Consider the following 72,089-nt stretch of genomic DNA (forward strand, 5'->3'; position numbering starts at 1 on the left):
TCAGTGATGGTGAACATATATCATGTTTTCCATATTGGGTGAACAGACCCCTCTCTATGGACATGCAAGCTAAATTGCCCCAACATGACCCCAGCAGCCAAGCATACAATACTAGCACACACAGGGAATACACATGTGCTCAGAAACAAGGTGTGCATTAGATGTAGATGTCATAAACCAAAACTCATTAGCTGTGAATTTTCCAAGCTTTCACATGGCTGTTCACTATGTGCCAAGGAGATATATACATATATATAGTCTTTCACTGCTTGTTGAATATATTTTGGATGTGAGTTTGAATACTTTTGTATTTACTAACACTAGATTATAGGTTTGCGCTTTCTTGTGAAAAATTAAATTTAATAAGATTGAGAAAAGAGATATTCTAATGAAATGGCAGATTCTTTTAACGTTGTGCAGTCTGGTTGGCATATTTGAATCTGATGCATTATATTCAGTTGCTCATCATTAACTCATGAAAACACGAGCAAGAACATATATATTTGCATGGATTGCAAAATATCCATATTATTCAAAGGGGTCAACAGATACAAAGTAGCCTCTGCTATATCTTCTAATGGTATTTTTAAAGGAATCAAATAAGAAACTTCAAATTCTTATGAAACCATGAAGACTGTAGACAGTCAAAATACGCTGGAAATAGATTAACAAGTTGGAGATATTACATTTCCTGATTTCAAATCATTTTACAAAGGTACAAAAGTTGGAAGCATATATTACTTGCATAAAAATGCTCTTCACTTGTGGATCATAATAGAAACTCATAAATAAATAAGTATATAAAAATGGGCTGATAGCTGAGTACTAATCACAAAGGGTAGTCTTTAAAAAAAAAAAGGAATTAGGAAAACTATATATTCACATCCCATGCAATGAATTTACATTCTTAATATATACCAAGCATAAATATCCACTAAAAATGGATACAGAATTAAACATACGACCTGAAAATAATAAAACTCCTGGAGAAAAACAGGGAAAAAGCTATGACATTGATACTGGAAATGCTATCTTGGCTATGATCCTAAAGTACCAGCAACAAAAGTAATTAAATTGGACCATATTAAAGTAAATCTATTTTATATAGCAATTAAAACAACTGTGAGAGCTCAAAGGTAGACTTTGGAACAAAAGAAACAATTTCGAAAATGAAATATATGAAAGAAACCTCTATATCTCAACAAAAAAAATTCCAAATAATTCAGTTTTAAATGGTCTAAGGAATTCAACAGAAATTTCTTCAAAGAAGCCATGTATATGAACAATAGATATGTCTTAGTCATTTTTTGTGGGTGACAAAAATATAAAAGAGTATTAAACAATGCTGATATACAATGGCATGTAATAATATTTCCATTACAAGAAAGAAAAATAGAGGAATAGGCACAAATGGGACCAAAGTAAATCTAAATCCAGCAGGGCAAACATTAAGACCTATATTTACATTTGCATAAACATTGCTGCATAAACATCGTTCCAAGGTGTGAGTTCCAAGGGGTGGGTAGATTATACTTCTGCATTGGTGGTAGAAGCCCATATGAGCTCTCTCTTGGCTTGGCTCTGCTTGCTTCTGGGACTTTACTCAGACATGCCACTTTCCTAACTTCTTTAATTTCCTGCAGGCTCCACAATCCATTCATCAACTTTTAATTGTCATTGAAAGATTCTGTTTCTTGCTCATTGGTGAGTGTATAAATAAATGGATTTCAAAAAGGAAAAAGATGTAGTGAGCACATGCACCCCTTTATAGATGAGTTTCTTTTTGAGTTTGTCACACTGCATAGTGTGGGATCTTGTTTCTTGAGCCATGCTGTCAGTGTGTTTCTTTTGATTGGAGAATTGAGGATCTTTACATTGAGTGGTGTAACTGATATCTATTGACTTATCTTTGTCATGTTATTTTTCTGTTGTTGTTTCCCTGTTTTTCCCCTCCTTTTAATTGTTTGCTTTTCTTTATGTTTTCTTTCTGCTGTTTTTCTGGGAAATGTTACCGTTTTTATCTCTATCTAGAGTATCTTTCAGTACTCTTTCTAGTGTTGATTTGGTAGACATGAATTTCTTCAGTTGTTCTTTGTCGTGGAAGTGTATTATTTTTCCATAAATTCTGAAACATAGTTTTGCAGGATACATGGGTTGGAATTTATTTTCTTTCATAAATTGAAGTACTTTACCGCAAGCTGTATTTGACTGAAGGTTTTATTTAGAAGTTGACTGTGACTCTAATTGGCTTTCCTTGATAGGCAATCTATTTCTTTTCTCTTGCTGTATTCAATATTTTGTTATTGTGCTGAATATTTGGATCTTTATTATTATAATTCTGTGTTAGAATTTACTCTGTTTATGTATATTTGGAGTTCTGTATGCCTTAGTTATCTGAATGTGAATTTCTGTTCCAATGCTTGGGAAATTTTCTGATATTAATTCTGCAAATAGTTCTCTTTTGGTGTCATTTGCTTTGACTCTGCTTTTTCATCAACACCTATCTGTTTTATATTCCTTGCTTTTGCATTATCTAGGCTCTCTTGAATGTTATTGGTATTCTTAAGAGATTTTCTTTTCATGATTAGTAGCTGTGACCCTGTCTTCAAGGTCTGAAAAATCTGTCTTCAGTTTTGCTCAAGTGGTTTTCTAGATTTCAATAGAATTTTTAATTTCCTGAATATCTCTTTGAATCTGTTACATGTATTCTCTTTCTTTCTTATCTTATTTATTTCATGTTTCTATAATTTCCCAATGCTCCTACTTTTTAAAAATACATGTCTGCTCAACCTATGTGGAGTCATTTCTTCTTTAGAGTTTTCATTTCTGTTTTTACCTGAGAGATTATTTCTGATCTGACTTTCTCTGTATCCTCATGGATTTGTTTCTTTACTTCATTTGCAATTTTTCAGAAATTTGCGGTGTGTATCTTCCAATATCTTCTATGTCCATATCTCCCGTACTTGTTCTGGAATGGGTTGGAGGTCTGAGATTATATTTTGCTTTTTTGTTTTGTTATTTTCACTTCTTGGGTCATATTTTGATCTTTTCAGTCCTACTAGTCTCCCTTGTCTTAGTCAAGGTCCTACTGTGTGTCTTTCATTCCCTCAGATGCCAGGTCCTACAGTGTGTGGAGGGGCCAACCACTTGAATTCTTCCTGCAGGGCCTGGTGGGTGAGTCCTGGATTTTTCCTGGGCTGACTAGCCTAGGACTATTGATGTAAGCCAATGCTAAGCTCATATTTTACTGAGACTTCAGAATTTTCCAGGCCACCAGATCAACTTGTAAATGGTGTGTGTTACAGCTGGGGTCCTACTGCTTTACTCTGCCTCTTACCATTGAACCTATGGTCCTGTGGATAGACCAACACTTACCTCATAAATTTGCTGAGACTTCAGACTTTTCCAGGCCACCAGGTCCACCTGTGAATGTTGTGTGTCTAAGTTGGGCCCTACTGTTTCACTGGGTCTCTTACAGATGAATCCATGGTTTCACAGTGGAGACCGAGCTCTATCTCAAGCTCAAACTTCACTTTCGCTTCCAGGACAGAATCTTGCTAAATTCCCATAACTGGGCTCAAAATTATGAACCTGTTGGCTTAGCCACTTAGAATTCTGAGATTACAGTGATTAACCATGCCTGATTATTACAGCTCTGAAAGTGTTTGACAGCACTGTGCAGTGAACATTTTCCATCCTTTTCTGTGTTTCAATTCAGGTAAGCAAAACAAAATCTGCATTCCAATGAGAGAAGTATACTTTTATAAGCAAAACTTACTTTATTAGTATCATGCTTTTATCCATATCCATTAGCAGTTTTTGGAACTTTATTCCTTTATGACAGTAATTTTTCCTCTTTATTGCAAAGACTTTTTTTTTGGAGTATTCATGTATTTATTTTAATTGACATGATTATTGAGTGTTATTCTCAATACTTATGAAGTAAAACCTAATGTTTTGAAATATGTATAAATTATGGAAAGTTTTAATCAAATTAATATCTACTTCCCCAACTTATCCTTTATGTTTAGTGAGAGTATTAAAACCTATTATTTTAGCAGCTTTGAAGTATATGATGCATTGTTACTAACCAAGATTACTGTACAGTGTCATTAACCATTAGAATATTTTTCTGCTGTCCAAACAAAATGTTGTACACTTTGTTCAACAACTTTCCTTCCTCCCTTACCTCCTCCTTGTTACCTTTCTTGGTAATCAACTTTGTATGCCATATTGCTCGGCATTTTTGTCTGATTTTTCCAAATATCTTTTACTTAGCACAACATTCTCTATTTTTCTATGCTGTCACAAATGGTATAATCTTTTTGATTTAAAAGTTTGGATAGTATTCCTTATATATCTCCTACTGCATTTCCTTCATATTCCCATCTGTGAGTGTACACTTATTTCCATCTTTAAGTTATTTTAAATAATTCTGAAATGAAAATGGATATGTAGATGTTTGCTTGAGATACTGATTTCAAGTTCTTTGGATGTGTACCTAGAAATGGAGTTACTGGATACACAATTATACTATTTTTAGTTTTATAAGGAACCTATACACTATTTTAAAAAATAGGTGTGCTAATTTATATTCACAGCAAAGTTTCATGTTTCTCTACATGGTTTCAAACATTTATCATAAATCATATTTTATGTAAAAGGCATTTTTACAGGTATGTGATCATATGTCATTTTGGATTTAATTAGCGTTTTGCTGATGTTGGACATTGTTTCATGAAATATTCACTCTCTGTATATGTGTTTTTTGAGAAATGTCATTGCATATTCTCATATTTCATTTATCATTTTTGAGTGTTGAAATTTACCAGCCTTCATTAAGTTCTATTTCCATTATTATTTTGAATTTTATGACAAATGAAGTATTTTGTTAATTTGTATTTCTGATTATACTATATATTTGCATGAGATATGTCATTTTATTAGATTGTATAACATGACCGAAGTTATCAGGCTAAATCATTTTTAGGAAATACCTATAAAATCAAGGGTAAAAGATATCACAGAGAATTTGTCATAAAATTTAGTATGCTTAGACTCTGAAAAAATTTTTCCAACCTGGACTCATATCCTGAAAACTAATCATTAAAATTCATGCAAAAATCAGATATTTCTATAACAGAAAAAAACCTAAAAAATCCTGACCACCAAATTGATACTCCAAAATAAACCTCTCACAATGAAGTTAAAAATGACAAAAAGGATAATAGAATGGATACACCTTATAGGGCAAGCAGTTTAATAGAAGTGAAAGGGAGAAATCAACAGGAAAATCAGGTAATGAGAGGAATACGTCAATATGTTTAAGTAATGTCTCAATATGAGTGGTCTCAGTTCCTGATTTAAAAAAAAACAGATTGGCAGAATGGGTGAAGAAACAAAACAAATGGTAGTATGTATACAAGAAACATATTTAACTAAAAAAAAAATTATAGACTTAAAACCCCAAAGGATGGAAAGCAATATCCCTTAAAATGGGATCTTGAAAACAAACAGTAATAGTTATCCTATTATCAAAGATAGTGGACTTTATGCCCAAACTGATGAGAGAGGCAAAAAAGTCCATTAGATATTGGCTAAGGAAACAATTAAATAGATAACAATTATCAACATATTTACACTAAACAAAGGTGCACCCAGCTTTGTAAAACTGGATACAAGAGATCAATCAAAAACACGATTATAGTAAGGACCTCAGTATCCCACTATTATAAACAGATCATCTAGACACAAAATTCATCAAAGACTTGTTAAAATGAAGCAAAACTCAAAGGAACTTAACACTTATATGCAGCATGTTTGCCAAATAACAGCGGAATACATGAACACACAATGTTCTCAGAAGAATATTAACCTTTTCCAAATTAGACAATACCCAACCAAAAAAGCACAATTAGGTCAATATGAAAGAATAAAATTATTCAATGGATATTATTGATTTTTGTCAAAGGCTTTTGCTTCATCTGTTAAATTGGTGGTGTGGTTTTTTAAAAATCAATGATTGCATTTATACAGTATGTTATGATTATGATTTATGTATACTAAACCATTTTTTTACCCTTAAATGAATTCCACTTGCTTATAATGTATAATATTGGAATGCTTTGTTGCATTCTGGGAAAGAATATCTTGTTGAGGACTTTTGACTCAGGGATCCCCAAGTATATTTGTCTATAGCTTTCTTTTTTCCCTCTTTCTCTTTTCTTTTCTTTCTTTCTTCTTTTTTTTTTTTTTTAGTTGGTTTATTACTTTGTTGTTGTTGTTTTGTTAACCAGTTTTGATGTCAGGGTAATTCTGGTATCATAGAAGTAATTTGGTAGCATTTCGTCCTTCTCACGTGTATGGAAGAGCTCAAAAATTATCAATGTCTTTACACTGAAGTTCCAAAGAAATTCTGCAGTGAATTTACTGGGTTCTGGCCTTCCCTTATTTTAGTCTCTTGAGGGTTTTAGTCTCTTCAGGGTTTTCCTAGCTTCTTGACTCAACTGTGGTGTGTGGCAAGTTTCTGACAATTTATTCATTTCTTCCAAATACTCCTATTATTAGGATATTATTATTTAAAGTAGTACCTTATGATCATCTAGATTTCAGTAGTGTCTTCTGCTTACCTTTTTTAGTTCTAATTACATTGATGTGACCTCATCTCTTCTTTTAATACATTTATTTACTAAATATTTACTACTTTTACTTATCTTTCAAAATACCAATTGTAAGTCAGTGATTCTTTTCATTGATTTTTATTCTCAATTTACTTTGATTTCTGTTCTGTTATTTATAATTATTTCCCTTGTCAGCTTTTGGCTTAGGATTTTTCTTGTTTTTCTAGGAATTTGAGATGCACCACTGAATTTTTATTTTATATTTCTCTGTTTTTCTAATGTGGGCACTCAGTTTGAAATTTGTGTCACATAACTGCTTTCATATATCTTAAAGTTTTTGATATGATGTAAGGCCATTTTTATTTGATTTGAGAAGATTTACATTTGGTCCTAGATTTCTTACATGAACAGTTGATTTAAAAAGAATATCTTGTTTAATGTCAATGCACTTGAATAGCTTCTACTGCTGTTGATTTATACTTTTATTCTGTTGTGATCTGATAGGTTAGAAGAGATTATTTTAATATTTGTATGCATTAAGATATGTTTTATGACAGACATATTAAAATATTATCTATTTGAGGAGAAGTTCTGTGGAATTTTTGAAAAAGTGTTCTGTTGTTATTGGGAAAATATTATATATATATGTATATATATGTATATATATATATAAATGTTAAGATCACTTTTTAGTGGAAAGAAAATAATCAAAAAACAAATCTTATTTGATGTATTTAATTGTCATTGAATCCCACTAAATGGATGATAAACATGTTAGTCAAGAATGAAAGAAAATGAACAGATTTTTTTCAAATAGGTACTGGAGATAGAACTCATGACTGCACACTTGCAAGGCAGGCACTTATATAACCCTAATTTTTATTTGGAAGAAAAGTAGTAGGTAATAAAAATTTTAGAAAACATGCATTGTCATTGTATTCTTTCATACTCAATTTTGGAGTCTGCAAAACTTCAAAAATGATGTCCAAAATTTTGTGCCTATTGAATTTCAGCTTCCAGATATTTAGAAAAATATTAAGATGTGATTAAAAGTTTGAGATTAAGTTTTTCCATTTCCCTTAAAAATAAGCAATCAGAACAGATGACAGTTATTCACATGATCAATGAATCATAAGTTTTATTTTGACAATGGTTTGAGTTAATACTAACATACGTATTTCACTGATACAAAAATGAAAATTTTGAGTGTGATAGACCCAGGCTGCTGAGTAAGTGTCTGTGCAAAAAGACCACAGGATACATCAGACTAGAAGCTGCTTGAAATTGTGTGACCTGACTTACATCAGAGGAAAGATGAGAACAAGAAAATAGATTTTTATACTGAAAATAAAATGATTCTCCAATTTTATGTATGCAGTTTTGAATCAGGCCTTAACAAAGAGATTTATATTCAGAAAAAATAATCAACAGAGATATTAAAATAGACTTTACAGACACTGAAAAAATAAATGTCATCTAGTTAGCCTCTAAGTCTCATACTCCCTGTGTGTCTCTGCTTCTGCTTCTCTCTCTGTGTCTCTCTTTCTCTCTTTGTCCTTCCCCATACCACTACCTGTATGCAGGTGCATAAGTATTGCACTATAATAAAAGTAAAATTGGTGCCAAATTGAACTCTCATGGACACAAAATACTTTTTAAATTAAAAATAAAATTGTTAGAATTGTGACATAATCTAAAATAAAGTGATTGAAACAAAAGAAATCATTGACCTGAGACAGTATGGACTTCTCCTTCTGCTTTGAATATACTCCTAGGATGTCCAGTTGAAAGTGAACAATAAGGAGTAATCAGCAAAATCACAAAACTGTAATTCTAAACTCATTAACTAGGGAATATATCTTGACAGGTTTTTCTGGGAAAGTGAATGGTTTAAGTCTAAAGGTCTGAAATTTGAGAATACCCTCATGTGACATACAGTGTGAGAATTTTGTCTTGTGGAGAAAAACTGCAACTATCTGAAATTTTAAGTGTCAGTGATCATAGTGTACTGTATTGTATGACATTAGGCAAGAAAATATTCCAAATAAGTGAAGCACAATGTTAATAATTAGTTATGAGAAAATCTGTCCCATAATTAAAATTTCAGCTCAGATAAAATAAGATAAAAATTTCCTTTGGCTTCATAAGCTCAGTGGCAGATCAAAACTTGTGGCCATACATATGCATGTCCAACAAATATTTCTAAAGTTTATGATAAACCAGGGCTTCAGGAAACCTTGATTGTCTACACCCAGACATATCAAGATCCCACAAATTCAACACACAAAACATTAAAAGCTGTCAGAGAAAAGAAACAGAACATCTATAAAGGAAAACCCATAAGAACCATGACAGACTTCTCAGCACAAAACATCAAATCAAGAAGAGCTTGGAGTGAAGTATTCTTAGTCTGAAAGAAAATAGCCTTTGATGTATCCCGCAAAGCTATCTTTCAAAGTTGATGGAGAAACAAGATACTTCCATGACAAAGAACAACTGAAGGAATTCATGACCACCAAACCAACCCTACAAAAATACTGAAGGACATTTTAGAGAAAAAGAAAAAGACCATAGTTTCAGGAACAGTGGCAGAGAAGGTTCACTGAATGGGACAGACAGTGGAATGAAGGGGAAAATTAGACAACCAATGGCACAAAAATGGCAGAGATGAAGCAGAGAAGGTTGGCCATAATCACTTATACAGATGGCCTCAATTCAATAAAAATAAACAGGCAGAGTGGATAAGGAGACAGTTTCCATTAATATGCATTATATAAAAATACTTTTAACCAAAAAGGAGTTTATAGAATGAAAGTCAAAGATGAGAAAACAATGCTCTCTGTCTCAGGGAACTAGAAAAAGGTGGTGATAGCTTGCTCATCAGAAGTTTGGTTAGAAAGCCATACACTTTAATACAATGGAAAACTACCCAGTTATAAAGAAAGATAACCTTAAGACTCTTGTAGGTAAATGGATACAACTTGAGATCATGCTCAGGGGTAAAAAGGTTTAGAGTCACTTAGGTGAATAGCAGGTTGCTTCCTCAATATAAAAACTAAAGGAGTTAGTGGGACCCAAAATGTACATACATCCTGTGAAAGTTAAAGGGATGGAATTGTCTAAAAGGGAAAAGCAGTGGCCATTGTTAATCTATTATCATGATTTGAAACTCATATTGTTTTCATTGTTCTGTTTGGTTTTATTTAGTTTCAGTCTGTCTACTTGTATTAGATTTGATGGCATGGGCAGCTATCCCAAAGATAGAAGGATATGTTATGATAATCATTTTATATTTCTTATTAGCTTGATTTGAAACCCTGTATTGCTTTCATTGTTTTGTTTGGACTGATTTTATTCTATTGTTTTGTTTGATATTATTGAATCTGATGGTATTGGCAACTACTTTGAAGACAATAAGATGCCCCATGAAACTCATTGCGGTTTTACTGTTATCTTCTTTTGACTCCTATAATGTCTCCATTGCTTTGTTTTTATTGGTTTTGTTCTGTATTGTTTTATTCAATTTTATTGTGCCTATTCATATGATCAATTTTTTTTGAAGATAACAAGAGACATTATGGTAGCTATTATTTACCTCCTTTTATTTTGTTTTTAAGTCATATACCATGTGTTTGAATTGATTGTATTTTGTTTTGTCTCATTTGGTTTTATTCTCTTCAAAAAAGTTAATGCTAGGGAGTCTGGATTTTTAAAAAATTATCTAAAACTATTATCTTTCTGAGGGTAACCTTGACAAATACAAATATATGTTTTAATAATTAACTAGCTATTAAAAATCTAAATAATACTAATCAGTAAATATAAGACTTTCACTGAAATGAAAGATCAAATACACCAAAGAATATGGTTAGATGTAATTTTTAAAACATAAATTATGTGTAAAACCTTATTAACCACACAATTTAAACTGAAAAAATGAATCTATTTCACTATTATTGTGTTTATAAGCACTTGCTTCTTTGGCTGAAAAGTAAGTATACATTTTGCTTTGAAGTACTTGTTTCCAAAAGAATCCACTATTAAAAATACACGATTTATATGACTTGTATGAAGCTCCTTTAGGATTGAATAGAAAGAACCCAAGAAAGAACTCAAGAAATATAGATAGGAAAACATTGTACTCAGAGCAGTTTTAAATGTCTGATAGATTGCTTCATGCTTTCATAGCTATCTTTGTTGTGCAGTTTCACTGGCTAGAAAGATGTCAGTTTTTTAATGTGGTCGCCAATGTAAGACATTCCTTTATAATAAACATAAGAGATACTAATAATTCTTCTCAGGACTGTTGTTCCAAATGTCATTCCCTTTTAACATCTTGTAACATGATCTAATAACAGATAAGCCAATTATTTTATGTTTGGCAATGTTTACTGGTCATGAACATTGAATGTTTTAAGTATTACCATGATTACCTGGTGCATATGCACACATTAGGTAGTCAGTACAATAACAGATGCTAGTTAATTTCCTGATAGCTTTCTTTCTTTTCTTTTCTTTTCTTTCTTTCTTTCTTTCTTTCTTTCTTTCTTTCTTTCTTTCTTTCTTTCTTTCTTTCTTTTTCTTTCTTTCTTTCTGCCTCATTCTTCCTTTCTTGAGACACAGTCTTGCTGTGTAGTTTAGGCTAGCCTGAGTTCACTATTTAGCACAGACTGGCCTCAAAATCAGGATTATCCTCCTGTCTCAGCCTCTTGAGTGCTGTGATTACAAACATACACCACCTTGTCCTATATAGTCACTGCATTAATGCTGATAAACTTCGATGAAAATAAAAAATCTTTTAAAGCATTTTGAGACTTTTGTCTGTACCTCAAAATTGATTTTTCTTAATGTGAATGTATCGCATACTTTAGCAATGACAACTGTAATCCCTAGCTTTGGTGAGTGTCATGCAATATGGATCCTTGTCCTAAATTCATTTAATCAAAATATTGATGAAAAGTCATTGTGGCCTATTGAGATAAATATAATGAACTGTTGGAACTCAGAGGTCCTAAGACATATTTTTTGATGTTGTTATAATTGAAAAGCTTATTTAATATACTGTTCTTTAGTGACTAATCTTCAATATTCTCAGCATTAGTTTCTAAGAAAAAGTAAGAATAAATTATTTGAAATGGATAGATGGTGAAACAACTGCATTTGATAACAAAACTTGTCTCCTTATTCTAGTAATAATCAAGCTGAAACACTGTTCATTAGTTCTTAGTAAATATTCACATAATTGTGTGTGATGGATCCTACACATATTTACACATTTGGTAAATCTGAGTAAAAATGACACTAGTATAATTTTTCCTGTTCATTAAATTATGATAATTTATGCTAATATTTTTGTCTTCTGCACTGAATGTTAGTTATATTGCTTTATTAAGATAATCATTCAATCAAATTATTCTTAAGGTCCTAAGCTTTAAAGTAATGAAAATCAAAACCTGGCATAGGACTTATACCTGGAAGGATATACCTAGTGATTTTAAACGCAGCGACTAAGCATCACTGAAATTAAAACCTGAAAAAATATACCCACTTCCTCTCCCTTGTTGAAAATGAACATGTTTTCTCCCCTATTGGAAAGAAGCGAGTATTTGCCATTGCATGATCATATACCTTGGGTGAGAGACAGTTAAAGATAGTGGAATGTTGTAAGGCTCCATAGGTACTTTCTGTAACCATAACAGAATCTCATCTCCCCCGAAGATGTCTTCTCTTTGCTATCTCTGAGACACATACATAGTATTTCACATACAAACAGCCCTCCACCCATGTCACATGCATACTCTGTCATTCATAACAGGCTTTTGATATCTTATACTGCTTGCATTTATATTTAAACACTTATTGCTCTGAAAACTCAATTGGAGCAACTTTGCTGTTGACTTATTAAGCTACAAAGGAATCTACTGATGACCCATGATTTAATGTTACTGGATAATCTCAGATTCCCCTGGTGGCAAATGACAATGGTGCTAATTTCTGAAGAAAACAAAACTCTCTACCAAAATGGTTTCATATTTTATTGCTTGACTTCAAAGCAATTCTTTCCCATGTTAGACATTTAAAGAAAAATTTCCACCCATATCATAAGATGGAAATTCATACTAGGTATGATGATTTAGAAGATAGAGGGTTTTGGAAAGGTGACAAAATTTAATCTCAGAATAAAACTGACTGTGAAATGCTATTGAGTTCTCAGAAGTGTTTGAAGTTGATGATTTCATTTTCAGAAAGTGAGCAGATACTGATCTTGCATGAGATATTGGTAGTGCTGGTGAAATGCATGACATTCTCAGAAAACAATCACTGGTGATGCTTGAAAATTTAAAATGTGTTGATTAGATTCTGATTAAAAATTAATGGTTGTTTATTATATAAATCCAGGTCCCCTTACCAATGCTGCTGTTATCCTCCAAGACTTACAGTAATTACTATTCTGCATTCAATTCAAGTTTCTTTAGCTTCCACATACAAGAATTGTACCACAGTACTTGTTTTTCTGTGTCTGGTTTATTTAATTTAGTATAATGTCGTCCAGTTTTCTCCATTTTGCTGCAAATTACAAGATTTAATTTACTAATATCCCTGGATAATAGTCCAGTGTGTATACATTTGTATGATAGCTTTGATTTATTCATCCCTCATTACACCAAAATTGATTCTGTAGCTAATGTATTTTGCACAGAAGAACAATAAATGTGACACTGTGGTACATCTTTGATTTTCTTATTTCATTTCCTAGCATCCAGAAGTACAATACATAGATCATATGGTAAATGTTTTAAATTTTTGAAGAAACACCATAGTGTTCTGCATAATATCTGTACTAATTTATACTCCCACCAATAGTGTGTAAGAGATCCCTTTCCCAGCCGATGTTTTTCATAATAGCCATTTTTAACTGGAGTCACATGATGCCCCACTGTGTTTTTGATTTGCATTGCCTCAATATTAATGCTACTGAACATTGTTCACATGTTACTTGGTCAGTTGTATAGTTTTTTGAAAATAGTCATAAAAGTGTGTGGTAATCATGATTCCCCATTATATTGCTTTGAAGCCTTATAATTTTTTCATTCATTAGTTGGAATGGCTTTATTCTGGGTTGTTTGATTTTATTGTTTCTGATGGTATGAACAGCTATTTTGAAGAAAACAAGACACTATAATAGCTAGTGCTGATTTAATATCATCTTGTTTTGAAATCCCACCAAGCTTTTGTTCTTCTGTCTCCATTGGTTTTATCATGTTGTATCTTATTGAATTTTATTATATGTGATAGTATAAATAAAATTTTTTTATGGACAAGGAGATAATATAGTAACCATTGTTTGTTTTCTGTTTGCTGGTTCTTAATACCCTGTAATACTTTCACTCTCTTGAATAATTTTACAGTGTCTTGTTATGTTTGATACTTTAGTGTTTAAAGGTGTACTCAAATATTTCAAGGAAAGAAACACCATAGTAGCTACTGTTATCTCAGGTTGTCTTGTGGTGAAACACTATGTTGTTTAAATTGTTCTGTTCTGACCTGTTTTGTTATGTCCTCTTTTATCTTAATCATCAAAATGACTATCACAATAGTCATACAGATTCTCACTTTTTAACTGAAACATTTGTTCTCATTCTCGGTGACATTTCTGAGTTTCTTAAATATTCTGAATATTATTTCCCTTGCCATGCATAATTATTTTTAAATAATTTCAATTGTCTATCCTTGCTTCTTTCTAGTGCTTTTTGACTCTATTAAAATTCTTTGCATATACTGATATTTGTAAATATTTCCTGTGTTTTTCTCTGGTACTTTCATTCTTTCAGTTCTTAAATTTCTTTAAGCTGTAGAATATTGCAATTTTTAATCATGTAATCACTTATTTATCCAGCTCCTTTACTGTGAAATAGTTTTGCACAATGTCTTACTAATATGAATAATAAATACATAAATAATTTTCCACATTTATATTCAAGTCTTACAAGTTGCCTACAAGTTGGATTGCTCTGTCAGTTGACATGAATATTTTAACACCCTGAATGAAATTTCATATATTGCATGTGAATATTATGATTCCAAATATATTATCAATTTAATAAATCAAAAGTCAGATCTTATTTTGGCATTTCCAGAAATGTATTGATTATTTATATGCAAAGCTTACTTTATTAATATTATGCATTTATCACTTTCCACTAGTACTTTTTTTGGAACTCGATTTCTGTATACCAGTGTTTCCACCTATTTATTGCAAAGATTTTTATTTTTGTACTTTGAATATTCATCTATTTATTCTAAGTGACAAACAATTAATATTTGTTATTCTCTTTATTTGTACAATCTGATGTTTTGAAATATATATAAATAATGAAAAGATTCAATCTAACTAATATCTATTTACCAACTTATCCTTTATGCTTAGTAAAAGCATTAAAATCTTTTTATTTAACAACTTTAAATGTATACAACACACTATTATTAACTAAGATTAATGTACAGTGACACTGATCAATAAATTTTTTTCTGGTTTCCAAATAAAACATCATACACTGTTCCATATCTTTCCTTTCTCCTATCCCTGTCCTTATACCCATTTTCTGATAATCATCTTTGTATGCTCTATTTCTTTCTTCCTTTCTTTTTTGTTTTGGTACCAGGGATCAAACACAAGACCTCACACTTGCCATGCAGGCGCTTACAGCACTGAGCTAAATCCCCAACCCTGTCTGCTCTATTTCTATGAAGTTATTTTTTTTAAAGATTTCATATAAATGTGAACTGGTAAATTTTTGTCTGATTGTGTCCAATGTATTTTACTTAGTAAAATGTTCTCTGACATACTGGTATCAAGTCATTTGGGTATATTGCCAGAAGTGGATTTGCTGGATGTAAAGTAATATTTCTAGTTTTAAGAGGAATTTATATACTAATTTACAAAAAATAGCAGCACCAATTTACATTCACAGCAACCATGTATAAGGTTTTACATTTCTCTACACAGTTTCAAACATTTATGGTAAAGTATCTTTTTTTAAAAAAAGGCATTTTGATAGGTATGAGGTAATATGTCATTGTGGCATTAATTAGCATTTCTCTGATATTGGACTTTTTTCATAAAATATTGAATATTTACACTTATGTTTTTTGAGAAATGCCTTTTCAAGTTCTTTACCAAATTTCAATTTATTTGTTTTCTTGTCTTTGAGTGGCTTCAGTTCTTTATATGTTTACATATGAAGAGCTTATCAATTTATGATTTGAAACATTTTTCCTCAACCTTGTAATGTCTATTCACATTTAAAAATTTTTCATTTAAAGAAAAAAAACAGAAAAAAGTAGGAATAATACAGAATTACATAAAAAATCACTAAGAAATCACTAGATGATACATTACATCCTGTCATCTTAGAAATAGTTGCTCAAGTTACAAAATTATATCATACAAAGTGACCTGCAAACAGTGAAACTGCAAACAGTTCTGCTCAATGATCCAACAAAACCTTAGTAATGTGGTCCTCTATCTTACACACTTAAACATACATGCAGTTATATCTTTTAGAGTGCTTTCTTTTCCTCTCTTCTTTACAATAGCAATTACACATTTTGGGTGTTTTACTTCTACAGTTATTATTACTTTTTACACCAGATACACAATGTGATATTTACAAATATGATTCCTATTTATGTGACTTATGAGAATAGTTTCACATTGCCTCCATTTACCTATGAAGGCCTCAAGATCATCCTTTATATAGCTGAGTAATATTCCATTGGATAAAAATACTACAACTTTTTCATCCACTGTGCAGTTGACGGGCAATTTGGTTGTTTCCAATAATTAGCTATTACAAAATGGGCTGCTATGAACATAGTGCACATATATCATTGTGACATGACCTTTTCAGATTTTATGGGTAATTACCCAGGAGGGGAATAGCTGGATTGAATGGAATTCCAGTCACAGTCTTCAGAGAAATCTCCATAGTGATTTCCACAGGGTTTGTACCAGTCTACGCACCCACCAACAATGGAGCAGTGTGTCTTCTCCCCGGCAGCCTCGCCAACATTTGTTATCAGTTGTTTTCTTGATGGCAGCTATTCTTTCCAGAGTGAGATGAAATCTCAGTGCTGTTTTAATTTGCATTTATTGAATGATCAGTGATGGTGAACATTTTATCATGTATTTATTTGCCATTTGAATATCTTCATTTGAGAAATGTGTGTTCATTTCAGATGCCCATTTTGTAGAAGGTTTTTGAATTTGAGGGGCTTGATGTTTTCCAGTTCTTTATATATTCTGGATATAAGTTCTTTGTCTCAGATGTTGCTGGTTATAAATACGTCCCATTCTGTGCATTTTCTTTTCACTCTATTGTTGATTTGTAAAGTCTTTTCAATAATACAAGATTCCAGTTGTTGATACTTTGAAGTGTTTCCCATGAAGTTTGCATTTTGTTCATGAATTCTCTGCCTACCCACGTATCTTCAAGACTTCTATCTACCTTGTCTTTCAGTAGCTTCAGTGTTTTTTTTTTTTTTTTTGTCTTTTTCATTTTTACCGGTACCAGGGATCGAACTCATGACCGCCTGCTTACAAGGCAGGTGCTTATGCCACTGAGCTAAATCCCCAGCCCCAGTGTTTTGTTTTAATATTTAGATCTTTGTTCTATTTAGTCTTTAGTATTGTGCATGGTGATATGCATGGGTTTACTTTCAGTCTTTGGCATGTGGAGAGACAATTTTTCCAACACCATTTATTAAAGAGGCTATTCTTCTTCCAGTGAACATGTTTAGCCCCTTTATCAAATACCAGGTGGCTGAATGTCTTTGTAGTTGTGCATGTATCTTCCAATCTGTTCTATTGATCTTCTGCTCTATTTCTTTGCCAGTACCATGGTGATTTTATCACTGTGGCTTTGTAGTATAGTTTCAAGTCAGGAATTGAGATGCTTTCTGTTTTTCCTTTGTTGCCCAAAATTGTCCTTGCTATTCTAGGGCAATTGTGTTTTCAGATGAATTTTAGGAATATGTTTTGTAGATCTGTAAGGTATGTTCATGGTATTTTGAATGGGACTGCATTGAATCTGTGTAACAGTTTTGGGAATATGATCATCTTCACAATGTTGTTTCTTCCTAGGAAAAATCAAAGAATATCCTTCTGATTGTTCAGAAAGTTCCTATGTAAATTCCACATATTTATGCATATTTTGCAATTTCAGTTGCTATTAATGGACAATTTCAGTGCATTATGCTCAGATATTATGTATGGGATACTTTCAATACTTTTGCATTTACTTAAGAATGTTTTGTGGGATAATATATGGCCTATTTTGGAGACTGTCCCATGCACAGCTGAGAAGAATGCATATTCTTATGTGGTTAGGTGGAATACTCTGTAAACTAAGTCCAATTAGTCACAGGTATGATTCAGTTCTATTATTTCTTTGCTGACTTTTTGTCTAGTTGATCTATCTCTTTGTGACAATGGGGTATTAAGGGCCCCTGTTATAATTGTCTCCTTGTGTATTTGGTTTTTCATGTCTATTAGAATTTGTCTTTTAGAGTTGGGTGCTCCTGTATTTGCTGTATGTAGATTTATAATTTTTAATTCTTCTTCTCCAATTTTTCCACTAATGACTATGTAGTGACCTTCTTTATCTCTTTTAATTATTTTGGGTTTGAAGCTCACATTGTCTGCAAGTAGAATAGTTACCCCTGGTTTTTTCTGGTTTCTTGTTGCATGGAATACTGTTTTCCATCATTTGACTTTTACCTATGAATTCCTTTTGAGTCAGATGTGTTTCTTGTATACAGCATATTGTGAGATCATGTTTCTTGATCCATTCTGTCAACCTATTTCTTTTGATAGGTGAATTGAGACCTTCTACATTTATGGATAACACTGATATGTCCTGGCTTGACTTTGTCATGTTATGTTCCAGTTGTTTGCTTTCTGCTTTTCCCCTTTGTTTATTGCTTGTTCTACCTGGTGGTTTCTTTCTGTTGTTGTTCTGGGGATTATGGTCATTTTTATCTCTATCTAGTATGTCTTTCAGCACTCTTTCTAGGGTTGATTTGGTGGAAATGAATTTCTTCAGTGGTTCTTTGTCATGGAGGTATCTTGTTTCTCCATTAAATTTGAATGGGAGTTTTGTCTGGGTTGACAGTTGTTTTCTTTCAGGGCTCTTGAAATACCTTACCCCAAGCTCCTCTTTACTTGAGGGATTATGCTGAAAAGTCTTCTGTGTTTCTAATGAGCTTTCCTTTATAGGTGAGTTGTGTCTTTTCTTTAACAGCTTTAAGTATTCTGTTTTTATGCTGCATGTCTGGGATCTTAATTATTATATGTCTGAGTGTAGATTTATGTTGCTTGTGATTGTTTGGTGTTCTATATGCCTCACTTATCTGCATATCAGATATTCCCCATGTTTGGGAAATTTTCTGCCATTACTTCTGTGAATATTTCAGTTATGTCCTTTGCATTGACTCTTGCATCTTCCTGGATACCTATTAAAGTTATATTGTTTCTCTTGGCATCACCTTGGCATCTGGATTGTCATTTCATGTTTTGTCATTTTTAAAAGTTTTATCTTTTCATGATCACTAATTGTGATCTGTCCTCAAGGTCCAAAATTCTATCTTTAGCTTCATTTAAATGGTTTTGTGAGCTTTCAATAGAATTTTTGTTTCTTGGATGTCTCTTTGAGCTCATTTCAGGATTTCTGCTTGTTTTCTATATTGTTCATTTAAAGTTTCAATCAGTTTGCTACTGTACTTTTGTTAATCTATTTCTTCTCTAGTTGCACTGAGCAACTCCTTTACTAAGGTTGTTATTTCTGTTTTACATGAAAGATTACTTTTAATTTGATTTCCTCTATAGCCTCATGGAGTTGGTTTTTTTTTTTTTTTATTTTTATTTCACTTGCTATCTTTTCAGAGATTTCTGGTGTGTTGCATTTGAAGTTCTCTATTTCTATGTGCCCTGTACTTGCTTGTGGACTAGATGTTTGAGATTGGATTTTGGTTTTTTGTTTTGCCATTTTCCCTTTTCAGGTTAATATTGGTCTTTCAATCCCACTAGTGTCAGTTGTTGGTAGTGTGTATCTTGGGGTCCTACTATAACATTTATGTTTGTCCTATTGCTGGGTCCCACAATGAAGAGGTGGGCTAATCACCTGAATTCTCCCTGCAGGGCCTTTTGGGTGAGTCCTATGTTTTTCCTAGGCTTCCAAATCTGGGAGTGCGATGGAAATCAACTCCTAGTGCCTGCTGTTATTATGTCTTCAGGTTGTTCAGAGTCACAAGTGAAAGTGTTGCTGGCCCAGACCGGACACTGTAGCCAGAAAAGCCTCAGCTGGAATTAGGGAGCTCCTGCCTCCCCCCCCCCCCAGCCCGCCCGAGAGATTAACTTGTAACCTTATACCCCCTAGCGTTGGAAACCTGCCCCTGGCGCCAAACGTGTGCCAATGAAATACCTGTGCACCTCTAATGGCCTTAGGGCACTGCCCTAAGCTTAGGCTACTTATATTCCCCCACGCCACGTGTCTGAGAGAATTGCCAGATTCCAGCGGCCAGCGCACCAGTCCTCTCTCCCCATGTTCCTGGAATAAAGGCCTCTTTTGTCTTATACTCCTCAACTTTTGGAAGCACTTTTCATCCTCTGAAAATAATCCTATCAACAAGATCTTCCTTTTCATAGTGTTTGACTGGTCTGGGACCCAACTGTGCTCCTGTTTACCTACTGAAGGTGGAAAACTCCATTTCTATTTTAGGACAAGCTCACCTCACTGATGAAAGCCTGCTGAATTATTCTTACTGAGTCTCCACTCAATACTGCATGGTTAATTCACTAAAGTTCAAGGTTCTGGGGGTTTTGGGAGCCAAAGATCAACAGCAATACTAGGTCCAGGGTTGGGGATGTCCCCATTGGCAGCGGTGGGACTGTGGGGGCATGCATCATGGGTTGGAGTTCCTAAGTCCTGATGTCGGTGACCAGGACTGCAGGGCAGGGCAGTGGCCTGGTTCTGGCCTCACCTCATGTGTGTAGCTGGCTAGAATCCCCAGGTTCTGCAAGATTATCTTTGGGGAAGGCAAGAGTCACAGGAGGGGCCTGGGTCTAGCACAACCCCATGTGCACCATTTGCTGGAGTTCCTGAGTCCCATAAAATCATCTGCAGAGAAGGTATGAGTCGCAGGAGGGCGCTGGGTCTAGCACAGCCCCATGTGTGCCACTTGCTGGAGTTCCTGGGTCCCATGAGGTCATCTGCAGAGAAGGCAGAGTCACAGGAAGGGCCAGGTTTAGCCCAGCCCCAGTGTGCCTCTGGCTCCAGATCAGACTCTTTGAGTAATTACAGATTTGCCTTTGAATAAAATATAGTTTGTAGGGGTTTCAGTCTATAGTCAGCTGGCTCCAACATTGAGCAACATGTCAGAGGAAAAGCAATTCAGGGTGTGGCAAGACAGCAAGAAGTTCACATTATTTTCATATGTACTGGACAATCTGTCTTGGGAATAGGTTATTCAGATCCTTATATGTCTCATTTTCTTGAATATTGAATTATTTCCCTAGATTTTAAAAAAAATTCTGCTACTCATTATAATAGGGACAATCCTGGACACTGCATTGCAAAGAGAGAACAACTATAACTTAAAAGAAAATTTAGAGAACTAAAAAATATTTATCATATAAATTAGAACTTGTTTTAACAGTTAACATCTTATTTTTTATGACACTATTTTTAGCTATGAAGTAGATAGGGTAGTGAGATTGAGTGGTTAACTGAGGAGTTAGGGACAAAGAAATGATGGGGAAGATAGTGATCTGGGGGGAAACTGTATGACAATGAAACCAATTGATAGGATTTATCTTTGAAATCTCCATACACAAAATTGGTGGAGGCTATATCTAATATGATCGTAAATGTACTATTATCCAAAAGCCCTCATTATTTTTCTTTGTTACACATACACAAACATTACACACACACACATATGTTGGCATATATATATATATATATATATATATATATATATATTTATGATGAAAATAGAAAAAAAGAAAACAAGGTAAACCAGATGAAGGGGAGTAAACACTCACACACACACACACACACACACACACACACACACACACACACACACAGAGAGAGGGGGGGGGGAGACAGAGAGAGATTTCTCCTGTCCAAGTCTGCTTTTAGTTCTCTCTTTAGGCAGAACTCTATTAGTTTTCAGCTATATTATCCTGAGTAAGGGTAGCTAAATGCTTTTTTTTGTCCTCTGACGAGACACTTTCAGTTGTGTTCTATGAAGGAGGGCAGAACAGGACTGATCAAGCACCTACTCATTCATTTTGCTCTGTAGGATCTTTTTGATCCCTTCCCTTCCTCTCCATGGCAATCCATAGTGTTAATTGGAACATTCAGTAGTGTTCTACTCTCAGACAATGTTCTGCTCTAAATCAGTCACAGCAGGCAAAAAGCTAAAACAGGTGAGAAGCTGGCACTGAGTAGTGGCTTGGTATGGATCTCAACTGATTTTATTTAGCTTCTTCTCTCTGCTTTTTTCTTTAGGAGGTTCGATACTTTTTCAAGATGGAGTGTGTGTGCCTGGCTGATCTGTAAGAATTGCTGGATATGAGAAGCAACTCTGCTTTCTTTTTTTCTCTAAACACTCCTGAAACTGGAAATTATTTAGTTGGATTCTCCTTCAAGTTTTCTTCCCATGCCTAAGTTTTTTGTTTGTCCTGTTTCTGGGTAGTGCAGAACCTGGTGAGAGTCATCTGAGCATGTCACGAGCATTGCTGTTTCTAATCCTCTATAGTGGGGTCTCCAAACCAAGATTTCCTTTCAGAGTAAACATTCCAATTGATTTCCTTCTCTCTACCTTTATGTCTCAATTACTCACTCAACTGATATATCTAATGAATAAATGAAACTGTTAACAGGATACATCAAATTCTAGTCCACAAAATGAATAATTTAAGGGCTAAGAATTATACATGTTGGATTTTCTGACCTTAAAAGTTGAACTGGAAATTAATAATCAGAATATATTTAGATAATCAGATATATGGGGAACAAACAGTATAATTCTAAATAACCAGATATGAAAGCAAAAGTATTGAGGAAAACATAAAAATGTTTGAACTACATAAAAGTTCTAATTGAAAGAGTTTTAGACTGTGGAGATAGCTTAGTGGCACAAGCACCTTCCTGGCAAGCAGAAGGTCCTGAGTTCAATCCTCAGTATAAAAAAATTAGCATATTTATGGCTCACTTATTTTCCAACCACACTAACAGATTCTATGTTTTTATTTGCATTTTCAGATATGTTCATGAAAATAAGTGCATCCCTATAAAAAGGGTCTTTTTTATCATATCATGGATCAAATTCATGACCTTGTGTGGACTATTGATATTAAGAAAATTAAAGAATAACAGCACAAAATTAAATTTGTTACTCATTGCTTACTGAAGCATTCAGTTGTTGCTGTAGAAGCTGAGCACTTACATTTCAGATAGAATGTTACTTACTCATGATGAGAAGAGAAAAGGGAAGATAGAAGCCATATAGATTACAGGTTAGAATCTGTGGCTTCTATGAAGTAAGTTCTATGGAAAAAAGTCTTCTTTATTCTTACTAGCTAGTATCAAGAATTGTATATTTTGGCAACAGAAAACTCACTTGTGATTTTCTTTTTGACCTCAGAAGGACTTAAGAACAAAATGACAAACTGAGTATAATAATAATAGCTGTTAAACAGTGGACATAAAACTGTAGCAGTATGTTGCAGAACTACATTATTGAGTTGTGAGCTTAGTTTCTCTGGCCCTTATTTTCTTATCAATAAAAATTACTGTTGTGTACAACCAAGACAATTTTGTATCTGTGTTTTCATTGTTTTAACCACATTCATTTCCATGATCATGCTTAAAAGAATATATGCTAAGAATAAAAGTTATCATCACTAGTATTAAGCTGCTATTGTAATTTTGTCATCAATTCCTATCAATAAACTGTGTAAGTTTTTAAGTGGCACCAAATTTAAAAAAATATATTTCATTTCTCAAACATACAAATTTGAAAGTTAGAGAAAAAGCCTCAATATTATTTTTAGAAAACTATGATTAAAAGGTACATTGCACATAAACAAAGTTAGATTATATAAACTGATATTTTGTAAAAAAGATTACCAGATAGTGGAACAATTAAGCAAAAGAGAAACAGCCTCTCTAAGAGGAATCATCCAGATATGGGAATATAGAAAAGGAGGAATATAAGAAGGAAGGAAGTATAAATTGAAGCCCACAGAGAAAGTAAAAAGTAAAAAGAAAAACTTCAAAGAAGAAGGCAGTAGCTGGTGATGCCTTTGCCTGGAACCAGAATTACTGCACGACAGCAGGTGCTGTAACCTGGGATACCTGGTAACAGGTCACAGTGATGGTGGTGACTGCAGACCCCAGAGGCCTCTGCCGAGAGATGCAGCAGTGGAGGAAAGAAGCAGGCTTGGAGTCTGAGGGTGAGTGCAGAAGACTCAATCTTCCTGTGGGAGAGAGTGGTTGGCCAGGAGCCATTTTGGAGTTGGGACAGATAATTCCAGAATCAGAACTTCGGTAGGCTTCTTCTAGCAGCTCCTAACTGGGCAAAGATTCATGGAAATTGTATGGGCTGAAGCAAGCCCAATGAGTCTGGTCTTGAGGCAGGGCTGTGGAGGTTATCTACTACTCCAACATAAAGCATCTGCTGGCTTGCTGGGATAGCGTGGCACAAGTCATAACTCTGTCTCTATATGCTGTCTACTAGTGAACCCAGAAAAAATCCTGAAAGTGGAGTAATTTTTTTTTCTTTTTTCCTATTTTTGTTTTGTTTTATTCAGTTTGTTCTATATTTCTCTTTCTCTTCCATTTTTTGGTGAGTGTGAGAGTAGTTCCTAACTTCTTTGTGGATGTGGTTCTGTTCTGTTCTACCCTTTATTTCTTCCACCTCTCTTTTCTTTAGTCTTCTGTACTAGTTTCCCCAAGTAAGTGAGATCCAGGGTGTCCTCCAACATTCCTTGTAATCTCTTTTTCTGTTTCTACTTTTTATTTTCTCCTTAATCCATTTTAAATTTTAACCACAAGGGCAAAGTTGACACATTACAAATTTACATATTATATAGAATTATCTGATTTGTTTTAGATTTTGTTATATAATCACAAATGTAGTTCACGCAGTTAAAATTGCAAATTAAGATTTGTTGTTTTATAGTTTGTTGTTTCATAGGTTGTACTTGATTCTACAGGTACCACTACAGCCAAAATTGACATAATCAGTTGTTATAAACAGCTATTGGCCCTCATAATCCATGACAGATTAACTAAGTGTCACAGGGAATACCATGGCATTGTACCCAAAACCAGGGATTAGGCCAAGTGAGCAACAACTTCTCATCTCCAGCAAATGGAATGGGTAATATCTTCCAACAGGCTCAAAACTCAAAAACCAGCTATACCTGCAAGATACCTCAGAGAAGAAACCATCATCTGTCTTAAATACCACCAATAAAGCAACATACTATGGGAAATTTACAAGCATTACCATAAGAATTAAACTAAAAATGAAAAGAAATGAGAGGATATTTAAACAAGATGAAACCCCAAACAGTGAGTTCATCAAAGGCAAACCAGGGAGCAATGAGGTGGGACAATCCAACCCTCCCAATTCTCTCTGAAGTGATAAGAACAAAGCAATGTAATGAGGTCTTGAAAAAATGAAATCAGAAATAATCTATCAAATAACTACAGAGATTCCCCAAATTAGCAATGTTAAAGTAGACACACACACACACACACACACACACACACACACACACAGTAGACAAGATTAAACTATAGATGCACAGCATGGGAAAAAATGGAATACCTAGACCAGATTCAAGCAGATATCCAGAGGAATAAAAACTCCAGTGAAAGTATTCAAAACAGACTAGGCCAATGTGAGGACAAGATCACAGATATTGAAGACAGGCTTGTAGTTAGCAACAGGAAGAGAATTATTTCTCAAAACTTGCAAGGGACTATGAGAAATCAATCCAGTAGCTGCTAGATGAGACAAAGAATAATAATTTAAGATTAACTTGAGAACAAGCAGGAGATACCACAAATGACATTAAAAACATATTCACAAACATCATGACAGAAAACTTCCCTGGTAGAGAAAAAGAATTTGATAAGTGAGGCATACAGAACTCCAATTAGCAATGATAAAAAAATCTACATCCAAGCATGTCATTGTCAAGATTCTAAAATTCACGGGAATAGAATCTTGAAATCTATTGGGAAAAAGAAACAAATCATCAACAAAGGGAAGCACATGAGAATCAAAGCTGACTTCAGCACAAGTGCTCAAGTCAAGGAGAGCTTGGAGTGAAGTATTCCAGGTTCTAAAGGAAACAGACTTTCAACCAACATTGATGTATCATGCAAAACTATTTTTCAAAATTGATAAAGAAATAAGATACTTCCATGAAAAAAATATCTGAGGAAAATTATGACCACCAAACAAGCACTATGAAATGTTATGAGGCACATTCTAGAAAAAGATAATAAGAACTAAAAATCGAAGGATCCCAACAGAAGAAATCCAAGAGGGAAGGGAAACAATTAGATGGAAGGTTAAAAAGAGGGCTAACAACAGGAAAATAACATAAGGATAGGTAAATACATATCAGTTTTAACCATCAAAGCAAGAAGTCTCACTTCACCAGTCAAAAGACATAGACTGTCTGAATACATCAAGAAACAAGATCCAACAATATGTTGCATACAAGACACACATTTAATTCAAAAGTAAATCCACAGGCTAAAAGCCAAAGGATAGAAAACAATATTCTATGCAAAAGGAATCCAGAAAAAAGCAGAGGTAGTTATTCTATCTGCAGAGAAAGTGAATTTCAAGACAAGAATGATTAAAAGAGATAAAGTTGTCACTACATTCTATAAAGGTAACAATCCAATAGAAAGAGATAACAATCATAAATATATATATGCAACAAATTCCTATATAAAAAATTATTAATGGATATAAAAAATCACGTAAGCCCTAATATAATTGTATTTGGAGACCTCAGTATCTCACTAGACAAAAATTTAATGATGAAATATTAGCACAAAATGAAGTTTTTGAGCAAATGTATTTAGTAGATGTCTATAGAGTGTTCTATCTCACAACATCAGAATACGCATTCTTCTCAGTTGTGCATAGGATATTTTCCAAAACAGACCATATACTGTTTTGTAAAACATGCTTAAAGAAATATAAAGGAATTGAAATTATCTCATGCATACTATCAGACAACAGTGCAATAAAACTGGAAATCCTTGACAAATGAGAACTTCATCAGTGCATGGAAATTAAATAGCACCCTGATGAATAAACTCACAGTCACAGATAAAATTAAAGAAGAAATTAGTTATTTTTTACATTAAAATGATGATGATAAGACAACATACAGGAGCTTGTGGACCACAATGAAAGCAGTCTTAGGAGGGAACTTTATAGCAGCAAATACCCATATCAGTAAAACAGGGCAAGTGCATATAAACAACCAATTATTTTATCTCAAATGTCTAGAAAAAGAATACCATGATAAACCAAAAGCTTGTACAAGGGATGAAATGATAAAGGTCAGAGCAGAAATTAACACACTGGAGATTAAAAATCAATACAAAGAATTAATGAGTCAAGAGTTGGTTCTTTGAAAAATTAAATAAAATTGAAAAACCCTTAGCTAACTTTATCAAAAAAAAAAAAAAGTAAAGAAGAGACTTAAACCCACACAATTAGGAATGAAAATGGTGAAATCACAATAGATCCTGCAGAAATCCAGAAAATCATCTAAAATTTTTAAAGAAATTGAAAGGGAAGCAATACTCCCCAATTCACTCCTGTAAGCAAGCATTGCTCTGATTCCAAAACCAGAGAAGGAGGGTCAACAAAGAGAATTACAGGCCAATCTTTCTAATGAATATTGATGCAAAAATTCTCAATAAGATACTGGTAAACAGACTGCAGCAAATCATCAAAAAGATTGTACACCATGATCAAATGGGATGACAAAAATCATATTATCATCTCAATAGACACAGTAAAGGCTTTTGATAAAGTCTAGCACACGTTCATGATAAAAACTCTATAGAAAATTGAAATAGGTGGTTTTATCTTGAACTGCTAAAGGCCATCTGTGATAAAGCAGCAGCCAACATCATACTAAATGGAAAAAAAAAATGAAAGCTTTCACTCTAAAGTAAGAAACAAGGCAAGGATGTCTACTGTCTCCACTGTTAGGCAACATAGTTCTGGAAACTTTAGCAGGAGCAATTAGACAAGAGAAAGAAGCAAAAGGGATAAAGATAGGAGGGAAAGAAGTTAAACTGTCATTGTTAGCAGATTACATAATACACTACTTAGAAGACACAAAAACTTCACCCAAAGACCTGTAGATTTAACAAAATTCAGTAATGTAGCTGGTTACAAAGTCAACTCTCAAAAATGAATAGCTTTCTTGTACACAAATAACAAACTCACTGAGAGATAAATTAGGGAAATAATACCTTTTACAATATCTTCCAAAAAATGAAATAGCAAAGAATCAATCTAACAAAGAATGTGAAATACCTCTACAATGAAAACTGCAGCACTCTGGAAAATAAGATTGAAGAGCATATTAGAAAAATTAGAGAGATGTTTTGTGCTTTGGGGGAGGAAGAACCAATATTATAAAAATAGCTATACTTCCAAAACTGTTGTACACATTTAATGCAATCCCAATTAATATTCCAATAATGTATCTTATAGAATTAGAGAAAACAATCCTAAAATACATCTGTAATAAGAGACCTAGAATAGCAAAGGCAATCCTGGGCAAGAAAAACAATACACAGCGCATCAAAATGTCTGAATTGAAGTTATACCAAAAAGCTAGTGTGATAAAATACAGTGTGGTACAGACAACACAACAAACTAAAACAAAACAAAAACCACAACATAGAACCAAAGATCAGTGGAGTAGATTGCAAGATGCAGAAACAACTTCAGACACACTAAGCCACGTTATCTTTAACAAATATGCCAAATACATTCACCAGAAGAAAGATAGCCTCTTTAATAAATGGTGCTAGAAAAACTAGCTCTACATATACCAAAGATTGTACCCATATCTTTTACATGTATTAAGCTAAAATCAGAATTTATCAAATATCTTAATATTAAAACAGAAGCATTAAAACTGCTGAAAGGCTCCCAGGAATTATCTCAAAGAATAAAAAAATGGGGTCTCACCCTACTAAAAAGCTTTTGCACAACAAGAGAAACAAAAAACAACATGAAGAGACAATCTACGACATGGGAGAAAATGTTTGCCAGCTGTTCCTCTGACAAAGAGCTACTATAGAGAACATATAAGGAACTAAAAAAAAATCAGTCCTTCCAGATTTAAATACCCAATCCAAAAATGGCCACCTGAGATGAATACATACTCTTCAGATGAGGAAATACAAACAGCAAATGAATACATGAAAAAAATGTTTAACATTGTTGGTCATTTGAAAGATGAAAATTAAAACAATACTGAGTTTCCTTGTCACCCAGAAAGAATGATTAGTATCAAGAAATGAAGCAATAATAAATGCTAAAGGGCTTGTGGGGAAAAAGTAACCCTTATCCACTGTTGGTGAGAATGTAGACTGGTGCAACCACCATAGAAATTAATGTGGAAATCCCTCAAAAAACTAGGATTGGAGGTCCCATTCGACCCAACTATTCCCCTTCTGGGTATCTTCCCAAATGAATGAAAACCATCATACCACAGTGACATGTGTGCACCCATGCTTTTAGCAGTAAAATTCATAATAGCCAGATGTTGAAAGTAATCTAAATGCCCAGCGAATGAGAAATGTATAAAAAGATGTGATTTTTTTTGTGCCATGGAGTAGTACTCAGTCCTAGATTGATAATCTAGACATTTTTATAGGTAAATGGATGCACTTTGAAAACATACTTAGTCAAATAAATGACACACATGTGAGAACATCATAGTTTTCATTAGTGTGGCAACCTGAAAGAAAAAAAAAAAAACTTTTGTGTATGTCTATGTATAAAAATAATTAAGATAGTTATACTACTGATTTCTCTGAGTTTGCTGAAGAGAAAGACTTGTACTGGTTTTGTTCAGACAATTGAAGACAGATGTTTTGTGCTCTGGGTAAAAGACTGACAATGCACATGGTATGTATGATTGTTAACCCACGATGGATGTGCTTTGAAATTTTGTTGCAGCTTTTTTTTTTCTTTTTATGTTTGAATAAAATGGATATGAAAAAAAATCACCAATAAAGAAACTTTAAAAATGATGAGTGAATATCAGATTTTCTTTTTGTGGTATAAAGGAGTATAAATCACAGAAATTCTTATAGGTATAAGGGCACATTGCTTCATTTCACTGGAGATATTTCCTCTCTTTAAAATTTCAAACCTTTCACACTAATCACTGTTCATTTTGCTTAATTTTTCAGCAATAGATGCTGTTGAAAGAAAAAAATCAATATGCTAAATCACACAATGATTACCAAGTTTGTACTCTTAGACATATCAGTTAACCTAAAACTTCAGGCTATAATTTTTTTATGTTTTTATTTATAATGCACATATGAGATATCACTGTAAACTTAAGCATCGTCATTCACAGCTTAATAGATTCAGTGTTACAGACTCCCATGTACTTCCTCTGAAATTTTTCCTTGTTGGGAATTACATTTACCAGTGTTTCCATCCCCAGATTTTTGTATTCAATAATTACTGAATTAAGATCACTTCCTGTAACAACTTCTTAGCTCAAATATTTTTCTTGAGTGTATCTGAATTTTTTCTTTTGAAGGTTATGTCCTACGATTGCTATGCGACAATCTACAAGTCTATGCACTGCATCACCACCATGAATAAGAAAATCTGTGTGCTCCTCATCTTTAGTTGTTGCCTGACAGGATTTCTGAAAATTTTCCTATTACTTATAAGTATCCTCAAGTTGGATTTCTGTGCTTCCAATGTCATCAACCACTTTACTTGTGACTACTTCCCCATTTTAAAACTCATGTTCACATACATGGCTTTTGATGATGATTGGCTTTTACTTTGACTTTGTTACTTTGCTGTTCACACTGAGTTTGGTCTTATGTATTAAAAACTGGTGGTCAACTTAACGCCGGCTGAATCAAATCAGCAGGATGCTGAGTGTACATGTTCCACTTGAGGAAATTTGCCAGCATAAATAGAGATATGAAGAAGGAGAAGCAAGGCATTAAGGTGTTGAGGCATTGTGAATTCTCCTTTGTGTTGCTGTTTGAGCTATTGGTTCTCCAAGAGAAGCATTGGTTCTCACATTGAGCATTGCTTCCTGGATCTAGAGGGGAAGACATGTGCCACTTAGTCTCCTGGATGAACTTGCCATGCTGGCTTCTTGGCATGTACTCGACTGTGCTTTTCATTGGCACTCAGGGCCTCTGTGTTGCTGAGGATGGCTGTGGTGCTTCTGAGGACAGTCCTGATCTTTGGTGTGAGTGTGACTGATTGGCTCCAGTGTAGAACCCTCAACTTAGTGGCACAGCTCCTTCACCCTGTTGGCGTAGACTTCCTAGCTTCCACTGCTGACCTTTGGGCATTCCAAGCACAGATCCATAAAAGGGACTGGCATGAATCCTTGTTGGCTCTTGACCTCCAGTTGGACTCACGGGAGGCATTGTCATGAGCTCTGGGTATTCATCTGAACTCATGTGGGACATTGCTGTGGGATTCAGGCCCTTGACTAAATATTCTATGTTTTTAGTGTTGTGGATAATTTCTTGCATTTTCTCGGGTTAACTTTGGGTGACAATCATAAAATAATATTGTAAACTCAATATCCTGATTCTAATTGTTCTGACACCTTTTGACTACAACAATTGGATTATTTAAAACTGTTGTATCTTCTTCATTCAGCTTTTGTAATTCATACATTTCTAGAAATTTGTCCATTTCTTCACCATATGTGAGTAAAGGTTTTCGAAGTAGGTATCCATGCATGATCTTCTGAATTGCCATGGGATCTGAAATAATTTCATGCTTTTTATTCTTGATTGTACGAATTTGAGTTTTTTCTTTCTTTTTCTTGATAAGTTTGGCTAGGAGCCTATCGATTTTATTTATTCCTTCAAATAACCAGATCTTTCATTCATTAATTTTTGTATTGTTTTCTAAGTGTTAATTGAATTAATTTCTGTTCTGGTCTTTTAATTTCTCTTCTATAAGCTTGCTCTTACTTTTCTAGAAACTTGAAGTGTAGCATTCAGTTGTTTGCTTGTGCTCATTCTGTTTTATGATGTGACGATTCATTGCTATATATTTTCCTCTTAAGACTGCTTTCAATGCATCCCACAGGTTTTTGGTATGTTTTATCTGCATTTTCATTGAATTATAAGCACTTTTAAATTTTTCTTTAATTTCACTTGTAACCCATTGGTTGTTCAAGAGATTGTTTCTCAATCTCCATATATTTATGTAGGTCTTATAATTTCTTTTGCTGTTAAATTCCAATTTCAGTGCACTATGAAAAGATAAGATGCATTGGTAATTTCAGTTCCTTTACATTAACCTAAGTATGTTCTATGGGCTCATCTATGGTCTGTTTTAGAGAATATCTCACATGCAGCTGAGAAGAATGTGTATTCTGATGTGGTTGGGTGGAGCAGTCTATAAACGTCTACCACGCCTGTTTGTTCACAGCTTTGATTCAGTTCTATTATTTCTTTGCCAACTTTTTGTCTAATTTATCTATCTCTTTGTAGCAATGGAGTATTAAGTTTTCCTACTACAACTGTGTTACTGTGTATTTGTTTTTTCATGTCTATTATTATTTGTTTTATATAGTTGATTCTCCTGTCTTTGGTACATATATATTTATGATTGTTATGTCTTCCTCTTGAATTATCTCCCTAACAAATATGGAGTAAACCTCTTTATCTCTTTTGATAACTTTTGGTTTACAGTTTACATCATCTATAAACACAATAGTTGAAAGAGTTGCCGGCCCAGATGGAACACTGTAACCAGAAAAGGCTGCAGCTAAACTCCCCCCCCCTGCCCCCTATGCACTTGATTGTAACCCTATATCCCCATCCTTAAGGACCTGTGCGCCAATGAGATACCTGTGCATCTCTAATGGCATTAGGGTGCTGCCCTAAGCTTAGGCTATTTAGATTCCCCCATGCCACGTGTCCGAGGAGTTCGCCAGAGAGAGTTCGCCAGAGAGAGTTCGCCAGAGAGAGAGAGACCACCCGCCCCGGGTGCAGAGATGCTGCGCCCGGGGCCGGCGGCGGGGGCCCCCTCCCCGCATTCCCGGAATAAAGCCACCGCTGACCACTACTTTCACGGCCATCCACTCCGCTCCATTCCTCCCACGGACTTCTTCCTCTCTTCTCCCTTCTCCCAGATCTAACAATAGTTACCTCTCCTTTATTCTGGGCTCCTGTTGTGTGGAATATTGTTTTCCATCCTTTGAACTTTAGTTTATGAGTTTCCTTTTGAGTCATATGTGTTTCCTGTATACAGCATATTGTTGGATCATCTTTCATTCTGTCAACCACTTTCTGTTAATTGGTGAATTGAGGCCATTTACATTGATGTGTATAACTGATATGTACTAGCTTAATATTGTCATGTTACTTTCTTGGTGTTTATTTCCTGCTTTTCCCCCTTGTTTAATTGCTTGCTCTCTCTGGTGGCTTCTTTCTGTTGTTGTTCTGGGTATTTTTTCTTCCTGGGTATTTTTCCAGAAAAAATTAAAAGTCATTTTTTGTCTGTTTTGTGTGCCTTTCAGTACTCTTTTTAGGGTTGATTTGGTGAACATGGATTTCTTCAGTTATTCTTTGGCATGGAACTGTCTTATTTCTCCATTAATTTTCAAAGAAAACTTTGCAGGGTATATCAACTTGGGTTGAAAGTTGTTTCCTTTCAGGGCTTGAAACACTGCGTTCCTAACTCATCTTGGCCTGAGGCTCTGTGCTGAGAAGTCTGCCATGATTCTAATAGGCTCTCTTTGATAGGCGACGTGCCTTTTCTGTAATAGCTTTTAGTATTCTGTTTTTATGCTGAATTTCTAGGATCTTAATTATTATATGTCTGGGTGTAGATTTATTTTGATTATGTATGTTTGGAGTTCTACATGCCTCACTTATTTATGTATCTGATTCTTTTCCCATGTTTGGGAAATTTTGTGCTATTACTTCTGTGAATATTTTACATTGACTCCTGTATCTTCACTGATGCCTATTAATCTTATATTGTTTCTCTTTGCATCCTCTTGAAGCTGTTGAATTGTCATTTCATGCTGCCTTGTTATTTTTAAAAGTTCTATGCTTTCCTGATTGCTAGCTGCAATCCTGTCTTCAAGGATCAAAATTGTATCCTCAGTTTCATTTAAGTGATTTCGCCAGGTTTCAATACAATTTTTATTTCATGGGTATCTCTGAATTTTTTCATGAATTCTACTTCTTTTTGCATTTTTCATTCAAGGTCCATCATCTTTCCTTGCTCCTGTATTTTTTAAAAATCTATATCTTCTCTAGCTATGCTGAGCAACTTCTTAATTAAGATTGTCATTTATTTCTTTACATGAGAGATAAATTCTAATCTGATTTCCTCTACAGCCTCATGGACTTGTTTCTTAATTTCACTTGCTCTCTTTTCAGAAATTTCAGGTGTATGACTTTTAATGTCCTCTATGTTGATGTCTCCTGTAATTGTTCTTAATGAACTGGATATTTGAGATTGCATTTTGATTTTTTGTTTTATCATTTTCATGTCTTAGGTTAATATTTTGGCCTTTTCAGTCCCACTAGTATCATCTGTCCATTGTGTGTGATGTAGGGTCCTACTATGTGGTTGGTGTTTGTCCAATTGCTGTGTCCCACAATGAAGGAGAAGAGACAGTCACCTAATTTCTTCCTTCAGGGACATTTGGGTGAGTTCTATAGTTTTCCTAGGCTCACTAGTCTAGGACTATTGATGTAAGTGAACCCTTAGTTTCTATTGTTACTGTGGCTTCAGGCTTTCCAGGCAGCCAGATTTACCTGGATATAGTGTGCACCTCAGCTGGGAGCCTATGTGTCATTGGTGTCTTGAAGGCCCTTTTGATTACCTCTGGGTTGGACAAGGCCCTGTCAGCACTCTCCTCAACCCACCTGGTGTTCCCTATATGGGAAAAGGACTGATTGACACTCTTGCCAGACTTGCTGATGTCCTAAAGCTGCTCCTGTTTACCCAGTGAGGCCCACTATTTGAGGGTTAATCTCACCACACTGTCACAAGCCTACTGAGGTCCTCTGTGTGGATGAGGGGTTGTTGAGGCTCCCACCAGTCTGTCAAGGTTCTGCAGTTGGTGAAAGGGTCACTAGCTTTCCATAGGTTGCTTTGGTCTTTTGGGTGAATGAGGAGGGTGACCAATGATCCTGTTGGCCACTAGGTCTATGGACCAAGGGAGTGTAGTAAGGCCAAGTATCTGTCTACCCCTAAGTCCATTGTGTGAGGAGAGTGACATGGCTGACAATCCTCCTGACCCTAGGACCTTAGGGTGAAGACATGGGCAAGGCCAAAGTTTTTGCTGACCCCTAGGTTATCTGGTGCTTGCCAGGTAGGCACTGTGTCACTAACTATAACCACAGTCTCTCTACTTAGAAACACTTTTCAATTCATATTATTCCATATACAGCCACTGTGGAAATCAGTATGGAGTTTCCTGATGGAAAGCAGGATGGGAAGTTCCATTCAATCAAGTTATTTCTTTCTTGAGTATTTTTCCAGAAAAAATTTAAAAAGTCATGTCACAGTGATACATATGCATCCATGATTATAACAGCACAACTTGTAATAGCTGATTCTTGGAAACAACCAAAATGACTATCAACCACAGAATGGATGAAAAATATGTGTATTTCTATACAATTGAATGTTATTCAACTATATATGGTATATTAATATTAGAAGAAAACAAAAAGTAATGTTTAATGCATTTTATAATTTATTAATTTTTATCTACAATTTTTACATTCTGTCGATGCTTTCAATCACATTAGCTTTTGTCAGAGAAAATGCTAGCTCCTGGTATTATATTTGGCATGCAACTTATATCATCAATCCACTAAATTAAGAAACTATTCAACTTCAATTATTAAGCTACTGTTAAATTAAAAATTGTAAATTGTGAACAGTATTACAATAGAAAAAATTCTTAATGGAAAGTAGATTAAAAATAATGTAAATAATCAATGAACTCAGTACAATCAAAACATATTTTCAGTCTGAAAACTGTCATGCAATATTTGGGATAGACTTATATTAGAAGTCATTGGTCAGTATTTGGTTGGCATTGTTGTCCCCAAAGTAATTTCCAAGTAAAAAAATTGTCATTTTGTTATTGTTTTCTTCTGTCTCATTGGACACTGTCCCCCATGCTTCTCTTTCCAATTCCATACCAATATTTGGGTTTTTTTTTTTAAATTCCTTTGTGGCATCTTTGTTTAGTATTCTTCTGGCAAGTTACATCCACTGAATTAATCCCTTGAGCTTCTTGCAGAGAGAATTAATACAATATTAAGATGCTCAAAGAACATAAATGTATGTAGAAGTGAGGCCTAACAATTCTAAAATAACTTGTTATATTGTGTCTATTTTAAAATTATCTCTTTCCTCATCTATACAATGCAAGAAATATATCCATTCTGGATAAAATGGAAAAATTAAGACCAATACTTTGTAAATAAAAACAGCAAACTAGATCAGTAGAAGAAAGAGACATTTTGATGATGGCATTTACTTGTTTTTTACCATTCTTGCCATTCTGATTATTTGTGTAACTATATGAAAAGCAGAAAAAAGTCAGACATATATAAAACAGTGAAAAATTCTTTAATTTCTTCCTTGATCAGTACTTAGCAGTTCATCTTCTGATCCTATTAAAGAAGAAGAATTGGGGTAATGTTTTCATGCATGATACATAAAAATGTATGACATGGTTATTAACTTTTATTTCATTCCATCAATTTATTTATTTTTGGATGATTAAAAGGAGGAATGCACTATCTCTGTGTTTTGCAGCTTATGATGTTCCATCTTTAACAGAAAAGTATAATTTTAGAAGGACTGATATTTGCTAGCCATTGGAATGAATGGAAGCTACACGATATCTGAGAGCATCAGTGTTTCTTTGGGGAATAAGATAAAGTTTTCTCACATGTGTTTTAAAGGCTAAATGAGATGTAATGTAACAGGTGTTACACATGGGAAGAAATAATGCCATACATCACAAAAAGTATGCATGTCTTACTCATAGTTAAAATATAATTCCAACTAAAAGAAAAAAAATTAATATTGCTGTGGTTACAGGCTAATTACCACATGATTTAGGGGAGACTTTCATCTTCTAATCTTATTTCATTTTCATGAACACTCTTGAAATTTAAACTGCATCTTAAACTGAGAACCTGAAGCTAAAAATAATTAAGTAACTTTTCAAAAGTTACAAATCCATTATATGACCTATCTGCATTTTAAAAACTGTCTTTCTTATGATAAAACCCATGTGACATTAAATTGAATTTACCATGTCACAAATAAGAAATCAATCAGATTTTGACTCAAAAAAACGCAAGTAATATTCAGGATATATCCTACATATCACAAATCAGACAACCATGGCTGAGGACAAATGCAATTCAACAAAAACCTAAGCACAGATAAATTAAACAACTGTTTTATATAAATCTAACTATACTGTAACTGAAAAACTTTGAAAGAGCTCGAGAGTACAGCTTTAACTTTCAAAAATGCACAGTGTAATAGAGAAGTTCACAGACATTTCAGTATAGTCTAAATGTGGTGAGTTGAGAAGAGCAGAGAGATTCTTGTGCATGTGTATAGTGGGTAGTTTACCTAGTATCATATAAAGGAAGAGGGGTTAAAGATGTTATTATAAATGCTCTACTCACAAAACTAGTAATAGTTACATATTTTATATAATTACTAATGACTATGTTATCATTAAGATTGAGGTTATTGCTAATGAGAAGTAAGAAATGACGTGAACAAGGTAGTCATTTTGATGTGCTATAGTTATCTACCATGCTTCAAATGCAGTGATCAAATCCCAAGCAATGAAGGCAGAAGGGGAGTGTGAACATGTGTGCAAATGCGCGAGCATGTCTGGTGATAACCTACAGGAGGCAGATACAAAATAGTGAGACAGGTCAGTGTCACACAAATAAGGTAAAAGATAAAAGCTAAGTTCAGGTGTATAAATGTGATACATACTGTACTTCTATTTATTTTGTTGATTTTATGGAATTAATTAGTTTACTTAAAACATTACTTTCAATGTAAGACATCTTCTTAATTGCAGAGATTTAGCTCTGTGGTTAGGAATATTTTTTCTATAAAAAAGTCTACATAGCTTTCTTTAAATGATAATCATTTTCCAAAATACTTCACATAAATTAACTAGTTTTAAGAATCAACCATCATCTGCTCTGGACCTCTCAATGAAAGAAAGTACATAGATGAAATAACAGAACACAGAAGATTAAATGATTTCAGACTCTGGAGCTGAAAGGGATTCAAAACTGGATACCATCAGTTGTTCATATGAATATAAACTATGGGGATGTCATTTAAATTTTATTTATAAAAGGAAAAATATTAAAGTTGTATAATATAAATAAAACTACTAAAGAGTTTTCACAACATCTTTTTATCTCTTTAACAGAATGCATTTCTTAAATAGTCCTTATCATAATAATATTAGAGCAAACTCAAGAAAGGAAAAATATACAGGTTATGATTGAGTCAGAAACCTGAGAAATTAATATGAAATTTCACAAGAAATTCACATGCTTTAGTCCTATACTTCACACTGTTTTCTACATCTTTCTTTCTCCTATTTCTATCTAATTTCTTTTTTCCTTTCTTCTTCTTCTTCTTTTTTTTTTTTTTTTTTTTTTTTTGTGGGGGGGAGGCATACCAGGGATCGAACTTATGATTTCACACTTGCCAGGCAAGCCCTTATACCACTGAGCTAAATCGTCGGCCAGGGATATCTGATTTCTTACATGGGAGTAATAGGAGCTGAAAAACTGTGGCATGTTTGTTAAAATTTCCAGATGACTAAGGAAAGTACAATCATTTAAAAAATAATATCTTTCCTCTGTTTGATACTTTTCAGTGTAATTAAACTTTTGCATGAAGTGTTGATGTGTGGAGACCAAAGGACTGAAACAAAGGTGATTCTTTCTGAGAAGAATTTAAAGGTAAGAGGCAGTATTTGGAGAGAGAAATATTTTCTTATAAACTTCTTTTTAGTAACTTCAAGGTGGAGGATAGCAATGTATTATTTTTCATCATTGACATTTAATGTATAATCAGTAGAGTGTAATTTGATATTTCCACAGAATGCATGGTCATATTTAGCCAGCTTTCTCCCACCAATCATTCATACTGCCTATTAATCCTATTCTACTTTCAGGATAAGTTTTTAGTTTTCACATACAAGAGAAAACAAGCAAAACCTGTCTTTTGGTGTCTGGCTTTATTATTTAATATAATGTCTTTCAGTTCCATCCATTTTGTAGCAAATTGCAAAATGTTTGTCATGAATAATACTTTAATTTGTGTATATACTACATTTTCTTTATCCATTAAGCTTTCAGTAGACAAGTAAGCTGATTTAATATTTTGGATCAGTTGAGTAGTTCTACAACAAATTTGGGCATACAGATATTTCTTTTCTATGCTGATTTCATTTCTTTTGGAAACACACAAAGGAATAGGATAATTGCATCATGTGTTATTCCTACTTTTAAATTTCTTGTGAACCATCATATTCTTCTTCACAAGGGCTATACAAATTTGCACTATAACCAATAATGTTTGAGGTAATTTTTCTCAATATTTTGGCCAGAATTTGGTATTTTTCTTTTTAGCAATACATTATCTAACTGGAGTGAGGTAGTATGGTCTTGGAGTTTAGAAAGTAAACTCTTCTTTAACATGATTTATCTACAGAGTCTTATACTGCAAGAACAGAAATTAAAGGATTATAGTCATTATCATATAACTTTAAATTTCTCTGCGATGTGGACATGCACACTATTTGAGCACAATTCAAGCTCCATGCTTGTATACTGATTACAAGAAAAGCCTGTTCTATCGACTATAGATTCAGAAAGAGAAAAATATCAGCAACTAAAGAATGAAAAACCATTCAGAAATTACAGAGTTTATCCTCTTGGGGTTATCTGATGACCCGAATCTTCAAGCTGTCATCTTTGTGTTTCTATTTATGACCTATATGCTCAGCATCACTGGGAACCTGACCATTATCAGCCTTACGCTGCTAGATTCCCACCTCCAGACCCCCATGTATTTCTTCCTGAGGAATTTCTCCTTATTAGAAATTTCATTTACAACTGTCACAATTCCTAAATTTCTGGGTACCATCGTTTCAGGAATTAAAACCATTTCCTTTAATGACTGTATAGCTCAATTATTCTTTTTCATTCTGCTGGGAGTCACAGAATTTTACCTTCTGGCTGCCATGTCCTATGATCGTTATATTGCCATCTGCAAGCCTCTGCATTACATGACCATCATGAATCCAAAAGTCTGTATGATGCTTGTCTTTGCTTCCTGGCTGATTTCATTCTTGATCATCTTCCCTGCACTCATGTTGCTCTTACAACTTGATTACTGTAGATCCAATATTATAGACCATTTTACTTGTGATTATTTTCCCCTGCTGCAACTTTCTTGTTCAGACACAAAATTTCTAGAGACAATGGGGTTTTCCTGTGCTGTGTTTACGCTCATGTTCACTTTGGCATTAATATTCTTGTCCTACATATATATTGTCAGAACAATTTTGAAATTTCCTTCTACTTCCCAGAGGGCAAAGGCCTTCTCTACATGCTCATCACATATGATTGTGATTTCCATCTCATATGGCAGCTGCATTTTTATGTATATTAAGCCTTCTGCAGGAGAAAGAGCATCTTTGAGCAAGGGGGTTGCTGTGCTTAATACTTCAGTAGCCCCCATGCTGAACCCCTTTATTTATAGCCTGAGAAATCAGCAAGTCAAACGAGCCTTTGTGAACATGTTGAAGAAGACTGTGTTTTTCTCAAGTGCATAAAATAAAATGAGTTAAGGACCTGTTGAAAGGAAATTGAAAAGCAAGAAGTATCAGGAGCGCTTTGAAGTCAATTTGGTCATCATCATCCTTGTCCACTCCTCTCATTTGCTAACATTTTGAAATAATATTTTTTTTTTGTCTTTTTCATTTTTATCGGTACCAGGGATTGAACTCACGACCGCCTGCTTGCAAGGCAGGTGCTTATGCCGCTGAGCTAAATTCCCAGCCCCTGAAATAATATTTGTGATGTATTTCTGTACAATTTACTTTTCATGTGTTTCTGACATTCCATTTTTTGAGACTTGTTACTTAAAAGTTTTGAACAGTACAATTTTATAAATGAAATTGTATCGAGTTTTGTTGGGAAAAAAAACTTCTAAAAATAGCACAAATTATATCCAGAAACAGAAGATAAATTTTATAAATATTGATATATTTTACTTACTAAACACCAAAAATATAATTTTAAGATGTTTTAGAAATGTATTTTACTCTCTGCAATGTCTCTAGAAACTCACTTTAAATAACAAATAATTGTATAAAACGTATTGGTCACCTAAAAGGAGTTGGTGAACACTTTGAGGAGAAGTGAGAAAGCAGAGATCCAGAAGCTTAAGCAAAATATCCACAAGGTCCAGCTCAAGACAAAACACACATTGGAGTTTAGGTTATTACATGACTGTAAAACTTTTTTTTCTTTTTAATACATCTCACTTACAGAGAAGTATCCAGTTCCAAGTCAAAGACTAAGTAGACAGTAGGGTTGCATCATTACAAACACAATTGCTAATAATTGAGTTACAATATTGAAAATGGCTTACTGGAATTATTAAAATGAAGCAATATCTACTGTTTTAATTCATTCATTTTCAGGGAAATTTCAACTTTTTGAAGTTAAAATGCAGTATTTCAAATATTACAATTCAACTGCCTCATTTGTGAACTCTTCGGGAGCAAATATGTAGGTCGAGGCTATTAACTCTGATTTTTATTTTTGTGATTTGCAGCACTCTAAACTTACAATTAATGAGAGTAGTGTGTGTTTATACTTGCTTCACAGCAAGACTAAAAATGTCTCCTTGAGGAAAAGCTATTTTCTTGACTACTCTGTTTTCAGCTTTTCTTTCTCTCCCATGCTCGGCTGAACATTAAGTATCCTCTAATGGCCAGTGTTTTCTTAAAATAAAAACATTCTGTGAAAACGCCTCTTCCCTTCATTAACTCAGAACTAATATGAGTAATTGATTCATAAATATATATCAGATAACAATAAAATTTGCTTACTTCTCTAAGATGTTGACTCCAAAGTTGTATGTGAAATTAAGCTATTGTTATTGTAAAAGTAAATTATTTTTGCTGTTAATAAATAAATATGCAGGAAAAGGAAATAACAAAATTATCACTCAGAGATACACTCTGATGACATTTTTTGTGACTTTGTTATTATTTTTCTATCCATATGCGTGTCCTGAAATATGTTTAAGTGCATATCTTATACACTTACATATTCATCTATATCTGAATTAATTAGTATGATAAGATTTTATTTCATCTTTGGAATTTTATTATGTGAGGAAGGTCTCTGTTAACTTGTTGCAGTTTGTGGCACTAAATTTCCACTTAGAAAAAATTGTTTCAAAACATTATTTTAAGCTTGTGGCTTGGTTTCCAATGAATGATTATTATTATTAATAGTTCTAGTTTGGTTTCACATGAATAATTGCTATTACCAATAATTTTGTGATGTTGATTTAGGTACATAGATACGTTTTAATAGTCATCTAATATCCTGTTTAAGTTGTATTAGAAAAATAAATTCCTCTGGCAAATGAAAAAAATTTTTGGTCACTATAATATAATATTTTCATATGATTTTTCTGTTGATAAAGAATCATTGTCATTAATCATAAACTTTAGGTGAAGTGTTAAATATACATTTATATTTAATTCACAGTAATCTCTCAATACACACATACCACATACACACTGCAAAAATTAGTAATGAAACAGACATTAGGCATCAGAGATATTTTTCTGAAATTCATTCACACTGTGTTTCAAACTAGCCCAAAACTTGATAAGGGTAATATATTAGAAAAATCCTATGCAAATGTATATATGTTTTTAATGCATTATCCACATACATGTTTTGAATATATTATCTTTCACAAGTTTTGGACTAGTTTAGGTATATATTACATACCTAAACAAAGTCATTTACTTTTTGAATACAATAACACGAGATACAGTCACATTTGCAAGTTTTTAGAAACATGATATTATGTGATTAAACTGTGGGCACATCTGCTCTACACAGATTTCTAGAATTTATTCAACTTGCATAACTGAAAATTATGCACTTTGAATAATAATTATTTTTCCCTTTTGCTAACTTCATGGAAATTGTCAATCTCCCTTATGGTGCTAGGAGTTGGACTATTCAGGCACTTGTCATACACAAAATTACTCAGTGTATGCCCTTTCGTGGCTGACTTAATTAAGTTAATACAATGTTATCCAGGTTTATTTACAATGTACATTATTGTAAAATTACTATTTCTTTACGATTGAATTGTATTCTGTATATATGGCCTTTCCTTATCCATTCATGCTTCAATGGTTGTTAAGATTTTTTTTCCATATTTTGGCTACTGAGAATCATGTTATAATGACATAAGCATGGCAATATTTCCCTATATGAAACTGATTACAAAGTTTTGAGGGTAGATAACACAAATGTGAAATTTCTTTTTCTTAAGTTAGTTATATTTTAATTAAAAAAACCTTCCATAGTACTGTGCCATTTAACATTCTCACCAACAGTATGCAATAGTTCAAATTTCTCCATATCTTTACAAATAGTTTTTACATTGTTTCCTGGATAATAAATATCCTAACAAAAATGAGATATTTTATTGTAGCTTTGATTTAAATTTTCCTGATAATTAGTGATGTTGAGTATCTTTTCATGAACTTGTTGGCTATTTTATACCTCTTTAGACAAAAATGCATTCAGTAGTTTTCTGGATACCTTGAGTAATTTATCTTTATTCTCTTTAGTTGACTATTTATTTTATAATTGGCTGTGTAGCAGGCACCTGCTCGGTATATAATATGAAATCCAAGGTAAATATTCATATAAACTGGATGGAAGTACTGATAGCAACACAGATGATGAATTCTGTCTTGGTCCACTTAAAAGTATTCTCTCCATTCAGCAGAAAGGATTAACCATTTTAAAATCTTGATTAATAGATTATTTCTAGTTTAGTTAAAAAACACATCAATGAATAATATTGTGCATATGTATTTTGATAATACATATTTATAAAACATAGTTTTTATAGTGTTCAAGGTATCGTACAGAATAGATTGCTAAAATTGAAATTACTGATAATTGAAATAAATCCTATACATATTTTATTAACTATTGCTAAATTATTCCCTCTGTGTATTCTATCAATTTCCACCAAGTCTTAACAACATCTGAAAGAAAAGTGTGTTTTACAGTTTAAAAATAATGTTGACTATCTCATGTGTAATATATTATGAACTGAAAAGCTGACAACATGTATTTGCACATTTGTGAATTGTTTTCACCATTCACTTATTCAATTTTTAGAATTTTTCTGTATTTATACATACATTTGAAATGTTCATCATACCAGTAATATAATTTTCTCAACAGTACTACATGTAACAAAAATATATATTTTATCTTACTTAACAGTGATGTATGAGTTTGTTAATGAACTGTTTTCTCCACTTTCTGATTTTTGTGTGCTCAAAATTGTCAATCTTTTGCTTTTATTTTATTTTTTTACTCTGCTTGGATTTATGGCAAAATTTAGAATCTTTTTCTTGTATCCAATTAGAAAAGATGCTTTACTAAATTTTCATTTAATACTGTTCAGTTTTATTTTACCTTTATATTCCTAATCCACTTAGAGCTTTTTTTTACATATGGTATAAGAAATGACTTTAAATTGAATTTTTGTGCTGAATTGCTTACTGATTTCTAAGTAATAATTATTTTAAGGGTCCATTTTTATCCCTATTTTTGTCATTATTGTCATATACATAATTCCACATATAATTGAGTATATATCTGGAAATTTTACTATTTGACTTTATAAGACCCCTAATACATCTGTAGCTTGGCATTATCTTACAGAACTTTTGCTGTGTGTCTCAATGTTTTTTTGTAGTTTTCCCTTGTAACTCTTAGTGTTTTCTTATGTCAATACTATGTAATCATTTTTACACATATAGCATAATATCAACTAACATTACGTAGAAAAAACAGCTGGTTTGTATTTATAATTAATACTTGTAATAAGTGAGAGCTTTCATATTTTTTGAAGAATTCTGTTTAAAGAGAAAGAATGGTGTGTTTCTTCTTTTCTATTGTAAAAGGTGTACAAAATATTGACTAAACAAAGCTTTGGTTTTTTGAAAATATATAATCGGCAAACCCACATCTAATCTGTTAATCAATGCGAAGGTACACGCACAAGGCCTCAGTGCTATAGTTCAGGGGTGGGACCTGTTAGATACGTGGGTCTCAGAGGATGTGAACTCTTCCCCGCCAGGTGCAAGTTCTAGCAGTACCACATTCCAGGGACACATCACAGGTAGCTGCTTGTATCCCAGAGATTCTGAATCCCACACAGACAAGCAAAAGGCACTGTGTCACACTCTTGTGTGTCCTACTAGCTGCATGGTAAATCTGAACACTGCCCAGCCCACAGTCCCATTTCAACCCAGTGCAATCCATCAAGGAAATGCATGGCTAGCCTCACAGGTCACAAAGCACAAGGCTCTGGCACCATAGTTCATGGATGTATTACAGTTAACCAAGGGCATATCAGAGGATTGGAACCCTGCACAGTGTAGCATTTTAGTGCAATCCATTAAGAGGTTGAATGGCCACACAGGTCCCAGAGGAAAAAATGACAAAATGAAAAAGCAAGATGCAGTCTCACTTCTCCAGCCTACTGAAAATAAACCCAGGAGACATTAAAATAGAAGACAGAAAGCCACACAACTGAACTTTTGGAAATTATAGCAATCAAGTAAAGAAAAATTCCATAAAGCTGTAGAGGACATCAGATCAGAAATAATTTTCAGGAAAAAATAAATAATAAATATTATGAAAGAAATGTTGAATGTGTATATAGAATAGAGGAACTTAAGAAACTGATGGAAACCTTGAATGAACAATATAAGAAAGAATTAGAATACATGAAACTGATTCAAAGGGATATCCAGGAAATTTAAAATTCCACTGAAAGCTGGAAAAACTGCTTGAATGAAGCTGAAGACAGACTTTCAGACTTTGAAGACAGGATAAAACCTTATCATCATGAAAGACAAAAATCTCTTAAAATTGCAAGGAACCATGAAACAACAATTCAACAGCTGCAAGAAGATGCAAATAGAAACAATATAAGATTGATAACTGTCAACAAAAAAAGCAGGGGCCAACACAAATGACATGTCTATTGACAGATATAAGATAAGAACATTTTCCAAACATGGGAAAAGAATCTGATATACAGATAAATGATGCATATAGAACCTCAATTAGCCATAAATAAAATAAATCTTCACCAACTCATATAATAATTAGGATCTCAGAAATTCAGCACAAGAACAGAATGCTAAAAGCTCTCAGAGAAAAGAAACAGATTATCTATTAAGTAAGCCTATCAGAATCATGGAAGACTTTTCAACACAAATCTTCAAGTGAAAAGAAATGCTTGGAATGAAGTGTTTCAAGTCCTGAAAAAAAGAACTTCCAGCCCAGATTGATGTACCCTGCAGAACTTTTTGAAAATTGCTGGAGCAATAAGATTCTTCCATTACAAAGAAAAACTGAAGAAATTAATGACCCCCAAAACAACACCAATATATGCACCCAATATGGAACACCCAACTATGTAAGACAGATTTTAATAGATACAAAATATCAAAATAAACAACAATATAGTTGTGATGGGGGGCATTAACACTCCATTGTCACAAAGAGACAGATCAACCAACCAAAAAATCTGCAAGGAAATAATAGAACTGAATCAAACTTCGGAACAAATGTACCTAGTAGATCTGTACTGTGTGCTTCATTCAATAATATCAGAATAAACATACTTCTAAACTACACATGTATCTTTCTCTAAAATGGATCATATACTAACCCATATATCATTAAGTGAAGGTAAAATAACTCAAATGATCCCATGCATATTATCTGACCACAGGGGAATAAAATTAGAAATTAAGGGCAAAATAACCACACAAGAAAGCCTTATGCACATGGAAATTAAATAACACTCTTCTAAATAACCAGGAGTCACAGAAGAAATTAAACAATTTCCACAATCAAAAAATGAAAAAAAAAAAACAAAAAACAAAAAACAAAAACAACTTACCAGAATCTGTGGAGCACAATGAAAGAAGTCCTCAGAGGGAAATTTATAACAGTGAACTATCACCGTAGGAAACTGGAATGATCACAAATAAACAACCTAATGTTGCATCTCAAACTTATAGAAAAAGAAATCAAGTCAAGGCCAAAGCTCAAAGAAGGTAGCAAATTATAAAGATCAGAGTAAAAATTAATGCAGTTAAAACTAAAAAATAATAGAAAGAGTTAATGAATCAAAGGGTTGATTCTTTGAAGAATAAATAAAATTCATAAGCTCCTAGCCAACCTTATCAAAAAGAGGAAAGAAAAAGCTCAAATCTCTACTGTAAGAAACGAAAAGGGTAAGATAAGTACAGATTTTGTGGAAATACAGAAGACTATCAATACTTACTTAAAAACTTTTACTCTCATCAATTCAGTAACAGAAGAAATTGACAGATTCCTAAAACATATGGAATACCAAAGCTGAATCAAGAAGATGTAAACTGCTGAATAACCCAATTTCAATTAATGAAATTGAAAAGGTAATAAAAAGACGGCAACAAAGAAAATCCCAGGTCTGATAGATTCACTGCTGAATTCTACAAGAAATTTAGAGAAGACTTCCTCAGACTCTTCAAGGAAATCGAAAGGAAAGCAATTTTCCTTAACTCATTAGTGGAAGCATTATAATACCAAAAGAAGAGAAAGACCCAACCAAAAAAGAGTACTACCAGCCAGTCTTCCTAATGAACATAGACGCAAACATCTTCAATAAAATATGAGCAAACAGAATGCAACAAATCATAAGGAAGATTGTACACTACGATCAAGTGGGATTCATCCAAGAGACATAGGGGTGGTTCAACATACACAAATCAATAAACATAATACACCATATCAATAAAGCCAAAGACAAGAACCATATAGTAATATCAGTAGATACAGAAAAAGCTTTCTCAATAAACATAATACACCATATCAATAAAGCCAAAGACAAGAACCATATGGTAATATCAGTAGATGCAGAAAAAGCTTTCAACAAGAGAAGATTATACAGAAACCATTGTTCATTTTCTGTTGGTTGATTCTAAATACCCTGTAATGCTGTCATTCTCTTAAATGGTTTTACATTGTTTTGATATATTTGATGCTACAGTATACGAAGTTATACTCAAAGATTTCAAGGAAAGAGACAATATGGTAACTACTTTTATGTCAGGATTATCTTGTGGTGAAACACTATTCTGCTTAAATGGTTATGTTTTGATCTGCACTGTTTTGCTGTTACGCCCTCTTTTATCTCAATCTCCACTTCATTATTTACTTTTTTATTTTTATCCTTTTAATTAAGGGAAAAATAAATAAAAATAGCAGGATATATTATAGTAACCCACTTTGACGTTCCATTATCTTGATTTAAAGCCCTGTACTACTCTCACCATCTTGTTTTTGACTGATGTCCCCCTATTCTGTTTTGCTTGATAGTACCAGGTTCGAAAGTTTAAGCAACAGCTGTGAAGATAGTGAGATTCATTATAACGCCCATTCTCGTTGACTGTTATCTACTTTTGAAGACCTATAATGTCTCCACTGTTTTGTTCAATTTTATTATAACTGAGGATATAGGCAATTCTATTAGAGATAGCGGGAGGCATTATGGTAACCATTGTTGATCACCTTGTATTATGCTTTTACATTATCTATTATGTCCACCCTTTTGATTTGATTGACTCTGTTATGTTATGTCACATTTGGTTCTACTCCCTTCCAAAAAAGTGATAAGAACTGTGGGAGCAACAAAATCCAAAATGGGTAATTGTCATTGTACAAAAGAGAGGAAAAGAAAGTGCTCTAAACGATATAACTGCATGCATATATAAGTGTATGATAGATAATGATATCACTGAGTTTTGTTGGATCATTGAACAGAACTGTTTGCAGTCTCACTGTTGGAATGTCCACTTTACAAGCTTTAATTTTGTGACTTGAACAATTATTTCTAAGATGACAATATGTAATCCATTAACTAGTGATTTCCTACTGTTTATTTTTTTCTGTAAATCTGTATAACTTGTACCCTTTCTCTGCTTTTTTTTCTCCTTAAATAAAATTTAAAAAACAAACAAACAAACAAACAAACAAACAAATCCAACCTTCATTCTGGTAAAAACCCTACAGAAAATCAGAATAGATGGTCCTTACTTCAATCCAATAGAAGTCATGTGTTGACAAACCAACAGTCAACAACTTAATGGACAGAAACTGAAAATTTAAAATTGATTAAATGGACAAAAACTGAAAACTTTCAATCTATAATCAGGAACAAGAGAATGATGACCATTATCATCACTTCTATACGTACAGTTCTGAAAACATTAGCCAGAGCACTTACACAAGAGATAGAAATAAAGGAGTCAGTATAGGAAAGGAAGACATAAAATTATCATTAATTGCAGATGATAAGATATTCTCCATAGAAAGTCCCCAAACTCCCTGAAAGACTTCTAAATGTAGTAAAAATACAGTAATATAGCTGGATATAAGGGCAACACCCCCAAACTAATAGCATTCTAGTTCACAAACAACAAACTCACTGAGAGAGAAATAAGTGTAGCCACACCCTTCACTATAACATCCAAAAATATAAAACACTCAGGATCAATGTATCAAAGGAAGTCAAAGTTCTATACATTGAAAATTACATGACTCTAAAAAAGGAAATCAAAGAGAATTTTAGAAAATGGAAACATATTGCTTCTTCAAAGAGAGGAAAAACAAATATTGTGAAAATGGCCATTCTCCCAAAATAGTTATACAGCTTTCATGCCCTCTCAATAAAAATAGCACCAGCATAACTGACAGATCTAGAGAAACCATTCCAAAAATTCATCTGGGCCCAGCAGAGACTTAGAATATCAAAGGCAATTCTAGCCAACAAAGGCAAGGTAGCAGGCATCACAATCCCTGACTTGAAGTTTTTCAACAAAGCTACTGTTATAAAATCAGCATTAGTACTACAATTAAAACAGATTTGAGGATCAGTGGAATAGCTTTGAAGTTACAGTCACAACTAGAAACACACTCTGCCACCTCAACTTCAACAAAGGTGCCAAACATGTTAACTGGAAAAAAGATAGCCTCTTTAATAAGTGGAAAAACTGGCTTTCTATATGCCAAAAACTAAAACTAGACCCAGGACTATCACCACGCATTAAACTAAGGACAGAATTGATCAAAGGACTAAATACTAAAACAGAAACGCTAAAGCTGCTGGAAGACAACATAGGTAGAAATCTTGATGACACAGTGGTAGGTAGAGAGTTCATGAACAAATATTGAACTGCATGGGAAATGCTTCCCAGAATCAACAACTGAGATCTTGTCTATTAAGAAGTCTTTGGGGCCTGGGGATTTAGCTCAGTGGCATAAGCGCCTGCCTTGCAAGCAGGCAGTTGCTGGTACCGATAAAAAGGAAAAAGTAAAAAAAAAAAAAAAAAAAAAAAAAAAGTTTTTGCATGTCAAAAGAAATCTCAAACAGAATGAAAAGCAAATCCACAAATTGGGAAAATATTTTGACTGACTGTCCCTCAGACAAAAGGCTCTTATATAGAACATGTAAAAAATTAAAAAAATATCAGGACCCCAAATTCAAGGATTCAAACCAAAAGTGGGCATCTGAGATGGATATAAACTTATCAGATAAAGAAATACAAATGTCATATAAATAGATGAAAAAATGTTCCACAGCACTTGTCATTCCAGATATGCAAATTAAAACTTTTATTTCACTCAAGAAAAAATGACCAAGATCAAGAAATCACCCAATAACAAATTCTGGAGAGGGTGGGGGAAAAAGGAACTCTTATACTCCATTGGTGGGAGTGTTAGTTGGTGCAACCAAATCTGGAAATCAGTGTGGAGATTCATCAAAACCTGAGATTAGACACAGCAATCCTGCTTCTGGGCATTTTCTCAGAAGAACTGAAAACAACATAAAACAGTATTATATGCCCACTCATGTTTATAGCAGCACAATTTGTAATAGCCACATCTTTGAAATCACCCAAGTGCCCATCAGTGAAAGAATAGATTTTTTAAAATATGGTATTTTATACAATGGAGTACTACTCAGCTATAAAGAAAGCTTGTATCGAGGCTTTTCTAAGTAAATGGACACTATATGAGGCCATACTCGTAAGTGAAATAAATCAAACTCATATGCATAAATACCATATTGTTTTCCTAGTGTAAGAAACTGAAAGAGTAAAGATAATCCAAAATCTACAATAAATATTGTGTAAGTGTAAGTAACTGCTCAAAGAGGAAAAGTAACTGGGATAGGAAAAAGAACAAAGAAGGAAGGAAAAAGGAAAAAGACAGAAATCTGTATGTATACATATGATAACTAAAATGACTATACTACTAATTGTGTTAGTTCTTGGAAAAGAACAGTTAATACTCAGATGATTAAATTAACTTTACATGTGTATATCTGGTAATATAAGCAACTCTTTTTTTTTTTTTTTTTTTTGTCTTTTTCATTTTTATCGGTACCAGGGATCGAACTCACGATTGCCTGCTTGCAAGGTAGGTGCTTATGCCACTGAGCTAAATCCCCAGCCCCTGCAACTCTTTTGAAGGTAACAATATGTAGTATTACAATCTTTGTTAAATTCCTATCATCTTGCTTTGGAAACCAATATTGTTATTATTTTGGGTTTGTTGTTGCTGTTTGTCTCTTTTGCTTTTTGTTTTTCTGTTCTGCATGGTTTTTTTTTTTCTCTTAAATATTTAAAAATTAAGTGGCCAAGGGTTTAGCTGAAGGCATAAGTGCCTGCCTGACAAGCGTGAGGTCATGAGTCGATCCCTGGTATCACACACACACAAAGATACAATTCAAATATAATCAGGGATCAAGATGAATAATTGCAAATACACAAATATAAAATTTCATTTCAAGAACTTTGAACAAGAAGAAATACATAAATTCCTAGAAACATTCTTAGAAACATATAACCCACCAACACTAATTCAAGAATAATCAGAAAGCCTGAACAGAACAATGGTTAATAAATTAGATGAAGTAATTAAGTCCTCAACTAAGAAATAAGAGAGAAGATAGCTTTGCAGTAGAAGTCTATAAATATTCACTAAAGATCTAATACCAATTTTTATTAAACTTTTTTAAAAAGTGAGAGTAAATAACATAGTTCCAAGTTAAATTTTATGAAATCATCATCACTGGTACAAAAGACAAAATATTTTCAAATAATTTACTCACAGTAGAAAACCCAATCAGCTTTTAATAATTAATATTGTTATTAAAGTATCTGAAAAAATCTCAGAATACAATTTGTTTGTTTAGGAAACAAACAAATATTCAGACATTCCAATATCTGAATACAATAAATTTGATATAGTTGAGAAAGAGATCAGTTAGGATAGGAAATATATTTTAAAATATAAGAAATTATAATTTAAATACATCACAGAAAATTTTCAGCTTTCTGTCAAGAACTTCTTTTATTTAAACATAACCTATACTTTTTAAAGAGTCTTATATTCTAGTGTTAATGTGATTCACCCTGGCTCTAGACTTAACAAAAGTTTTGAAGTTATATTTCCATTAAGTATTTAAAAATGTAAGTTGTTTCTTAGAGGAGAAAAAAATTTTGTACTAATACATACTGACCAAAAATTGACAACTGTATCTTGAGACAAAATACAAACATGTAATAATGGAGTTTTCAAAAATAAATAACATGTTTTCAATTATTTTATTTGAGTTCCAGAAAATCAATTTAATGAATCAACAAATCACATCTGTAGACATAATCAGAGGGAGGAGGTAAATCTTTTGGCTTTATTTTCAAAGAATGACTATTACTATTAATGGTAAATAGACATGGTAGTCAGAATCACTTTTGTAGGATAGATGCCACATAGTTACTAAAAAAAATTCAGTGCTTGAATGAAGTAGCATGCAGAACTAACTGCTGTGAAATGACAAATAATATTCTTAAAAAATAATACTTGAACTGGGTTCTCAGTAAACCCAGGACAGAGTTGATAATATTTATACTTTTTAGAATGGTTCCGTGAGAGTTAAAAGAGGAAATTTAACATGAGCAGTATGTTTTGAGCAAACTGATTCTCACGTCTAACAAAATCAGAACTAGTGAGTCTCTAGGTAGCATTTACTTTTATTATGTAGTCTCACAATGCTTGGCACTTATTTTTATTTTCTACACTGGTAACATTTTTTTTTAACTTTTTATCAGTACCGTGGATCAAACTCATGACCGCCTGCTTGCAAGATAGGTGCTTATGCCACTGAGCTAAATCCCCAGCCCTACACTGGCAACATTTCTAAAATTTAGAGCATGTTTTAGGATTATTACATGTACTTTATCAAAATGCAAAATGAGAGTTTTCCAAAGGATGGCAAGATAGATAACAACTGGTTACAGAAGCTCCCTGAGTTAGTCCACTTAGAATTCAACATAATACAGAGTGGGGAGCCCCAAACAGAGGGAGATGAATTCTCTCATCCCAAGAAGAAATTAAGGTGACTTGTCGACCATCCGAGGTCCTGTGGCTACTGGCTGAGGTCCTGCCATGCCTTGCCAGGGTCCTGCTGCAACTTGCAGGGGCCTCGCCCTGACTGGCCAAGGTCCCACCGTGACCTGCCGGGGTCTCCTTGCAACTTGCCTAGCCATTCAAGGTCCCACCACTTCAACTTACTGGAGGCACAGTTACATTGAGTTTGAGGGTCAGTGAGCCCCACAGAGAGGTGAGTTGCTGGGGAGCCTACATCGACCTGTGGTGAGTGATGGGAGTGAAGCCATTCCATAAATAGGGGGGCTCTGGCAGATGACATTCTGGGACTGGGCAGGATGGCAAGTACAAAGGACAGGAGTGACTTCAGTCAATTGTTCCCTTCCTGAACAGGATTGGTAGAGTGAGCTAGGCCTGAGTTATGTGACCCGGCTGAGACCCAATAGGTTATCTGAGGTCAAGTCTCTGCAGTGGTGGCACACACTAAGCATACTGGCCCAGTGGGGCCTCGGAGTTTTGGCTGGTCTGGAGGGGAGGTGGCACAAAGTAATACAGTAGTGCAGGCCACAGAAGCTTGACTGATCTGGAGGGGAGGGGCTGGCATTTGCTGTCCCTGTCTGCAACTCACTAGCACACTGCAGTGTGAAAGGTCATCTAGCCAGTGCACTTCAGAAGAATTGTAACCAACAAAGAAAGAAACTGGGACCTCCTGGGAGAAGTAAAAAAGATGGGAAGAGGAAGCAATAACAAAAGTACCGAGACCACAACCCTGAGAACACTGACTCAGAACAGGTAAATACAAAGGAGAATGAGAACTGCAAACATGCATATCAGACACACCACCAGTGGACATAAAGAGATATATTTGGAACCTCACAGATAAGTTTAAACATGAAATATTTAGCCAAATAAAGCAAGATATAAGAAGATTAATAAAAGAGATACTAAGCACCCCTCAAGCAGACACAGATGGAAGAAAGGAGGAACTCAAACACAGGAGAGAACCATTTGGTGAAGAATATAAACAAAATATAGAATACATGAAGCAGATTCAAAGAGATCACCAGGAAATTAAAAACTCAATGGAAAGATGGCAAATCAGCTTGAAAGAGACTAATGATAGATTATCCAAACTGGAGGACAATTTTGCAATGTGAGAGTATGAAAGGGAAAAATTTTAAAAAATAACAAGGAAAGAAGCCGTAACAATACACAGGCTAGAAGATGTCAAAAGGTTCTATAACTTGAGAATAAAGAATGTAAATGAAGAAGCTGGGATACAAACAAAGGAACTACAAAGATTATTCACAAAAATAGTTGAGGAAAACTTCCCAAACATAGGAAAAGGAAATGCTATATTGATATATGAGGCATACAGAATTTTAGCCACCTACAACCAAAACAGAGCTACACCCAGCAGAAAATAATCAAGATCCTAGAAATTCAATATAAGAACAGAATATTAAAAGCTGTTAGAGACAAGAAACAGATCACCTACAGAGGAAGGCCCTTCAGATAATGGCAGATTTCTTGACACAAACCATCAAGTCAAGAAGAGCCTGGAGTGAAATATTCCAAGCCATGAAAGAAAATAACCTCCGTCCCAGATTGATACACTCTGATTAACTGTCTCTAGAAATTAATGGAGAAACAAGATGCTTCCAAAACACAGAGGAACTTGGGAAATTTGCAACCACCAATCCAACACTACAGAGAATACTCCATGGCATTCTAGAGAGAGAGAAAAGTACTGGGACTCCAGGAACAGTGGCAGAGAGGCCTCAATGAATGGAGCAAAAAGCAGAATGAAGAAGATAAGCAGACAACTAATGGCAAAAAAAAGAGCATAATAGAAATGAGGCAGAGAAGATTTTATTCAAAGCTGATATAACTGATAGTCTGAGAGTATAGGCACCTACACTGAAGATGACAAGACTCAATGATACACATTCTGGTTTGATAACTGTTGGTTTTTGAAGTTCTATACTATATACAAGGTTGTGTTTTTATTAATACTGTTATGTAGTGACATATTCAATTATACTATGTCTGGTGATATAGCCAATTTATTGGAGATAACAAAAGAGAACCCAGGAACTATGGTAGAATGATTTGTACAATGGTCTTTTTTTTTTTTTTTGTCTTTTTCCTTTTTTATTGGTACCAGGGATCGAACTCATGGCTGCATGCTTGCAAGGCAGGTGCTTATGCTGCTGAGATAAATCCCCAGTCCTGTACAATGGTCTTATATGTTTATTTCATTTCATGTGTTTATAGGAATATGGTTTTTGTTTGTTTGTTTTGCTTTGCTTTGTTTTGTTTCTCCCTCTGATATAGTAAGGATAGAAATACATGTTAAGACTCATGCATGTGTAGAATTTATAAACAGTGCATAAGAACTGATCATATGACACATGATGAAATGAACAGATACTTTGAAGAAAAAGAGACACTAAAATACCCAGTGCTGATCCTGGAGTGTCATAATGTGAAACCCAGAAATAGTATTATTCTTTGTTCAGAGTGGTATTAGCCTGCTTGGGTTTATTCAATCTCAACATAATTGAAGAGATAGATAACTGCATGTATGTTTAAGTATATAGGGTTGATAATCATATTTCTAAGTTTTTGTTGGATAGTTGAACAGAATTGGTTGCAATCTCACTGTTTGAATCCTCTCTTTATAAGCTCCACTTTAGTATCTTGAATAACTATTTGTAAGAAGACAATCTGTAATCATCAACTAGTGATTTCTTACTGTTTATTTTTTCTTTGAAATTACGTATCATTTCTGTTTTCTGTTTCATTTAGTCTTTCTTTAAACTAAATTTAAAAAAAGACACTACACTACCCAGTGCTGATCATAGAATATCATGATGTGAAATCCAGCAATACTATTGTTCTTTGTTCAGAATGATTTTAACCTACTTTAGTTTGTTCACTCTAAACATAATTGAAGATATGGATAACTGCTTGTATGTTTAAGTGTATAGGATTGACAACCATATTACTAACTTTTTGTTGGACGATAGAACAGAACTGTTTGTAGTCTCGCTGTTTGAATTCTCACTTTACATGTTCCATTGTTTTATCATAAACAATTATTTGTAAAATGATGATACGTAAACATCAACTAGTGATTTCTCACTTTATTTTTTCTGTGAACGTATGTATTTATTTCTACCTATTTTCTGTTTTGTTTAATCTTTCTTTAACTAAAATTTTAAAAATGCAAAATGAATTACAAGAAAAGATACAATCAATTGTTGAAATAACTCTTCTACTTAAAATCATATTCTAACTGAATTCAAAAGAAATGTATAATTTTCTCCTGTATATAGTAAGAGAGACATTTCTTTTAGGTTTATTTTATTCTGTTCCAACAAGGAATACATTTTTAAAGACATTTTCTTCCAAAATAGGATTGCAGATCCAAAATAATGGAAAAAATAATTACACGGTCTCACACATATTTATTGTAAAACATTCATGAAATACAATATGTATTTGCAAAAAATATTTTATTGTATTTCATTTTTTACATTCTCAGAAAAATTGATACTGATCTACATCTGGAGAATTCTTTAAAGAAAATAATGGGATTCATTAATTTTCCCAGTTTTACTATGAGATATCTATAAATGTGTATTTATACATGTATATATACACATATATTTACAGTTAAGATAAACATGGAGATCTCATATGTACAACAGATAAATAATATTTGAAAAGAATAAATATGACTTACTAGTATTTTATTTCTAATAATCATTCACAGATTTTTCCAATTATTTTCAGGAATATCCTAAATTATTTAAGAGAACATTAGAGAACATCCGGAATTTGAGAACATCAATTAAGTACTTCACTTCATTATAAACTTTCAAAGTAAACCAAAAACATTAACACATTTTCTTTTAACTATGATTATTTGTAATGTACTTCTATCACATAGCAATAAATTACTATTTCTACAAAATCTAGTATAAAATCAACAATCACATTTTGTTAGCATAACATTTCAAATATGAAAAATAAAATGTAGTTAAATGTTGTCATGTCTTTATTTCATTTCTCTAAATAGAATACACACAAATAAACCAACAATAGTGAACATTTTAGAGCTTTCAATGATGCAAAGAGACTGGTAGGGCAAAAATGCTACACCACTGAAATGGGCAATGTAGTGAAAAGAAAAATATATATTAGCTTTAAGTATCTAACAAACCAAAAATGCAGGTTAATATAATAACTTTTTATGATACAAAAGATGTGATTTCTAATAAAATTATTTTACAATCATGACTAACTGGAACTTATAAATGACAAAGAACACATACTAAAAACTTAGCCTAAAGATCTTCAGATGGAAAAACAAGATGATAACTAGAAAAAAAAATACATTTACTAAAGAATTAGAAATTACCTTCACTGGAACAAATATTTTTGAGAAAAAAATTAGTTAAAAACAAGTAGAAGTGAATATCAAATTATCAAAGAATTGGAAGAAAAAAGAAAAAGAGGGAAGTATTCCTTTATGTAATGAAATAGAAAAATCATTTGCTGGAGAAACTGACAACCCTACGAACCAAATCAACAAAGGCTTTTTTCACTTGCTGATTTCGCAAGGTATAGATGAAAGGGTTCAAAAGTGGAGCCACTGAGGTATTGAGAACTGAAATTCCTTTGGAAAAAGATATTCTTTCTTTGGTTGATGGCTTCACATACATGAAGATGCAGCTGCCATATGAAAGAGATATTACAATCATATGAGAAGAACATGTGGAAAATGCCTTTTTCCTCTGACTGGTTGAAGGGATTTTTAAAATTGTAAGGGCAATAAGCATGTAGGATATTATTACCATTATCAGTGTGACCAAGAGTGTCACCAAAGCTGAGACGAACCCCATGGTCTCCAGCAGGTGAGTGTCTGTGCAGGAGATCTGCAGGAGAGGGGTGGTGTCACAGTAGAAATGGTCCACAATGTTGGAGGCACAGAATTCAAGATTCAGGTCTAAGAGCAGTGGTGGGAAGATGACAAAAAAGCCAGCAAGCCAACAACTGAGGAGAAGCTGTATGCAGATTTTGCTGTTCATGATGGTTGTGTAATGCAGGGGCTTACAGATGGCCACATAGCGGTCATAGGACATAGCCGCCAGCAGATAAAACTCTGATGCTCCAAGTAGGAATGCAAAAAACACTTGAGTAACACAACTGTTATAAGAAATAGTTTTATCCCCAGTTGCCATAATAACTAGAAACTTAGGTATGCATGTGGTAGTGTAGGAAATTTCTAAGAAAGAAAAATTCCTAAGGAAAAAACACATAGGAGTATTTAGATGAATGTCCACCAGGGTGAGTGTGATGATTATGAGATTGCCTGTGATGCTGAGCAAATAGGTTAGCAGCAGGAAGACAAACAACACAACTTTCAATTCTGGGTCTTCAGTCAAGCCTGCCAAGATGAACATTGTCACTCTTGTATGGTTTCCCATTATGTTATTTGAATTTATAAGGTCTGAATAGAAAAACAAGTAACAAATACATACAGAAAAATGCCAGTGATAACTAGGGTGGAAGTCAGTGTTAACAATAATAGAGTGGTCTCTTAGGAAAAAATTTGTATTTTCCTAGTCATTGGACAACACAACATATTAATTTGTAATTCTACTAGAAAATGATCTGTGTTTTATGAAAACATGAAAAATTTATTGAAAAATTAGAGGGAAATTAAAGTTACTTGCAAACAGGAAAATATTTTTCTTTCTTGATGATACATAACAGTGGTTATGATGTATCATTTTCAGGTTCAATTAAAATACTTGAAGAAAACCATAGAGATTTCTAATAGAAAAGCAAGTGAGAGTTGTTATTGGATAGCTATCAATACATATCGTGCATTCAGAATACAGCAACCACTTATACAGCCACACAGACAATCAGTCCTGCTTAACACACAGGGTAGAATAACTACCCTTTTACTCAACTAATGAAGTTGAAATCCCTCATTTTCATCTCATGTAATTTCCTGGTTGAGATTCAATGTCAAGTTAGTGACAACCAAGCATACGATGTAATTTCATTTATTCTTTTTATTAATATTTTCACTGATTCAATCTCTGTTGTCACATTACTTCTTCCACCTGTACCACAAAAACAGATGACAAAGGAGTCTGATGACTGTCAGTGGGTATACTCATACACTGCAGCTTTCTTTTGAGGTTTTGGCTGATAGAATGGACTAAGTAAGGTTTGGTACAATACAGAGATACCAACATAAAGAGAGATACATAAATATAGTTTGAGAAACTTGTATGATGTGGAGGAAGCAAAGATAAAGCTGCATACAATCCTCGAGAGATAAGTAGGACTCTTAGATGTAGGATAATGAGCTTAATTGAAAAATTTAAAATGTGCTTATATATGCATCAATTAGGAAGTATATATTGTAAAGGGAAAAAGTACAGTAATAACATTTGTTTTCATATTTTTCTAGTTTTTTTAGGTACCTTTTGCATCATTGGGTATAAAGATTGAAACATGATCAGTTTCTAATTTTTTGGCTACAAATGACTTTTTGTGAGGTTTGAAATACATGGTGCATTGCAGAATAGCATTGGCACAATTTTAGGTGGCTTGCTTTCTCTGTTCTGAGAATATCCAAGCATCCACATAACATGCAGTTAAATAGATATTAAGATAGTAACACATAGATATTTCTTCTTTAAATTGTGCACATTTCTCAGACTGTGCAGAATTTAAATTTGAGAAAGCAAAATTTAGACATAAATAATATGTTGGAGCTGTAGTACCAAAGATAAATGATGTCTCTAATGGAAAATTTCTTATCTTGATAACAACATCATCAAACACCAAGTGATTATCATTTAATGATGGGCATTATAAAACAATGCTTTCTATCTCTGAGATTTCAACAAAATTATTTGCAACCTGAAAAACCAAATTATTACTAAGCATACAGAGAAACTGTATGGACTTAGTGCACACAGTTATGATCTCAGCACTCTGGGAGGTTGAGGCAGAAGCCCAGCCTGGCTAGAAACTTGCTAACTTGGACAGACCCTGTGTTAAATTTTAAAACAATGATAAATAGATGTAGGTCATTTTGAAGCCCTTGGGACTCATTCCAAGTACTGAGAGAAAGGAATAGATGAAAGAAGGAATGAAGGAAGGAGGGATTCATTTCAAATAATTTTTTGAGAAGTTTTCAACAGGAACTTTAGATTATAAAATAGGTTTCAAAGATGAAAAAATAAGACAAGGTATTCCTAGAAGACAGAACAGCTTAAAGAGAAATTAAATCAGTAGTGTCTTTAAAAAAAGAGTAAATTTCTTTGGTTAAGTCCATGTGCATCAATAACAGTAATTCATGAGAGAAAAGAAATCACTGATAGTTTTAATCAACATTCCTTTCACATTCAGATAATTTTGTAGAAATCCTTATAAAATTGTCCTCATTTACACAAACAAACCTAATGACAGAAACTATAGAAATGTCCGTGTCTAAAATATGTAAAGCAGAAATTTATCACATTCAATGATTCTTTTGTTCAACCACAAGAATCACAGATAAACTTTCCCACAAAACACAGTGTAAAAAATAAAATTTACATTATAAGTCCGGAATACAAACACAATTGGCTTAGTTGTGTTAGGTACACTATTCGACAAACTTACGAAAGAAAAGGCTTTGCAAATCTAAATTATCTTGGTATTCCATGATTTTCTTTCACATTATTTACCGAATCAAAATCTAGAGACAGAAGAAAAAAAAGGATAATGATCTATTGGAAAAAAAAGAGAACAAATGTAAGTTACAATAGATCTAGTAGAAAATATTGTCTTTAAAATTTACAAATATTAATTACTTTCATCTTAAAGAAGAATGTCCCCAAAAACTTAATATACAAGTGTATGCATCATGCATCTGCCCTAAAAAGGCACGGGCCTATGTTTATATAGAGAAAAATCACTTACTCTACTTAACTCTTTTACCACAACACTGTTTTGACCACATAGAAACTGCATTCCTACCTCAACATTTGTCATCCTACAGCCACAGTCTTTGGTTGTTTTTATCTCACAAATAACTGACACTCTGGGAAGTGGCTTTATTGTCTCATTATTTGCAGTTAAACTAGCGTAAAAATTTTTCCTCCATTTACTATAATTTATTTCATTGGATATTTCAACCTCTTCAATGGATTGCCCTCAATGCCATATAAAATCAGTCAATCCTCGCCTTCTGGAGTGTTTGTGCTTTCTGTACCTTTACTCTAATGACAATATTCAAAGATAATGAAGAAGTCTCATGAGACTATGAGTCTCAAGAATAGTATTTCCCAAAAGATCAGCAATTTTTATTTTATATAAATGATCTCCCCCAATGGTCTATACTTTACAAACAAAAAATACATTAAAAAGGAAACTACTTTAAAGTGTATCACCAGAGAAATCAGCATAGATTGACAATGCATGATTATATTTCCATTAGTGTAAAGAAAATCTTTATAATTTCCAAGGAATGCACCTAAGATACACATAATCATTCAGATTATAGGTTAGTGTAGCTTCCAACATCACTTTCCTGCTGAGCATTTTAGTTTAGAGTTCCCAATTCAGTAACTTGACTTGGACTGTGAACTAAATGAAGTTAATCCAAATTGTCTAGTTCTTCAAGCTATCATTAGTGTACAATTGTTAGTCCATTCTAACGACTCAGAATAGAATGAGGAGGATGTTACTGGGTGTTCGTTCTGGCTTGAATGGGTGAGCGGAGAAATAGGTGTTGGAGCAGCACTTCTTAATTTCTGGGTGTCTGATAGAGCCACCTGGCAAGGAATGTCATACCTAACAGTCAGCTAAGCCTAAGGCTCTCAAAGCAGCTTGAGACAGCTAAATGAAATGTTTTCTTCTAGAAAAAGACTTCTGGTGCTGTTATAACATCAAGATTCATTAATATTCATGTTTTGTGAGATCTATCTAAGATGTTCTCCATTTAGGTGATAGTTTTTTCTCTACTTCACTATAATCATGCTCAGAGTGTCCATTCCAGTAGCCATATTTTCATGTGTTGTTGGTTGTTTTTCCAATCATGTACTCCTCGTACCCTGGCATCAGTTAAGTGAGAGATAAAAGATAATTTTATAAAACTTAACTATAAGTAAATTGAAATCACTTAGGTGTCTTATTCCATTTTTGGTTTATGATAACTGAATAACTGAAGCTGGTTGACCTATGAAGGCAAAAGGTTCATTTTGGCTAACGTTTCTTGGGACATGGAAGTTAAAGTTCAGATCTCTACAGTAGTTAAGAGGCTCATATAACCTCCACTCATAACAGAAAGTGGAAGAGGAAGTGGGCTTTTTTGGAAGAGAAGAAAGGGAGTCAAACTCCGGTAGTAAGTAGACATTTATCTTATACAAAGACACTGATTTCTTCAGGATGGTCCTATCATAGTGATCCAGATACCTTCCAATAGGTCCCAGTGATGCTTTGAAGAGTTAAAATTTCAACATTGGTGGTTTGGGGAACACATTCAAACAATGGTAACTCCCTGTGTGTAGATTATAGGCTAGATGATCTCCATTTGCTATTAGGGAAAAAGGGTACATTATTTTCAGGAATGGTCAAGATGGAACCTTGAACTTTCAAAATAGGTTCACATAAATTCTTACCTATTTATTTCTTGATCACTAAGTAGGAAAACCATGGCCTGTTCCTTTCTGTAGAGAACTGTATTCTTTAACTACACTGCTTTCTATGAGTCTTAGTCAGGAAGATATGAGTAACGTGGAAGTTCTTAGTACTTTGCCGAACAATTTGTGTGACAAAAGCTGTCAAATGCAGATGCCTTGCAGAACTAACCACAAGACAATAGGCAGAAGGATCATAATTCCTTTTCCCAAAGTCATAGAAATCAGTGTTATGTTTATTTTCTATACAAATTTGTCTCTTCAAAATATCATTTAAGTAGAATTGGGCAGTATATTATCCTTTAACTCTGTGTTTTTGTTTATCAGTATGCATTTAACACTTGTCATCTATGTTCTTGCATAAGTGTTTTTTTTTTTTTTTAATCTTTTTCATTTTTATCGGTACCAGGGATCGAACTCACGACTGGCTGCTTGCAAGGAAGGTGCTTATGCTGCTGAGTTAAATCCCCAGGCCCCATAAGTGTTTATTTTATGATTCAATAGTATACATTCTGTAAATATATCTCATGTATTGAGCTCTTTGCCTACTGGAGAATATCTACATTGCTTCCTTATTTTGTAATTGTAAACAAAGCTATATATCACTTACTTACAAGTGCTTGATATGTGGACATGTGTTTTCAAATGATTAGTAAGCACACAGGATTGCTATTTTGGGATTATGTAAAAAAGAGTTGATTCACCTTAGTACAAGATTGCTAAATTAACCTCAAGGGACTCTACCATTTTGTGTTCTTACCAACAATGGATGAGAAATTCAAGTAATATATTTTTAACTTATTAATTTCAGTTGCCTCCATATTGGCCAATACATTTTATGCTCAGGCTTTAAGTAAATGTTTAGGAGTCAAGTCTTTTAATGAATTGGTCCTTTTCATAGTGAATTCCCATTGTTATGCCCAATATTTGTTCCTGTTCTGAAGTTTACTAACATGAAATATAGATATTTTAGTGTGGTTTCAGTAAATTTCACCATTCTTTTACTTTTGACCAATATGTCATCTTATGTATTGAAGAATTACCACCAGCAAAAAGACAGTTTTTTTGAAAAATGGACATGTAATTACAATGATCTGAGCATTAAAATTTGTATATACATATTGAAATATTATATTGTATGCCATAAATATTCAAAATTGTTAATTAATATGTATTTTAAAATTACTTCCAAAAATACAGCAGATTTATTGTCAACAATGTATGTTAATTTACTGTTTGTTTAAAAAAAAACTTCTTCCTGAAAATGTCTCTTTTAATGAGTATATTTAGAACTTTCATAATTGTTTTGTTTTAAAATATTATTCCCATAGATTAATATCAAACATGTTTGTAAAGCTATTCTACTAATTAGATTTTGTAAGTCAGATTCATTAGTTATTATCCCCAAAAACTCCTACTTCTTACAGAGTAGCAAAGATTATCACCATACCAACCACAAGTAATAGGAATCCATGTATTTATGCCCATTGCATCCTACAATTGTTTTTATGTCCACCATGTGCTGATTCCATAAGAAAGAACATATTCACATGTAACAAGTCATGTGAGATAATGGACTTACTGCTTACAGATAGACAGGGGAAGCCTCTAGTCCATTGTCAGCCAGTCTCCCAGGATTCAAAATGTTGCTCAGAATAATGAGTCTTTCCTACATTTTGCCCAACTTGTACAATAGCTGAGAGAACCTCAAAAAACAGTCAGTACCAAGTCATGTACTTCAGTCACCACCTGACATACTGGAATAGTCTTGAAAAGATATGCTGCTTCACAGGAAGGAGCCCTGTCTACCCTAGGAATCTCTTCTCTATCACAAGATATTGCTTTCTCTAGGAAGGGAAAATAGAAGCCCAGTATTAAAAAGGCAAATCTTTATCTTAGGATACTACATTTCCAGAAAATTGACAATTACTATTAAAATACAGAAGCAAAAATATGTTGGAAGGGAAAATATATTAGTTCAAGACTAACTAGAGAACTGTCCTGCCAATGCATCATCCTTTGAATGCCTTTTTTAACTTCTTTTCTTTAACTTTTGTATTTTATTTGACCAGTTTTAGCTTCTTTTCCAATTGTATTTCTTTATTAAAATACAGTAGCTTTTTTCTAGACATCATAATAGACAATTTAAATTAATCCAAGTCATGTTCAAATACACAGTAGGGTGCACAGTAATTTATCACACAGTCTCCACAATTCTTGTCTCTTAACATTTGTCACATTGTTGTCTTGATCTAATTTTTGCTACTATAACACAATATCACAATGGTTAACTTATGCAGAAATTAATTTTTATATATGGAGTTAAGAAGTCCACTATTAAAATTATAATGTCTGGAGAGCATCTTTTAGCTAAATCTTAGCATGGAAACTGTCATCAGAAGGTGAGATGTTTCAATAGGAAAAGTGAATGCGGTAAAATGTGAGATCTCTACCTCCAAAAGCCAGCTCACTTGACAATAAGGCCCCTTCAATACTAGACCAATAAAAGCACTGGTCCATTCAGGAAGGGTACTCTCATGGCATCATACTTTCTTACATACTTTTCTACCTCTAAATATCTTCAAAATGGCAATTAAATTCTAACATAAGTTTTTCAATAGACATTCAAATCTTAGCTATGTAAGAGATCTAAAGAGATATGTTTATAATTTCAGGGGTAATTTTTTCAAAGACTCAAACCATTTGTGAGTTCATATCTGAATGGTCTATTAAAAGAGAGGGCCTCCATAGAGGAAATGAATCATAAGTGTATACATATACCTACTCCCTGACTCTTTCCTAAGCTTGTTCCCTGTTGTCTTTGTTTCTTGACTGTAAATTGAATAGCTTTCCTTGGCCAAATTGAACACCATGGCATTTCTGCCTTGGAGCCAGTTAACCATGGAAGAAGTCTTGAAATTATAAGCCAAAATAAGTTTCTGCTCTTTTAAATTATGGGAATCAAGTACTTGTGCCAAAAATAGAAAGTAAATCAACACAGGGTATACTTCTCCTTCATTTCTAGAAAATAGTTTTATTGAATATAAAACAGTTGGTTAGTATTTCTTCTCTTTCAACTTGTAAGTATGTTATTATGCATTGTGTTTGTTTTCATGATTTCCAATGAGATGTCAGAAATTCCTCTATATGTCAAAGAATTTCTATTTCTGACTCTCTTTAGCAGTTTTTCTTTATCTGTGGTTTCATACCATTTGAATATTATATGATTGATTATATGGCTTTGTTTGTTTGATTTTACATTATTGTCCCTTATTCCTTTGTATGTACTTTGAGTTTCCTAGTCCAATTTTTTGCTGCTTCTCATTGACCTTGGAAGATTCCAAACATGTAAAATTTATTTATTCACCATTAAAAATTTGCATTTCAGTATTTTAGATGCATTTCAGATGTTCTATTAAGCTATTTTTAAATGTAGTGATTTTTCATGAACCAGGCTCAGGTAATTCATGATGGATTTGTCATTGGCATTATTTGATACTAATACAGTGTTTTAAATCTCAAGCTTATGTATACATTTAGAATTATCATTTCTCTGATTATAGAATTCTCCAATATTCTCAACACGTACTATCATAGCTCTTAACATAACAGGTATTCTATATTGTCTACCTAATAATTTGAGCATCTACATTCCATCTGTTCTTGATTTGGTAATTAATTTACCTCTTTGGACTGCTCTCTTTCCATTTTTGTCATTTTTATAATCTTAGAAAGTTATCTGACATAAAAAGAAATGAGATAAACAGGCCATAAAAGGGTTCTTGTTAGATTTCCTGGAACTTGAGATGTGTTTAATGATTCCTGCAACTATAAGAGGGAAGAAGCCTGCATTTATGCTAGCCTTCTTTTGTGCTATGTGTTTGTGTTTTATAAGAACAGGGCCCTTGAAATGAGTCTATGACATATGGTTGTTTTCAGCTTCAATACAGTGCTATTATACTGGATTCCTGGTGGTGTGGGGATATGAAGTGGTGAGGCACAGGGTTTTGTAGTCTTCCAAATAAATGTTGGTTTTTTATGGGATCTATGTCCATGGATTGTGACCTTAAATGGTTTTATATCACTGCTGCTTTTAAATTCTCATCCCATGTCACTTTCCTGGCTGGAATATTCTCAATCTATACCTTTGCTATATAAGTAGAAAATCTGTGGCAGAGGGGGAAGATGTCTGTCTTCAAAATGAGACAAGAGGCTTCAAAAGATTTCCTCCATAAGAAATAGATTCCACATAATGATTACACTTCTCATTACAGACATGCCAAAGTCAAGAGGCATTTCTCAAATATTCACATGAAAACCATTGTATTTCCTTAAATGAAACTGTATAAAAATGTTTGGGATACCTCATACTTCAGGTAGTTTCTCTACTTCTAAGCTAGAAACTTAACAAAATTAGTTGGTAAATGCTCATATTACTTTATTGCTGCAACATCTCCTTCCAACTAAGCAGATGTTGACCAAGACTCTCTGTACGTATTTCAGAAGAGTATTTATGTCCTATACAAGTCTTAGGTATCAGTTTCCTGAAGTTTTCTTCTAATAAACACAGAAGAAATAACCTTCAAACTCTCAAACTCAACATGCTGGAGTTAGACCTACACACAAGTCAGAGACCTGCTTGTGGGCTAACCTACAAACTTTTTATGATTTTGTAAAAACCAAAGCCCAATACTAGATTTGTGAAGTAGCTGATCAAATTCTTACCATCTAAAGGAGTTAGTAACTACTCAAATTCTGCTCTTTTGTATAATTTCATTCTTTCTACTGGTCTCAACCTCATAGATTGGTTAGAAGAAGTCCAAAATCTTCAGAAAGAGAGTAGGTGACACCTCCTTCTGTTTTGTAGTGTACTTCGGTGTCATTTTTTTGAGTATGTAGATTTGTTTTTTTTTTTTTTTGTGGTTATTGCTGTGCTTGTTTTTCTTTCTTTCTTTCTTTCTTTCTTTCTTTCTTTCTTTCTTTCTTTCTTTCTTTCTTTCTTGGTCTCTTGTTGGAGTAAGGTGAGCTAAAACCTTAGGAAGAAAAATGTATGTATCCAGTGTGTACTATTTTGCTTTTGTTTTGAAAGAAAAGTTGAACTATTTTTGATAGCAAAAGTAAATATTGATATAAAAATATTCTTTCAATCTTTCTCAATGCATGCATAGTCCTTTCAAAGAAAAAAAAATACTGCCTAATGAAGTACTGAAACAGAGTATTCAAACATTGTGTTGCTAAATCTGTGAGTTAATCCTTATTAAAATAACTACATAGTGCTCATGTATTCAGTTACTAGACTAAGGAAAAAAAGGAGTGGAACAAAGTTACATCAATAAGTAGTGATTATGTGATAGTTAGCTTTACCATAATTTGAGTGCATATGCAAAAATTTCCCAGGCAGATAGTTAAAATACAAAAAAACCAGAAGTCTTCCTAATGAATAATAAATATAAAGCATTGCTTTAACTGATAAAATTACAGAGGTTAGTATCTTCAAAGATCTGAGAAACAAATGTGAGTTGTGATTGATTCCTCATCCCATTCAACTCAACAGTTTACTTTTTCTAATGAAAACGAAGGTCAGAAAACAAGTCAATAAGGTGAATTAGAACACAGAGAGGACCAAAGGATTGTGTGGCTTTGGGGAGATCCTTTACCCTTTTTATGTTTCCTGTAACAGATATTGAGCTTGTAACCTCGTGCTTGACAGGCAGATGTCTTGGCTCTGACTTATATCTCTGGGCCAGGATGAAATGAATCAGGTAGCAACTTTAATTACATCTTTCAAGTTATGACTCATGTACTGCAAAAACAACTGTCCAGTGAAGTACTGAAACATAGATTATTCAAGGATTGTGTTTCTACATAATTGAATTAATCTTAATAGCAATAACTATAGAATGTGTCTCTGTTCAGTTACTAGAGTAGAGAAAAATGCAATACAAAGAAATTATATCAATAAATAGTGATTATGTTGTAGTTGGGTTTACAGTGACCCAAGTGCATATGCAGATTTTCCCAAGCAGACAGTTAAGATTCAGAAAATCAGGTGTCCTCCTCATGTACAATAAATGTAAAGCACGGCTTTAATTGGAAAAATTACAGATTTTAGTAGCTTCAGAGACCTGAGAAACAAATGTGAGTTGTGATTGATTACTCATGCCCATTCGACTCAACAATTTACTTCTTATCAAGTAGATGAATACTAGAAGACAACAGGCTGATGAGGTGAAACAGAAACTTCAGTTGCATCCTTCTTTCAAGTTATGGCCCACTTACTGGAAAATATTGTGAAGATGTTGGTACCAAATATTGTTATAAATTTGGTGAACTTGATTTTATAAATTAAGAAGTATTACCAGAGGCAGTTGTCACAAACATGTCACAGAAAACAGAATACCCTCATTTTCAAGGATTTTGTCGTAAATTATTTCTAGAGACAGCAAACCACAGCCTACAAGTCACTGACAATGCAAAAACTACTTTTTTCATGGGCTTAATTCTAACAATGCATGTTATCTGTTAAAAGATTGTTAGGAGGAAGAGGAAAAAGAATAGGAGGAAAGGAAGAGAAGCCTATGGGAATTGTATGATGATATGCCAACCAGATGTCTAAAAAATTGTGTCAAATTTAGGTTCTAGATTTTAAAGTATATTTAAAATATATATTAGTGAGTATTATAGAATTTTTAAAGGTAACATTATTGCAATTTTCCCTTTTCTATGATAACAAATACTTACCAATGCTATATTTTTATAAAGTTTTGGCCAGATTACTCTGTTCAAATTTGGTGATGTTTTAACAATGAAAAAGTAACTAGTCAAATAACAGTTAAGGCTGGTGATTTAGCTCAGTGGCATAAGTGCTTGGCAAGTGTGATGTTGTGAGTTAATTCTCTGGTACAAATAAAACAAAACAGTTAAGCAACTGTACTTGCTTGATTTTATTTTACATTAAGTCATGGGCAAAAAGAAAACTTCTTTAATAAAATTGAGAATTAGCTTCACTTAGAATATTTTTAACAATGCACATTAGAAAAGGGTTCATTATAGAACTTATTCTGCAATCCAGGTATACAGTAGTTTGAAAAAAAAATGAAAACAAAAGACAAAGTAAAAAGACAGTGTTAAACAATTAGAGCAGAACAATTTTCACATGACAGACATTTTACAGTTGTCTTATTTTCTTAACTATGTCAGAAATCCGTTCCATTCAGTTGGCTCCATGGCTCCAGATTTAAATAACTATCTTTTCTTCTGAGATTCATTTTACTTTGTGGATTTATCTTTTGATCTCTAATACCAGTAAGAACATTCCCTTTAAGTCTCAAACACTGTTTTATGTCACTTTCTTAAACTCAAACATGTCATCATCTCTGCTGCTCTTCCTTTGCTTGGAAGATGACAGAGCACTTGAAGTTTTGTCAGTGTCATGGTTTATGTCTGTGGCCCCCAGGCCTCATGAGTTTTCATTGTGCATTTGTGATGGTTCATTGTCTAGTGCTTGAATTGATGGTGTCAGTGCTATACCCACAAAGGGGTGGAGCTAGGATGTAACATAATGGCAGGAAAAGGTGTGTCTTGCTCTTTGCTGGTTCCTGCTTGCTGTTTGCAGCCGCCATGAATGGCAGCTCAGTCATTCTGTTTCAAAAAGATAATAAATAAATGATTGAATAAAGTGATCTATTTAAGTTATTGTAAGACTCTTGTTTGCAAACTTATTGCAAAATTATACTTCAGTAGGATTCACCACATAGAAAAAATAACAAGAGCAGGGAATATGCAAAGTTTACTACTATTTGGCAATGTGTTTTAACCAAATTTTCTTAACATTAATTCTATAAATAATAATGGACATTATGCATCTGGCTCCAGTGGAGAAGATAAATCTCATATAATGCACTGTAAAAATGCACATTCAGCCTTGATTGTTCTGTGGTCTGAGTCCTGCACCATTTGTACTTGCATCCCTCCATATATATTAGATTATAGATTATCTTAGAACCATTGTAATGAATAGCAGAGAAGTTCACTGGTTTCCTAAACATTAATTAATCCATTGTCATGTGCAAAGATGAAGCAACTAAACTATGGGTTAGACATAACCAATGGTATGTCCAATAGATGCAAAGGAAGCAGAGGTACAATTGTGGGTAGGAGGTGCCATGTCAGAACATATGTAAAAGTGATCACCCTTCAGACCAGATGATCTCAGAGCAGTGTGTCACTAGTAAGTAGCTGAAGCAGATGTCCTCACTTCCAATTCTCTGAGACAGTGAGCACCTGGAACTACAAAGAGAAAGCCCTTCCTCCTAAGATATTCTTCCTGTAAACTTCAGAAAAATGTAGTATCTTGCTCTTAGAAAACAAAGATTCCTTTGATTTTAAACATTCCATCTATAAAACCAGCTGAGAGATAATAGTTATAATTTGCACAATTTGTGTCATTTATTTTAAATCTATGTTGATGTATATACATACGTATATATATATGGAAAAGTTTTCAATTATGTTAATCTAATGTGAAGCATTCA

General features: G+C 33.5%; 2 protein-coding genes across 3 annotated transcripts; one reads left to right on the plus strand and one right to left on the minus strand.

Moving 5' to 3' along the window:
• Positions 1 to 39,930: 39,930 nt before the first annotated feature.
• LOC100717397 (olfactory receptor 6C1-like) lies at positions 39,931 to 50,065 on the plus strand. Its single transcript, XM_003476004.3, has 2 exons — positions 39,931 to 40,827; positions 50,048 to 50,065. Exons 1-2 carry the CDS (start codon positions 39,931 to 39,933, stop codon positions 50,063 to 50,065), a joined length of 915 nt encoding a protein of 304 aa, XP_003476052.3.
• Positions 50,066 to 51,683: 1,618 nt separating this feature from the next.
• Positions 51,684 to 59,349, minus strand: LOC100717121 (olfactory receptor 6C74-like). 2 transcript variants are annotated; one of them, XM_013159046.1, is made up of 2 exons: positions 58,417 to 59,334; positions 51,684 to 51,692 (listed from the first exon to the last, which is right to left on the minus strand). In XM_013159046.1, the coding sequence occupies exons 1-2, from the start codon at positions 59,332 to 59,334 to the stop codon at positions 51,684 to 51,686; spliced, it is 927 nt and encodes a 308-aa protein (XP_013014500.1). The 2 variants fall into 2 exon arrangements, with proteins under 2 accessions (XP_013014500.1, XP_003476051.2); XM_003476003.3 differs by lacking the exon at positions 51,684 to 51,692 and having other exon boundaries at positions 58,396 to 59,349.
• Positions 59,350 to 72,089: the final 12,740 nt, after the last annotated feature.

The sequence above is a fragment of the Cavia porcellus genome, unplaced genomic scaffold (genome assembly GCF_034190915.1).
Source record: "Cavia porcellus strain 051 isolate PalLab524CR breed Dunkin Hartley unplaced genomic scaffold, mCavPor4.1 scaffold_8, whole genome shotgun sequence".
NCBI classification, from domain to species: domain Eukaryota; kingdom Metazoa; phylum Chordata; class Mammalia; order Rodentia; family Caviidae; genus Cavia; species Cavia porcellus.

Coding starts and splice junctions, on each gene's coding strand:
- LOC100717397 (XM_003476004.3), top strand. CDS start 39,931: ATGAAAAACCATTCAGAAATTACAGAGTTTATCCTCTTGGGGTTATCT.
- LOC100717121 (XM_003476003.3), bottom strand. CDS start 59,334: ATGGGAAACCATACAAGAGTGACAATGTTCATCTTGGCAGGCTTGACT.